The sequence below is a fragment of the Rhinoraja longicauda genome, chromosome 6 (genome assembly GCF_053455715.1).
Source record: "Rhinoraja longicauda isolate Sanriku21f chromosome 6, sRhiLon1.1, whole genome shotgun sequence".
In the NCBI taxonomy this organism is placed as follows: Eukaryota; Metazoa; Chordata; class Chondrichthyes; order Rajiformes; family Arhynchobatidae; genus Rhinoraja; species Rhinoraja longicauda.
In genome coordinates, this window is record NC_135958.1 from 28441727 (window position 1) to 28513815 (window position 72089).

A 72089-nucleotide genomic window follows, 5' to 3' on the forward strand; every position below is an offset into this window, starting at 1 on the left:
TGCAATCGCCACCCAAAGCAAGGGCGTAATGTATTCTGCTGAGATCCACACTTGGACTATAGAAACCACCTTCCCACCTTTACACAAGGAGTCACAATGCTCCACCGTCCGATGTAAAGCGATTTGGGAATGACGACCGGTCGCCAACTCGAAACATTAACTCGCTTTCCCTTTCTGACCCACTGAGCTTCTCCCCCCCCGCGGCACTTTAGTTAAATTTCACACCGAGTTAGCCCAAACCTGTACATTTAAACCCGTGATTTTAAGACCTCGCTGATTATTACTTCATTTTGTTGCGGTTTCTAGGAGCCCCTAACGGAGGTTGCGTAGCAACCCGCCTCCCGGCCCGGGCGGCCGCCGTTGGTGGAGCGAGAGCACGTGGCCCTGGCTGGGTGAAGTCACGTGGGGCGCGGGCGATGGTGTCACCTTGTCCCGTATTTGGGAGTTAGAAAGTTGGCAACCCTAGCTGCAACTCTACCACTGCGATACATTGCAGCCCATCTGATAAAGGATAAGAGAGCATTCCAAGACCAGGGGAAAATGTGGGAAAATGTCGAGAAGCCAACTAATGATCAATGGGTAAACAAACAAATATTTGAACCAAGCAACACTTTTATTAAACACAAGACCACTGCCTGAGGGATCTGTTCAGCAAACAACTGCAGATGCTGTTTAACTGAAATAAAACAGAAAATATTGGAAATGTTCAACGGACCAGGCAGCATCTGAGTGAGAGGAGCCGTGATAATGTTTCAGGCTCATGACCTTCCATCAGAGCTGGGAGCCATTAGCAGTAAACGAGGTGTGGAGGTAGAGTGGAGGGGAGGAGGGAAAAACAGGGATTGTCTTCAATTAGTTGGTGATTGAGAGATTAAACGATTGAATGGGTAACAGAGGGTGGTAAATGCATTTGAAGGATAACAAAAGGTCGGTCTGTAAATGGATGAATAAATAATCAGCAACAGGAATAAAAAGTGGGTGGGATAGGGTTCTCAATACTGGAAACGTGACATACAAGGATGACGTTGTTGATTCTCTGAAATTTCCTGAACTCAAAATTAAGTGCAGATGGCTGTGGGGGTCCATTTCCTTCCCGCAGCCTCGCCAAGGCCACCGGCATAATCAAGAATGAGTCTCACCCTGGTCACTTACTCCTCTCCCCTCTCCCATCAGGCAAGAGATAGAGAATGTGAAAACGCACACCTCCACATTCAGCGACAGTTTCTACCCAGCTATCATCAGGCAACTGAACCATTCTACCAGCAACAAGAGAGAGGTCCTGAGCTGCTATCCACTTCATTGAAGACCCTCAGACTATCTTTAATTGGACTTCACTGGACTTTATCGTAGGTCGCTGAGTGACCTGCTGTGTTTCCAACAGGTTCTGTTTTTATTTCAGATTTACATCATCTGCAGTTTTTTTTAAGATTTTCACTTTATGAAATGGTTTGGTTACATATCAAGTCACACATCGCAAATGGTTTGGTTTGCAGTCAATTCACTCATCTCACTCACAGAAATAATAATTTAGAAAACAAAGCAAAATATGAATGCAAATTCCTTGGTCCTGACCCTGAAATATTGGAGTTTGACAGAGAGAGAGAGAGTAATACAAAGCAAAGTGTTTCCAAAGGAGAAAGTAAACACTGTTGTTTCATCCAGGGTATTCACAGGGAGGGAACGGGAAGAACTGTCAGTGATAAATATCTCATTTTTTAATCTTCGCGTATTGATCGTAATCTTCATCACTGACTTCCTGCAACTCTTCAACTTCCTCCTCCTCCTCTTCGTCTTCCTCCTCATCCTGCTCATCCACTGAAACCCGCCCCTGAAATCAAACACAAAGATTGCTCGAGGGTGTCCAGAACTACCACAGTATCCGGAGCACAAGGTTGCAAGTAAATTGTAGAAATAATGAGTATTTAGAGTATTGTGTTCACTTTTGGCCAGGCTGTCATAGGAAAGATGTTGTTAAGCTGGAAAGGGTGTAGAGAAGATTTACAAGGCCGTCGTAAGGATTCGAGGACCTGAACTATAGGGAGAGGTTGAGCCAAAGGGTCTATTTGTGACTAGGACTTTATTCCTTGGAGTGCATGAGGCTAAGGGGTTATCTTATGGAGATGCATAAGACCATAAGGGAATAGATAGAGTAAATGCACAGTATTTTACCCAGAGAAAGAAAATCAAGAACCAGCGGACATAGGTTTAAGGTGAGGGTGCAAATATTTAATAGGAACTGGCCAGAAAACCCAGGCAGGTCACAGGGAGAACGTACAAACGCCTTACAGACAGTACATGTGGTCAGGATTGAACTTGGGTCTCTGGTGCTGTAAGGCAGCAACTCTATTGCTGTACCGCTGTGCCATCTGGCAACAATATCCTGGCAGTGACTCAATGAGCCATTCAGCACAGAAATAGGCCCTTGGGCCCAACTCGTCCATGCTGACCGAGATGCCCCAACTAAGCTAGTCCCGTTTGCCCCCGTCTTTCGTCACAGTGAGTGTTGGCAATTTCCTGCCTCATTGACCCACGGAGTTCAAAGGTTTCAAAGGTCTTTTCTTGTCACGTGTACCAATCAAGGTACAGTGATATGCAAATTGCCATACAACCATACGGAAAAAAAAGTAACAAGTCACACGACTACATAAAAGTCAACATAAACATCCACCACGGCGGATTTCCCACTGTCCTCACTGAAGAAGTTACACTGCTTTGAGTTTATCACACACAATGGACTCAGAGTGCGTCCAAGTAACCTTTACCTGCCTCTCCAATTCCCCAGTTTTTTGATATCTTGCTGCACTAAATCGCTGGAGTAGTTTGTACTAACCCTTTGTTCGTGTATTGTGCATTACCTGACGGCGCATGGAGTGCTGGGTGCCCAAGGGGCTGTGAGTCTGCGATGGACGTGCATTATTCTCCAGGTCATTAATACAGATCTTTGACTTAAATGTCTGTAGAAAAGAAAACCCAACAACCAAAAGGTAAGGAAAATCGGGATTTTACATGAAAAGATGGGGAGGGAGAGGTTGGGGAGAGGGGGAAGCATTTTGTTCTATCTGCTGTAACAGTAGAGTTTGTAGCAGCGTCCATAGTATTTAGAGTAGTTTATTATTGTCATGTGGACAGGTGCAGTGAAAAGCTATTTTGTTGCGTGCTATCCAGTTAGCGAAAAGACTATACATGATTACAATCAAATTGTCCACAGTGTGCAAATATAGGATAAAGGGAAACATGTTTAGTTTAAGATAAAGTCCAGTAAAGTCCAAATAAAACTAGTTCAAAGGTCTCCAATGAGGTAGATGGGATGCGTCATGAGTTCATCAGTTCATGAGGTCATGAGTTCAGAGGTTCTAGGAGCAGAATTATGCCATTCGGCCCATCCAGGCTACTCCACCATTCAATCATGGCTGATTTATCTCTCCCTCTCAACCCCATTCTCCTGCCTTCTTGCCATAACCCCTGACACCCGCACTAATCAAGGATCTGTCAATCTCCGCCTTAAAAATATCCATTGACCTGGCCTCCACAGCCGTCCGCTCAAAAATGTTTTGCGCTTTGATTTATCGTTTTATTTTTGAATCCAACATATCCAAGCCTAGATGGGTTGCACAGGATGCACAGGAAGTGAAATCAGGTTAGTCTCATTCGTACCTCCAAGTCTTTCCCTTCGTCAAAGTCCTGCAAACATTGGAAGGCATTTGTGTACACCTCAAGGGCTTTGGCGTGGAATGTCATCTCAATTGTCACAAAGTTTGAGAAGATATCCTACGAGAGAAACAAAAATAAAATAATTTGCGTGCTAGCAATACATACTGGATGTGGTGATCAAGCTGCAAGCTTGGTTGAGTCCCTCGTCTCTGCTCAGAGAATTCTCAGGACCCCTGTTTTGATGAAGCATTGACAAATGCAATTCTCGTTCCAGAGGAACCTGAGCGCAGCTCGCAAAGAAAGGAGAGGACTGAGACTAGAAAAGGGAGAAAGAGATTTAGGATCATAAACACAAAGTGCTGGAGGCACTCAGCAGGTCAGGCAGAGGATGATGTTTTGGGTCGGGACCCTTCTTCAGATTGGTAGGAGCAGGAGGGAGAGAGCTGGAAAAGAGAGGTGGGGACAATGGCTGGAAAGTGAATACAGGTGAGGGAGGGGTTTCATTGGCGGATGGGCGGAGTTAGTGACGAAGGCTCGGGGGGGGGGGGGGGGGGGGTGGTAATGGAGACAAAAGAGTCTCAGATAAGGAGAAAAGAGGAGTGAAATATGAAACTGGAGGGAGGGATTTAAGTGGAATAGGGCGTGGGGAGAGGAAAGAGTTGGGATAAAAGGGAAATGAGGGGTAAGGATGGGAGATGAGTGTACGAAAGTGAGTAAAGTAGTAGGGTGAAAGGAAAGTAATAAGAAGTGTTTATTTATTAAAGTCATTTAGGAAAGTGGTGCTGCTAATACGTAATGATTGTGGTTTGAAGCAACACCGTGACCAGTGTTGCTCAGATGTGATGCTCACAAAGACCTTTGAGCCTGAGATTAGTGAGGCAAAGAAAAGCCCTCAAGAAGGGCTGGAAACAAGCAGCTCAATGAATAGCTCGATTCCCCTCCTTGTACCTTGAGGTCCTTCAGTTTCTCCTTCTGAAACTTGAAAATGATCTCCTCCAGCTGATGCGTCGTGTGATTAACGTCGACCGAAGCCTTCTGCACATTGGCTTCAGCCTAGGGTGCAAAATCAATCGTCTTCTTCAGTCAGACTCGTTAAGATGGAGGCATTAAATAACCTTTATACAGATTGACCATTGTCTAAAACGCAGACTGCAGTTCCGGCCGCAGGAAAGGGGTGGCATGCAAAGTGAAACGCACATCCCTCCGCATTTAAACAGCGTGGCCTTTATATTGCTTAACAGGAGCATCACACATGCATGTCTTGCATTCCAGGATACAATATCGTACTATCTCCTCTCCGTCAGGGTTGATTGTTCAATTTAGTTTTTGAAACTATTTCCAGTGAATCACAGCATGAAATAGACAGTCTGGCCAGAGGAAGTGTCATAGATAAAGAATATATCGCTCTCATGATGATGAATGGGGGATTGATTGGACAATAAACTGCATCCATGTTACAGTATCCTATGTGATGCCGGATTCTAAAATACCGAGGCCCTGATTTGAACGAGTCGCTTCGTCAATGACTATTGACTTGGCTTGATTTGGCATGGCGGCACGGTGGTGCAGCTGGTAGAGTTGCTGCCTCACAGCGCCAGAGACCCGGGTTCGATCCTGACCTCAGGTGCTGCCTGTGTTAGGTTTGCATACTGTGTGGGTTTCCTCTGGGTGCCCCGGTTTCCTCCTACATCCTGAAGACATGCGGGTTTGTAGGTTAATTGGCCTCTGTAAATTGTCCCTAGTGTGTAGGGAGACACAAGGAACTGCAGATACTGGAATGATGAGTAAAACATCCAGTAAAAGCTGGAGCAACTCAGCAGGTCAGGCAACATCTCTGGAGGAATCAAAATGTAGAAACAAGGTACTGCAGATGCTAACTTACACAAAGGGACACAAAGTGCTGGAGTAACTCAACGGGTCAAGCAGCATCCTAGGAGAACACGGACAGGTGACATTTTTAGTCTGCACCCATCTTTTCCCTTGATTGAATTATTACCCTGGATTTGACTGCAAAGCAGTGGAGTGGAAATCATTAACCATGGTCTGAAGAAGGGTCCTGACCTGAAATGCCACCGATCCATGTTTTCCAGGGATGCTGCCTGATGAGCTGAGTTACTCCAGTACTCTGTGAGTTTTGTTTAACCGTGGACTACTGCTGATCAAGAACGTAACTCTGCAGTGAGTTTTCAGGAAGCATTCTGGATGGACTAGCGTGGTTGGACTTGAAAGGGAACGACCTCCTCCAAGATCTTATATGGGTGGAGCACAGGAGACAGGGAAATTTGCGCTTCTATATCCTGCAAGAAAGGCACACTTCCTCTCAGTGCACGACTTACTTCTCTTTCCCACCCCGAGCAATGAGGGATACGCCAGGGTGAGTGTAGATCACACCACACACTTGCTGAAGAGAGACAATCACTTACCTCCACCAAGGCAGACTACAGCAATTAATCAGAAAATCCATGTGTTATTCACCTCGCAATTGTTCAAAGGAGCATTCCAGGAAAACATTTTCAGAAATCAATTAATGCTTGGCATTACGGGAGACAAGAAGTGCTGGAGAATGGAATGATTCTGCTTGAAAGGAAGGGCAGGGCTGGTCGCTATGTGATAATCCAATGAGACATGGACGATGGAGACGCAAGGAACTGCAGATGCTGGATTACAAAAAAAAAGACACAAAGTGCTGGAGTAGCTCAATGGGTTAAGCAGCATGGATTTTGGGTCGGATCCCTTTCTCAGACCTCCATCAAGCCAAGGGGTCTGGAGAAGCGTCCTGACCCAAAAGTCAGCTACTGTATCCAACATTCTCCAGGGATGCTGCCTGACTCCACTGAGGTACTCCAGCACTTTGTGTCAGACATTGACAATGCTCCTGGAGTACTTCTGGGACAGTTTCATGGTAATGGTTCACTATACATAGTGGACAAATCTCCCAACAGTGCCCTTAATCATCACTGGCTTCAACTGATTACACGGACCAGGATCAATGCAACGTTATTGTGACACTCTCTGAGTAATCATTCTTTGGATGTGGGACTGAATAGTCAAACTTGGCAGGCCTGAAAATCATCTTGTCCTGGCACAATCCTGACCGACCTCTCAGCCCATTAAAAATATTGAGCAGAACACAAAGCGTTGGAGAATCTCAGCAGGCCAGGCAGCATCTGTGGTGGGAATGGACGGGCAATATTTCATGTTGGGACCCCTCTTCAGACGGTAATAAATAATAATAGTAAAAATAATATTTCCATATACAAGGTTGTGACTGCACAATGTTGAAACAAGCAACTCCAGATAGTGGGTTACATCAAAAGGATACAAAGTGCTGGAGTAACTCAACGGGACAAGCAGCTTCTCTGGAGAGCATGGATAGGTGAGGTTTCACCTGTCTGAAGAAGGGATCCAACCTGAAACGTCACCTATCCAGCATTCTCCAGAGATGCTGACTGACCCGCTGAGTTACTCCAGCACTTTATGTCTTTTAGTGTAAACCAACATCTGCAGTTCCTGATTTCTACATCTCTGGAGACCGTGGATAGGTGAAGTTTCTGGCCAGGACAATGTCCTTTTCCTGTGACCAGATAATGATTACCAATGGGATATGTAGCTGTCCTTAACCATTTTGAGACTAATGCAATAATCATAACATCCATCCACATTAAAGTCAGCTCATTCAGGGCTCATCAGGCTTCAACAACCTAGGACTTTTATCACTTGCTTAGGACAGCACTAGTTTGGGCAGCAACGGTGTTGATTAGTTATTCAGTGAAGTTAAGATAGAGAAGGGGAAAAATTACCCTTTGGTCTGTGGTGCTAAAAGGGACAATATTTGGTGCAATATCAACTGGTGAAGAGATTCATCGCTCAACAATTCCATCCAGTAATTAGAGGTTAATTTCTCCCCAATGGCCTCTGATCGATACTGAGTTGCTTATTTACACTTGCATCCAGTAATGCAATCAGTTCCAAACTCAAATATGACAAATTACATCAATAACAGGATCAGTGAATCATGAAAGGACATCTGTTTCCATGTTGTTTCAGACGCCTTACTTTTGAGCTATGGATTTGAAAGTTGCACACATACCAATGACTAGGAACGTTGATTAAGGAAGAAACCTGAAATATTATAGAGCAATGTTCAATTTCATTTACATTTTTAAATTTCCAAAACACTGGTGTATACACAAAATGTGGAATGTTTGATTTCCTTATACATTTCCTCCCAAATCCACCATCTCTACCACCAACATGGACTAAGGTGCCTCGTGTTTGGGAACCCCAGTGTGTGGGGAGTGGATGCATAAATGGGGTAACATAGAACTAGGGTGAACAGGTGATCGATGGTCGGCATGGACACTGCGGGCCGAAGTGCCTGTTTCCATGCTGTATCTCAAAACTGAACACTGAACACCTCTAGCAGCTTCCCACAATGGACACTGACATGGAAATATCCGTTTATAAGTCATAGGAGCAGAATTCGGCCTTTCGGCCCATCAAATCTACTCCACCTTTCAATCATGGCTGATCTATCTTTCCCTCTCAACCGCATCCTCCTGCCATCTCCCCGTAACCTATGACACCCGTGCTAATGAAGAATCTGTCAATCTCCACTTTAAAAATAACCAGTGACTTGGCCTCGACCGTCTGTAGCAATGAACTCTGCAGAATACACCATCTTTTTCCCAGTGTAGAGGATTCTAAATCCAAAGGGCATGAATTTCATGTAAGAGGGGAGAGATTGAGAGTGACCTCAGGGGCAACTTATTAACTCAGAGGGAGTCTGTAAATTGAATATCCCACCAAAGGAAGCTATAGAAATGGATAGAATTATGAATTTCATAAATTATTTGGACAAATATATTGACAGAAAGAGTTTAGGATGATATGATATGGGCCAAATGCAGGCAGATGGGACTAGCGCAGAATGCCTGCTTGGTCAGTATGAACAAGGTGGGTCATAGGACCTGCTACTGTGCTGTTTCGGCGTATGGCTCTGACTCTATAGCAATACCAGTTTAACCCTGGTTGGCATTGCTTGACTCAGTACAGAGTGGGAATTCATTTCGTTGCATTTGGTTCAACAACTCGGTTGGCACGGTGACAGAGCGGTAAAGGTGCTGCCTTACAGCTCCAGCAACCCGGGTTCGATCCTAACTCCGTATGCTCTCTGTCCGGAGTTTGTACGTTCTCCCTATGACCGTGTGGGTTTCCCCAGGTGATCCGGTTTCCTCCCACACTCCAAAGACCTAGTGGTTTGTATGTTAAATGACTTCGGTAAAGATTGTAAATTGTCCCTAGTGTGTAGGATAGTACTAGTGTACGGGGATCACGTCGGTGTGGGCTGAAGGGCCTGTATCCGGGCTGTATCTCTAAACTAAACCAAACTAAACTAAACTAAACTAAACTAAACTGAAACTCACTGGGTAACATTATCTCTGGTTTCTCATGTGATGTCAAGTGTCAGCTGGTGTCTCGATCAGTAACACTCCCATCTCAGAATCAAGCAGATATCAATTCAAGCCCCACTCTGGAGACTTAATTGGAGAAGTCTATGCTGATAGATCAGCAAAGTATCAGGAGAGTGATTGTGTGCTTGGCTAGGGTATGAAACATTATCAGCTATAGGTTTTTATTAGTTCCTGGACTGGAACATGCTCCCTTTATTGTAAAATTTCCATGTGACTTTTATTAGAGGTTGATGGGGTATGTTTGTAATAATCTGAAATTCTAATCCTTGGGAAGGTTTCAGCCTTGCCCCATGGTTGTGAATGTCTCCCGCTGGAATTCTCAGTGAACCTGGCCAATTTTTGGAAAGCAGAGTCTGAAACAATGTTTCATGCTGGGGATTGAAAGGTCTTGCAGCCTTGTATGGATATGGTAGTGGACCACTTATGTTATTAATTTAGTATTCCTGAGGCCTGGGGGAATCTTGAGCGTATTATAATCCCATCGTAGATTTATTTGGTTCAAACATATAGAAATAAAATCAGTGACCAAAATGAAGTCATTGGGAAGACGTAGATTTTTAAAAAAACAATGCGTTAACACCACAGGGTCAAAGAGTCATACAGCTTGGAAACGGGCCCTTTGGCCCAACTGGTCCATGCCAACCAAGTTGCCCCGTCTAAGCTAGTCCCATTTTCCCGCCTTTAGCACATATCGCTATAAACCTTTCCTATCCAAGCATCTTCCAAGTTTCTTTTAAATGCTCAACTACCTCAACTGACAGCTCGTTCCACATACCCACCTCCCTCTCAGTGAAAAAGGTCCCCTCAGGTTCCTATTCAAATTTTCCCCTCTCACCTTAAACCTATGTCTTCTGGTTCTTGATTCCCATACCCTGAGTAAAAGACCTTGTGCATTCACCCTATCAATTCCTCTCATTGTCTAATACACCTCTATAAGATCATCCCTTATCCTCCTGCATCCCTTATCCTCCTGCAAGTCCGAGCTTGCCCATCCACTTCCTACAGCTCACCGCCCCCACCCCCCCCCCCTCCCCACCCCACCCCCCCCCCCCCCTCCCCACCCCACCCCCCTGAGTCCTGGCTAAACCCTCGTAAACCTTCTCTGCACGATCCACAGGTTAACTGCTGCTTTCATATGGAAACCATGGTGGCTTCATTGGCCTGGCCTAACTGTTACTTCTGTCCCACTGGCAATGAGTTGGACTTTTAAATGGTCAGTAAAGTGAGGGCGCAGACGAAATAAACAATTGAGAAAAAAAACTTACTTTCACCTCCTCAACTAGAAATGGGCTCCTTTCCCAGAATTGCCATCTGTTTCTGTTATGCTCGCAATGGCTCATAATTTGACAAATGGTGCTTAATATTGCACACTAAATTGCTCATTATATTGTTAGAGTCACGTTAAATGTGATCACTGTGAATCTAACAGATTGGTGCAATATATTTGCAAATGTGCTCCAGCAAATGTTATTAGCCTCTATTATTTCTGTGCATTTATAGTGATATCTCTATTGAAGATTTATTAATAAAGATGGAATAAGGGGCAGTGGTAGAGTTGCGCCGTGAAACCCAGGTTTGATCCTGACTACAGGTTTGATACAGGTACAGGTTGGACCCCACAAGGATGGTCTCAAAGCCCTCCGTTTCTTCCTCGACCGTAGAACCAGCCAATCCCCATCTACTCCATCTTCTGACTACAGGTGCTGTCTGCACGGAGTTTGCACCTTCTCTCCTGTGAGTTAGGTGGGGTTTTTCCGGGAGCTCTGGTTTCCTCCCACACTCCAAAAACAACAGGTTTGTAGGCTAATTGGTTTGGTAAAAATTATAATTTGTCCCTTTTATGGAGGATAGTGTGAGTGTGCAGGGAATGCTGGTTGGCATGGACGGTGGGCTGAAGGGCTTGTATCTATGCTGCATCTCTAGACTAAACTAAACTAAATCATGGGGTTATGGGGAGAAGGCAGGAGAATGGGGTTAGGAGGGAGAGATAGATCAGCCATGATTGAATGGCGGAGAAGATTTGACGGGCAGAAAGGCCTAATTCTGCTCCTATCACTTATGACCTTATGACCTTAAATAATCCACATTTAACTGTTTTATGGTCCAACGTAAAAATCAGTGGATGCAGCAAAAGAATTGTATCAACAAAATAACTTTATCATGTTGGAAAATGTCCCAAAGCACTTCACTAGAATGCTACCAATATAACATTTACACTGAGATGTTATGGCAGATGACAAAAAAAACATGGTCAAGGAGGTGGGATTTAAGGGGAGTGTTAAGGACAAGGAATAAACAGAGGTTTCATGGAGGAATTCCAGGGCCAAGGAGAACAGCTGCTGAAGAGCTTCTGATGGTAATGTGATTTAATTCAAGGTTGCTCCGGAATTGGAGGGGTCTGGATTCTTGGAGTATTGCCCGGTTGTAGGAGATTCCAGCTATAGGGAGGAATGGGACAATGAAGGGTCTGAATGTAAGGATGTTAAAATTGAGCATAGACGCAAAATGCTGGAGTAATGCTGGCGGCACGGTAGCGCAGCGGTAGAGTTGCTGCTTTACAGCGAATGCAGCGCCGGAGACTCAGGTTCGATCCTGACTACGGGTGCTGCACTGTAAGGAGTTTGTACGTTCTCCCCGTGACCTGCGTGGGTTTTCTCCGAGATCTTCGGTTTCCTCCCACACTCCAAAGACGTACAGGTATGTAGGTTAATTGGCTGGGTAAATGTAAAAATTGTCCCTAGTGGGTGTAGGATAGTGTTAATGTACGGGGATCGCTGGGCGGCACGGACTTGGAGGGCCGAAAAGGCCTGTTTCCGGCTGTATATATATGATATGATATGATATGATAATTCAGTGAGACGGTCGGCATCTCTGGAGAGAAGGAATGGATTAATTAACTGAGATCCCTTGCACTAATATGTTCTTCTAAATTTGTGTGGGGATGTAATTTGATAGATGGTTTTGAATGCTTTCTTCAATAATTTTTTGTTTAGTTTAGCGGTACAGCGTGGAAACAGGCCCTTCGGCCCACCGAGTCTGCACCCACCAGCGATCCCTGCAAACTAACGCTGTCCTACACACCAGGGACAATTTACAATAGTACCGAAGCCAATTAAACTACAAGCCTACGTATTTGGAGTGTGGGAGGAAACTGGACAATGGACAATAGACAATAGGTGTAGGAGGAGGCCATTCGGCCCTTCGAGCCTGCACCGCCATTCAATGTGATCATGGCTGATCATTCTCAATCAGTACCCCGTTTCTGCCTTCTCCCCATACCCCCTGACTCCGCTATCCTTAAGAGCTCTATCTAGCTCTCTCTTGAATGCATTCAGAGAATTGGCCTCCACTGCCTTCTGAGGCAGAGAATTCCACAGATTCACAACACTCTGACTGAAAAAGATTTTCCTCATCTCCGTTCTAAATGGCCTACCCCTTATTCTTAAACTGTGGCCCCTGGTTCTGGACTCCCCCAACATTGGGTGCACCCAGAGAAACCCCATATGGTCACGGAGAGAGGGTACAAATTCCATAACCCGGGTTTCTGACACTGTAAGGCAGCAACTCCATCTCTGCGCCACCGTAATCTTTTTTTTTAAATGATGACCTGAATCCTGTTCGCACAAATGGAAAAAATACATAAAATAAATCAAGAAACCATTAATCAGATGATCACCCCACGTGCCAAATTTGAGTCAATAAAATGGCAGAGGGAGGGGAGATGAGAATGAGGAAGGATGTGGTTTTCAGTGGTACATCGATGTTAGGCTACTGTGGAACTTGGAACAGCTGATGCTGCCTGAGATGATTCAGACCATTGATCGTCCCAGAGTGTAGTAAAGTGGAGCAATAATTCTATTGTTGTTTCAAAAGGTGAACTAATGTAGATTATACATAGAGCTGTACAGCACATGAATGGGACCTTCGACCCACAATGTCTGTGCCGAACATGATGCCAACTTAATCTCCTCGCTTCTGCATGCACATGATCTATATGCTGCTTTACAGCGAATGCCGCGCCGGAGACTCAGGTTCGATCCTGACTACGGGTGCTGCACTGTAAGGAGTTTGTACGTTCTCCCCGTGACCTGCGTGGGTTTTCTCCGAGATCTTCGGTTTCCTCCCACACTCCAAAGACGTACAGGTATGTAGGTTAATTGGCTGGGTAAATGTAAAAATTGTCCCTAGTGGGTGTAGGATAGTGTTAATGTACGAGGATCGCTGGGCGGCACGGACTTGGTGGGCCGAGAAGGCCTGTTTCCGGCTGTATATATATGATATATGATATGATATTCCTCTATTAACTGCATGTTTATGCCTCTGCTCCCACCACCACCCCTGGCAGCACGTTCCAGACACCCATCACTCGGTGTGTAAGATCATGTCATAAGGAATAGGAGTAGAATTAGGCCATTCGGCCCATCAAGTCTACTCTGCCATTCAATCATGGCTGATCTATCCCCCCCTCCTAACCCCATTCCCTTGCCTTCTCCCCGCACATCTCCTTTAAACCTCCGCCCTCTGAACGTAAAGCTCTGCCCTCTAGTTCTTGGCATTCAACCTTGCTTTTGACATGTATTTGACATTTATCGTTATACTTTGTCAACCCTCAAAAGGATACAATTCCTTGCCTGTCCGATGGATTTCTTTGTTTCACCTTTTGCAGAATTTCCAGCTCCCTCATTTCACGATTTCTGACGCTGTTAAATTTTTTAATATCTGTCTGATTTAGGTGAAAAAGTGAAGAAAAAAAAAAGTTTTTCAACACTTAAAATGTATAAACTTTTTCCATCTAGTATAATAATTAGTTAATTTCTCTTTTATTTTGCAACAGGGGCACTAATTATTTAGTATAAAGCTTTTGGTTGTCAGAGTCCTATTGGGATTGGTTGGAAACCCATCCCTTGATGTTATATTTGGTCTGGCCAGCCTGCTGTAAAGACATGCTTCATTTCTCCGCATCTCTCTTCTGCTCTGATGGATTGACTTTCTATGTTGGAACTTCTGAGATGTGCTTTCTTCAACTGGAATTTCCACTCCAACCTTCACTAATGCAATTCTTGTCTTTGGTTAGCACACAAAGTGCTGGAGAAACTCAGCAGATCAGGCTTCTTCTGAAGAAGAAGGGTCCCGACCCATAACGTCTCCTACCCACGTCCTTCAGAGATGCTGCCTGATCTGCTGTGTTTCTCCAGCGCTTTGTGTTCTACGCAAGATTCCAGCATCTGCAATTCTTTCTGACTCCTTGCCTTTGGTTTCTCCATTTAGAATCATGGTTATGCAGCATGGAAACGGGCCCAACGGCCCAACCTGCCCATGCTGACCAAGATGTCCCAGCGGCACGAGTCCAACTTACCCGCACTTGGCCCATATCCCTCTAAACCTTTCCTATCTATATACCTGTCCAAAGACCATTTAAATGTAGTTATTGTACCTGCCTCAACTATGTACTCTGGCAGCTCGTTGCATATACCCACCACCCTCTGTGTGAAAAAGTTGCCCCTCAGGTTCCTATTAAATATTTCCCCTCTCACTTTAAACCTATGTCCCTCGGTTCTTGATTACCCTACTCTGAGTAAAATACTCTATGCATTTACCCTGTCCATTCCTCTCGTGATCTTATACACCTCTGTAAGATAGCCCCTCGTTCTCCTGCCCTTTAAGGAATAAAGTCGTAGCCTGCCCGACCTCCCCCAATAGCTCAGGGCCTCAAGTCCTGGCAACATAAATCTTGTCTGCACTCTTTCCAGCTTTAACATCTCTTTCCCCCTTGACATAACCTCTCTCCTATCAATGACTCAAAAACAGACCATTCAGCCCACCAAGTGTCTTCTCCATTGTATGTTTGTCCAGCCTCCCCTTCAAAAATATCCACTTCAAAGTTATGGGAAGTATCTTTCGGTATTCTTCTACATTAACGGTGATATATAAATGCAATTCATTCCTTAAAAGCAATTTTTTTTGTACCAGAATTGGAGCATTTTCTTTAACTCAACATCCACTTAGATAATGCTACAATAACATAAGTGAGGAAACATGATACCCGTTTGGATTTTGTCAGAGGTCCATAAGCCTTTAGTGGTCCAATAACCTTGACATCCATTCTTTCCACCTAAAATTATTTAGAGCAGAAGGCAAAGAAGGAATTATATAAGTGACAAGTCTCACAAAGAAACTGCTGCAAACAAGCTAATTGAAAATACAAAAATTTAACTGTGATAAATCTAAAATGAATGGAATGAGAACTATTACATGCTATATTCTTGCCTTTCTAAGAGTTTAAAGGGAGGTGGTGATGATATATGGACCTCTTGATGGACAGCCTCAGAAATCTCTAGGACCAGAGGCCTTTGCCTCAGAATAAAAGGACGTACCTTTGGAAAGGAGATGAGGAGGAATTTCTTTAGTCGGAGGGTGGTGAATCCGTGGAATTCGTTGCCACAGACAGCTGTGGAGGCCAAGTCAATGGATATTTTTACAGCGGAGAATGACAGATTCTTGATTAGTATGGGGTGTTAGGGGTTTTGGGGAGAAGGCAGGAGACCGGGGTTGCGAGGGAAAGATAGGTCAGCCATGATTGAACGGAAGAGAAGACCAGAAGGGCCGAATGGGCTAATTCTGCTCCTATAACCTATGAATTTAGGGCTCTAGGCTTGGCCTGCAAATAACATGGAATGTGCTATAGTTGATGGGATGTTTATATTTCTACGACTAGGACTAAGTCTGGGACTTTTTTCTAGAATTTATTTTTCTAGGACTTGGCTGCTGAGTTCCTCAAGCCCTGGGAACCTCAGGGGCAATATCGCTGGCAGTTGCCAGCAGGGCAGTAAGTTCGGCAATTCCCACCTGTGAAGACGCTATGCAAAAAGGATCTTCAGAGGCATGAGATTGTAGGAGGAGCTGTCCGATGAACAATATTTCCAAGGTATGTATCACAGAAACGTGTAACCTTCTGTGGGGCAACCTTTAGCCGTGCTACTGCAGCAGGGCTGCACCAGGTGACAAGGTGACTACGCCGCTCAACCTCTTAACCTCTGTATCAGTTGTGGATCTGTGCGCATCACTGTCCACCGTAACATACCCCGGCTCCCTAATTACAAAGAAAGGCTTTCACTTTATGTCATTTCAATGGGAAGAGGTGGCATGTCAGATGTTGGGACTTTCCAGCATTTTACTTTAACACAAGAGTGGGCAGCCATTGACTGAACCCACGTGCACAGAAGGTCCTCAATGTGCAATTAGTTCCCCATCGCAGGTAGAATTGTCCTTCATGGTCCTTATGCCTAATCTTCGTATTTGTAGTGTTGTGTAATGTGGGATCTTATGACACAGTGATTCCACACCGGCTGATGAAGAGCTGTCCTGTCTAGAACCTCCCTTAATTCATAGTCTCGTAGGCTATGGCGTTTCAAACCCTCATCCAAAACATGATAAACATAACCAAACTTCTTTGCCAAATCAATTATTTTGTTTAGTTTAGTTTTTATTTTAGTTTGAAGTTATTATTGTCACGTGTACTGAGGTACTGTGAAAAGCTTTTGTTTGTGTACTATCCATTCAAAGAAAAGACTATACATGATTACAATCAAACCATCCACAGCGGACAGATGATGGATAAAGGAGACAACATTTAGTGCAAGATATCATATTGAAGTCAGCTAAAGTTTGATTAAAGATAGTTTAAAGGTCTCCAATGAGGTAGATGGGAGGCCAGTACTGCTAATTGGTAGCTGTTGACTATCCCCTTAAACACAGTTCCTGCATGAAGACTTTTACCTGCGCCTGTCGATAGTCCTGAACTTTGGACAACTCTTCTCCAAAGTCCTTAAGGCATCTTCGCAACTCTGAGTTCTCGGTGTTTGCAAAGTCCATGATCTGTCTTATCAGTAGGTCGACCTTGTCTCTCAGTCTGGCCGTCTTGCGGGTGTAAGAAGCCAATAGCATGCAGAACTGGCCGAGATACTTCTCTGTATTGGCCACTGTAGCCTCCATGATCTTGACTTGAGCATCCCTTTGTAAAACAAACATTTAATTAAATGAGGAGAGCAGCTACTTCAGATGTTACTGTGAGATATCTAAGTAAAGGAGGGAATCAACTATCATTTCACTCCTGCCATCGGAAGAAGGTACAGGAGCCTGAAAACTAACATCCAGGTTCAGGAACAACTTCTTCCCCACAACCATCAGGCTATGAAACACTACAGCCTCCAAATAGGCTCCGAACTAAATAGACTCGGGAACAATATTTTTGACTTTGCACTATTAGTGTCTCTTTGTTTGTCTGTTTTAAAAAATATATATACTGAACTTGTTTTGTTTTTTATTATGGGTTTTCCAGATTATTATGTTTACGTAACTGTTGTGCTGCTGCAAGTAAGAATTTCATTGTTTCTTTTTGGGACAAATGACAATAAAACAGTCTTGACTTGACTCTTGAATCAACTATACATGAGTGAAACACTGGACAGAAAACCAGCCAAACTCAAACATTGTAAGGGGAATAATGTTGGGCCAGATCTAGTCATTTCAGTGCTTAAGCCAGGCCAAAAAGACATTGAGCAAAATACAAATTGTTGGAGGTACTCAGCAGGTCAGGCAGCATTGTGGAGGGAAGCGGACAGATGACTCATTAGGTCAAGCAGCATTTGTGGAGGCGAATGAACAGATGATTCGGGAGGTCAGGCAGCATCTGTGGCGGGAAATAGATAGATGACTCAGCAGATCAGGCAGCATCTGTGGAGGGAAGAGGACAAATGACTCGGCAGGTCAGGCACCATCTGTGGAGGGAAATGGATAGGTGACTTGGGAGATAGACACAAAAAGCTGGACCAACTCAGCGGGTCAGACTGCATCTTTGGAGAAAAGGAATAAGTGACGTTTCGGGTCGAGATGCTTCCTCAGTAGGTCAGGCAGCATCTGTGGAGGAGGATGGATCCTTCTTTCCGACCCAAAGTTCACTTGTCCATTTCCCTCCACAGATGCCCCCTGACCTACTGAGTTCCTCGAGCAGTTTGTTTTTTGCTCTTGAGTGCAGCATCCACAGTCACTTGTGTCTCCACAAAAAAGACATTGATTTGTTTTTAACTTTACAATACTCACCATCTCCCTTCACTGATGCAAATTTCAGATTAGGACAATCCTTCAGTTTAGTTTAGTTTAGTTTAGTTTAGAGATACAGCGCAGAAACAGGCCCTTCGGCCCACCGCGTCTGCACCGACCAGCGATCCCCACACTTTAACACTACCCTACACACACTAGGGACCATTTTTACATTTATACATTTATACCAAGCCAATTAACCTACAAAGCTGCACTTCTTTGGAGTGTGGGAGGAAACCGAAGATCCTGGAGAAAACTCACACAGGTCACGGGGAGAACGTGCAGACAAGCACCCATAGTCAGGATCGAATCCAGGTCTCTGGCGCTGTAAGGCAGCAACCACTGCGCCACTGTGCCGCCCCTGGTCACTTTCTGGTTAATTTCCCATCACTCTGTTATCTTTCACATGACCTCATGTGTTTACTGCTTGGGCCAGAATGACATAACAAATTATCTGTGACTACTGTATATCCTGAAGCTATTTCGTTGCACAGCTCTCTGTCTGTCAAATGCGCCTTTTTGTTAACAAGCCTACCTTGTTTTGCTACAACACCAGTGGATTCTAAAGCCCTGGCCAATATTTATTCTTGAATTAGCATCTCTTAAACAGAATAACTTGAATATTCCACACAAATGTCAGGCAATTTTGACAAAATGGCGGCGCTGCCATAGCAGCTGCGGCTTACCTGCGGTCCATTTGTCTTTGTGTTTTGTTGTTTTTTTGTGTCTTAATTGTCGATGTGATGTTGTGTTTTTGTGTTTGTGTACTATGTGTGGGTGTGGGGGGGAGGGGGGGAACTGTAAAATTGTAAATATGTGTCCCTTCCGAACGGAGACCCGACCTTTGTTTTCTGGTTGTTGTCTCCGTTCCTGCTGCGGCCTACCATCGGCCCAACTCCTGGAGCTGGCGGCCTCCAGGGCTCTGGTTCGCAGAGCCCGCGGATTGGACTTACCATCAGCGGAGCCGGCCGTCTTCGGAGGCTGCGGGAGCGGCTGCGACTCGCCTTAGGCTCGGGCTGCGTGGATGCCGACATCGGGAGCTCCGGCAGCGGCAGCGTGTTCGCCCGCCCCGGATCGCGGGGCTTGGGTCGCGGACATTTCACCGTCCGGCGCAGCCTAAAATAGGCCGCGGGATTTTTCTCTGCTGGGCGGGGGCTTCAATGTCGGGAGCCACGACCGCCCCGACGTGCAGCAACAGCGGCAGCGTGTTCGCCCGCCCCGGATCGCGGGGCTTGGGTCGGCCCGCTGCGGACCGTCCGGCGCGGCCTGGAACCACAACAGCCTGACCGCGGGAGAAGACGGCAGGGGAAGGGAAAAGACATTGTGGCCTTCCATCACAGTGAGGAGAGGACTGGAGGAGACTCACTGTGATGGATGTTTCTTTTTTTGTGTGTTTTTGGGGTTGTGTAATTTGCCTATTTTAATGCTTTATTGTGTAATCTGCCTATTTTAGTACTTTTATTGTTGGACTGTGGATGACTGAATTTCGTACAAAAAACTTTTTTGGATGACAAATAAAGCTATCTTGAATCTTGAATCTTGAATCTTGAATTTAACTCCATGATTGCAGAGGTTTGAGTCCACAACTCATGTCTTGAGCTTCTGCAATGCTGATTGAGGCTGCTTAGTTTCGTTTAGTTTAGAGATACAGTGCAGAAACAGGCCCTTTGGCCCACCGCGTCTGCACCGACCAGCGATCCCCACACTTTAACACTACCCTACACACGCTAGGGACAATTTTTACATTTATACATTTATACCAAGCCAATTCACCTACAAACCTGTACTTCTTTGGAGTGTGGGAGGAAACCAAAGATCCCGGAGAAAACCCACACAGGTCACAGGGAGAACGTACAAACTCCGTACAGACAAGCACCCAGAGTCAGGATTGAATCTAGGTCTTTGGCGCTGCAAGGGAGCAACTCTACCTTTTCAAAAAAAATTCAAAATATACTTTATTCGAGAAATAAATATATACAAAACATGATCCTTACAAGACTCCACTCGACATTCTCGGACGCTATACTTACATTTAATAGGGTTTACACAAATTACACAAATTTACTCCCTACCCTCACTCATGTGGCCCACTGGCGTGGAATCCCTTCCCTTATTTTGAGGGGCGTCTCCACCACACCCTGCCACCCATGTCCAGCAGCGGAAGGACCCTAGACTGTTGCCCTCCCCCACAGAGCCTTGGCAGCAACTCTCAGCAACTCTACTACTGCGCCACTGTGCCGCCCCTGGTCACTTTCTGGCTAATTTCCCATCACTCAGTTACCTTTCACATGGCCTCATGTGTTCACTGCTTGGGCCAGAATGACATACCAAATTATCTGTGACTACTGTATATCCTGAAGCTATTTCGTTGCACAGCTCTGTGTCTGTCAAATGCGCCTTTTTGTTAACAAGCCTACCTTGTTTTGGCTGCAACACCAGTGGCTTCTAAAGCCCTGGCCAATGTTTATTCTTGAATTAGCATCTCTTAAACAGAATAACTTGAATATTCCACACAAATGTCAGGCAATTTTGACAACCACTGCTATTTAACTCCATGATTGCAGAGGTTTGAGTCTATAACTTATGTCTTGAGCTTCTGCAATGCTGATTGAGGCTGCTTAGTTTAGTTGAGCTTGGAGATACCACACAGAAACAGGCCCTTTGGCCCATCGAGTCTGTGCCGACCAGCGATCCATGTATACTAGCACTATCCTACACACTGGGGACAATTTACAATTTTACCAAACAAATTAACCTACAAACCTGTCCATCTTTGGAGTGTGGGAGGAAACTGGAGCAGTCGGAGAAAACCCACGCGAACACGGGGAGAACTTACATATTCCATACAAACAGCACCCATAGTCAGGATCGAACCTGGATCTCTGTACGGCAGCTATTTACTGCTGTGCCACCACGCCGCGCACTGAATAAATATGTACAAGGGAATTGCTTGGGTATAATTTGTACATTGCACAAGCTATACCCAAACACTGGCAGCCTTGTGGAGGAGCGTGGATTTTTATAGATTACCTATCACTTACAATGGGAAACCTGCCAGCTAAAACATCCATGATAAATGTAGTGTAGGAACAACAACCTATTCATTGAAATGGAAAGGAACAACTGTGCTCAAGATGAACAAAGGCAGCAGGCATACCACTACCTCCAAGCTGTACACCACTCTGACCTAGAAGCATGTGCTGGTCCTTTATTGCCACTGGAGACAATGTCTTGGAACTCTCTTCCCAATAGCATTTTGGGAGCACCTTCATCAGGCTGCAGCAGTTCAAGAAGGTGGCTCACCAATGCTTTCTCAAGAGAAGCGAAGGGTGGCACAGTGGCGCAGCGGTAGAGTTGCTGCCTTACAGCGCTAGAGACCCTGGTTTGATCCTGATTCCAGGTGCTGTCCATACGGAGTTTGTATGTTTTCCCCATGACCGCCTGAGTTTTCTCTGGGTGCTCCAGCTTCCTCCCACACTCCAAGGACATACAGGTTTGTAGGTTAATAGGTCATTGTAAAATTATAAATTGTCCCTAGTGTATACGATAGTGCTAGTGTACGGGGTGATCGCTGATCGGCACTGACAGTGGTCCAAAAGGCCTGTTTCCCCAGTGTATCTCTAATGTCTAAAGTCTAAAGCAATAACGGATGGACACCAAATGCTGCCTTTGTCAGCAATGCCAAAATCCAGAAGGAATAGTAAACATGCTTCTTATTTAATTTTCGTTTGCCATGTTTCACTGCTATTAGTGTTTGGCTGTATTCTCAAATGGTTTAAGATTTTCTAGGTTATTTTTGGTGATGTGATTAATTTGACCATCAGGGACCCAGTCCAGGAGAGTAGGCAGGTGAACAACAAGTGAAGACAGCCACCAAGTCTATGGGCATTTAGGTGAATAGCCAGTCATTGCTCAAAATATAACATAGTTCAATGATTAAATGGTTCAATGGCACCTTATGATCACGTGTACATAAGTGTATAGAATTTTATTTTTGCATACGGTTTGGTGACAATTCTACAGTGCATTAGGCACAATCATACCAAGTATAAATGTGTAAGATAGTAAACTACACTGAGTCCATACACAAGAGCACCACATTTTAGGCGCCGCCTTGTATCTTTCAAGTCTGAATTATTTTTAATTGTTAGAGTCTTAACTTGGCCATAAAGTGTTGGAAGAACTCAACTGTGTTCTAATGCACTAGCAATAACAGTCTGAAGAAGGGTCCAGATCCAAAACGTCATCTGTCCATTCCGTCCACAGATGACTCCACAGTAGCATAGTCTCAAGGTGAGTGAATAACTGTCCCTTCTCAACCAAGTGAGATTGAAAATCTCACCCTGGCACATTTTGCATGTTGCACTAATATTAATATTGCACTAATATTAATATCATTTAGGGAAACCTTTTATGTTGGAGAAATAGTGTTAGGGTGAATAATAATCCAGCAGAATTTTGTGAAGAAAACTAAGGTTTTATAAAAAAAGAAAGTCTTGTTTCCCGTGTCTTTTTTGTAAACAAAAAGTTGCCATTAAACCTATAACAGTTCATGCAACACTAATGGCTGTTGTTCATCTATCTAGTTTTCAAATTTTAGCAGTTTTGTTACTGTGTACCAACACGTACCGTCACAACCGTCTTTTTTTCCTAGTCAGATGTGCAGCACTTTGGTCAACGTGGGTTGTTTTTAAATGTGCTATACAAATAAATTGACTTGACTTGACTTGACAACAAAAGCACAGCTTGGTCTAATACTTTGGTCCTTGTCATTTTAGTTCAATTTAGTTTAGTTTAAAGATACAGCATGGAAACAGCCCCTTGGACCCACCTGGTCCATATCGACCCGCTCACACCAGTTCTATGTTGTCCCTTTTTTTTTTCATCCACTCCCTGCACACTATGGGCAAATTACAGAGGCCAATTAACCTCCAAACCTCGACCCGAAATGTGACCTATCCATGTTCTCCAGAGATGCTGCCTGACCTGCAGAGTTACTCCAACACTTTGTGTCCTTTTGTGTATGATTCACCATCTGCAGCTCTTTGTTTCTGTAGCTCAGATCCGTGCTTGCACTGTATTTATTTTCTTTGGTGTTCTCTCTCCAACACCAAGTGATGCCACAAAATAATTGTCAAAAATAAAAAGACACGGAAAGCACGAGCAAGTTACATGCCAGGCATATCAATAATTTACAGAGAGCCAATAAACTGTTTTACATTTAACTCTGGTGTCAAGCTCCTTAAGATTTTTTGGAGCTGCTCTTGTCTAAGCGAGTGAAAAATATTCCATTAACCAGAAACAATGAACCCATTTGGCAATGTCAAGGGATTAAAACCAAGTTTTAACTCAAATCACACAATGGTTGGTGGGCGTACAGAATAAGCTGCAGGAGGGGGTAGTTGAGGCAGGTTTAAGAAACATTTAGACAGGTAACATGGATAGGACAGGTTTAGAGGGATATGGGGCAAACGCAGGCAGGTGGGACTAGTGTAGAAGGGACATGTTGGCTGGTGTGGGCAAGTTGGGCCAAAGGGCCTGTTTCCACGCTGTGTGACTCTATGCCTCTATAATTCACAGTGGTGCCACAGCTTCACATCAAGACTATATCATGATCGGCATTGCGCACAACTAATCCTGAGACAGGATTTTAAAGTAAATTCTGCTTAAATCGCAGTGATCACACTAGGTTCGGCATGGAGACCAGGGAGGTTATGCTGTTTCATCAATGGCTGAGATAGGCACATTTTAACTTTCATCTCATTTTTCTCTTTCACATTTCCAAGCCAGCAATTTTAAGTGTAGAGAGGAACTGCAGATGCTGTTTTGCAGCGAAGATAGACATAGAATGCTGGAGTAACTCAGCGGGACAGGCAGTATCTCTGGAGAAAAGGAATAGGTGATGTTTCAGGTTGAGATCCTTCTTCAAATTGAGAGTCGGGGGAGAGAGAAACTAGAGATATGATAAGGAACAAATCAGAGCTGGCACAGTCTTTAAGCGTCGATTCAGTGGGCCTCGGCCCTTACCTTGATAGCGAATTCATTTGTGCAGTAATGGCAACTTCCTCTCTGGTTTTCACGGCAGCTGTGCCTGGAGAGGACGGCACACCGAGCTGGAGTATTCCTGCTCCTGGTTGCTATAGCGACAGTAAACAGAACGCTGTCATGCGTCATCTTTGCAATCATGAGTTTTCTTAACCATCAATAGATGGCGGTAAAGATCTACATTTTGCCCCAATCATATTTTGCATATAGGTACTAATCGAGCTGGTTCACAGATCTGTTTTCTACGTGTCCCAGAACATAGAACATTGAACATAGAACAGTTGAGTACATGAACAGGCTTTTTGGCCCACAATGTCTGTGCCGAACACAATCCCCAAGTTACTCCCCTCTGCCTGCACATGATCCATATCCCTCCATCCCTTGCATATCTAAAAATCTCTTAAACACCACTATCACATATCACTATGCTTCCACCACCATCCCTGGCAATGCATTCCAGGCTGTGTAAAAAACATGCCCCACTTCTCTTGTAAGCTCTCCCCCTCTGATATTAAAGCTAGGCACTCTAGTCTTTGACATTTCCACCTTGTCTACCCTATCTATGTCTCTCATAATTTTATATACTTCTATCAGGTCTCCCCACAACCTCCGAATCTAAGTTTGTCCAACCTCTCCTTACAGCTAATATCACTCCTTGCCGCTAATATCACCGGAAGGCGCCGTCAGCGATGGCAGTCTCGCCAACGGTCTGTCTGTCTTTCCGTCTTTTTTGTTATTTTTGGTGTGTTTTAAAAGTATGTGTTAATGTTCTCAGGTTTGTTTTATGTGGGATGTGGGGGAGAGGGTCGGGGGAAACCTTTTTTCAATCTCTTACCTTGCCGGAGATGCGATTGTTTTCCGGATCGTATCTCCGGTTGCTCTGCCTTGCTCGAGACTGACTTTGAGCCCTACCGCGGGGCCGTGGACTTACCGTCGCCTGGGATCGACGCTCCAACCGCGGCCTGCGGATTTCAACATCGAGGAGCTCGCAGTCTTTGGTACAGACTGTTGTCGGGAAGCTCCAAAGTCGCAGGAGATCCGACTAGCCCCGACCCGGGGTCTGATCGCCCGGAGCGAGGGAGCTGGGATCCCCCCCGAGGTGGGAGCTTGATCACCCCGATGCGGAGGGCCCGACTGCCGGCTACAGGAGCCAAGATCGTCCCGTCAACGGAAGGCTCGAGGCCCCCGACCGCCGGAGAACAAAGAAGGGAAGAGATTGAACTTTTTTTTTCGCCTTCCATCAAAGTGAGGAATGTGGAGGAATCACAGTGGTGGATGTTTATGTTAAAATGTATTTAGTGTGTCGTTGCTTTTTATTGGTATGACTGTATGGCAAATCAAATTCCTCGTATGTTGCAAAACATACTTGGCTAATAAAGTATGATTATGATTATTATGATTATGTCCTCTAATCCTGGCAGCAATCCGGCAAATCTCTTCTGCACCCTCTCTAAAGCCTCCACTTCATTGCTGTAATGGGGTGACCAGAACTGCACGCAGTGCTCCAAATGAAGCCTAAACAAAGCTTTATAAACCTGCAACATGACCTCCTGACTCTAGTACACAACCGACGAAGGCAAGCATACCGTACACCTTTATTATCTACTTGTGTTGCCACTTTCAGGGAGCTGTGGTCTTGGACCCAAGATCCTTCTGTACATTAATGCTGTTAAGAGTCTTGCCAGTAATTGTAAGTTCGACCTCCCAAAGCGAAATGCCTCACACTTACTCGGATTAAACTCCAGCTGCCATTTCTCCGCCTATATCTGTAACAGATCTAAATCCCACTGTATCCTTTGACAGCCTTCCTCACAGTCCGCACTCCACCAATTTTGGTGGTGTCTGCAACCTTACTAACCAACCCATCTAGATTTAAGTCCAAGTCATTTATATATCTATATCACAATAGAAGGAATCACAAAATGCTGGAGTAACTCAGCGGGTCAGGCAACATCTCTGGAGAGAAGGAATGGGTGACGTTTCGGGTTGAGACCCTTCTTCAGTCTGACGAAGGGTCTCGACCCGAAACGTCACCCATTCCTTCTCTCCAGAGATGCTGCCTGATCCGCTGAATTACTCCAGCATTTTGTGATTCCTTCGATTTGTACCAGCATCTTCAGTTACTTTCCTTCACAAACAATAGAGGTCTTTTCACTTTAGACTTGAGGTACAGAGCATAAACAGGGCCTTCAGCCCACCAGGACCACGTCGCTCAGTGATCTCCCCATGCAGTAGCACTATCCTGCACACGAGGGACAATTTTACAAGTTACAGAAGCCAATTAACCTACAAACCTAGGAGTTTTTGGAGTGTGGGAGGAAACTGGGGTACTCAGAGAAAACCCACGTGGTCAAAGGGAGAACGTGAAAACTCTGTACAGGCAGCACCCGTAGTCAGGATTGAACCCGGGTCTCTGGTGCTGGAAGGCAGCAACTCTACCGCTACGCCATTGTGCCGCCCAATGTGTCATCCCCACAGATCATCACTGATCACAAACCTCCGGCCAGAATAACTTGGAGGCATTATTCTCCACTACTAACCACCACTACCCTTCCGCCATTATCCTCTTCCTTCAATGGGTAAGCCAGTTCTGATTCCATACCACCAAGTCGCTGTGGATCCTACAAAATACTGCTGATTGTGAACAATGATTGCCACTTCAAGGCTAGCTTCCCTTTCAGGATTATGCCATGTACCTAACTGCCCGCTGCATTGGAACAATATTTTACAGATGTTTACTGAGGCAGTCTGCAAAAGGTCCTTGAATATACTGTGTTATACTGAAGTTATCATCACAAGTAGATAAAGCGCTAGCGACCCAGGTTCGATCCTGACCACAGGTAGTTCGTACATTCTCCCTGTGACCACGTGGGTTTTCGCCAGGTGCTCCGGTTTTCTCCCACATTCCAAAGACGTATATGTTTGTTGGTTAATTGGCTTCTGTAAATGTAAATTGTCCCTAGTGTGTAGGATAGTGCTAGTGTATGGGGTGATCGCTGGTCAGCGCGGACTCAGTGGGCCGAAGGGCCTGTTGCCATGCTGTATCTCTAAAGTCTAAAGTCCAAAGTAAAGTTATCATGACTCATGCATATAAGTTTATGTGTGCTGCAATGGATTTTGATCACTTGTGCTTTACAGATCTGCCTGCTATCAGCTATTTAGGTCACTAAGACACACACCAAGGCACATGCTATCATACCTGACCCAGTGATGGAATGCTGAACATGTTGAGGGAATGCTCCCTTTGCTCCTTATAAGACTGAAGATTGACTTGATGCAGGATCATGACAGGATCAGGGAGGTGCGGGGAGATGTTTCCATTTGCAAGAGAGGCCGGAAATTGGAGCAAAAGATGCATGAAAGGAATTAACTCAAGCGTGGAGACATAAGGAACTGCAGATGCTGGAATCTTGAGCAAATCACAAAGTGCTGGAGTAACTCAGCGGGGTCAGGCAGCATCTGCGGAGGGAATGGATAGGTGACGTTTCGGGTTGTGACCCTTCATCAGACTGATTGTGGCCGGGGGGGGGGGGGGGGGAGCTGGGAAAGAGGTGAGGGCGGGACAAAGCCTGGCAAGTGATAGGTGGATACAGGTGAGAGTGGGGCTTGATTGGCAAATGTGTGGGGTAAGTGACAAAGACTAGAGATTAAAAGGAGACAAAAGGGTGTCAGGTAAGAAAGTGAGATAATAATCCAAAAATGGATGTGAGGAGAAATTTCTGCATTCAAAATGAAGTCTGAATGTAGAACCTGGAGAAAGGAGCATCATTTAACGATTTGCCAGATCAGTACATGAGGGAGAAAGGAATGGAAAGCTATGGGGCTAGATCGAGTGGAGAGATAAAGACCAGGATAAACCTTTCCTTACTCTGATAAGAATCATCAACCCGCTGCGATAACCCTCTTTCAACTCCATTTATTACCCATCTTGATTAGTACGGGTGTCATGGGTTATGGGGGGAAGGCAGGTGAATGGGGTTAGGAGGGAGAGATAGATCAGCCATGATTGAATGGCGGAGCAGACTTGATGGGCCAAATGGCCTAATTCTGCTCCTATCACTTATGAACTTAATAACATGAATTTTGGTCCACATCTTATCAAAACAAGATGGAAGGCAGAGACCATAGGGGCCGAAGGGCCTCTACCTGTTCTGTGCTGTTCAGTTAAAGATTTATAAAGAAACGTAATTGGAGAGAAGAGCTGAGTTTCTTCAAGCTGGGCATCTCTGAAATAGGACGGAGTCATTAATTTTTTTTTAAAGCGGATGATGAAAATGCTGAAACATTCAGCAGATCAGCTGTATCCGTGAAGAGTGAGACAGAGTTACCATTTCAGAGCAATGGTAAAGACCAGGATAAACCCTTCCGTACCCTGATAAGAATGATCAACCTGCTGTGATCACCCTGTTTCAACTCCATTTATTACCCAACTCTATCGTTCTTTAACTAAGCAGCCCACAAAACACCACTTAAGGAGACAACTGTCTGTATGTCTGTTATCACAAAAAGACCAAAGAGACAGACACAAAATGCTGGAGTAACTCAACGGGACAGACAGCCTCCCTGGAGAGAAGGAATGGGTGGCGTTTCGGGCCGAGACCCTTCTTCCGACGAAAGGTCTCGACCCAAAACTTCACCTATTCCTTCTCTCCAGAGATGCTGCCTGTCCTGTTGAGTTACTCCGGCATTTTGTGTCTATCCGCTGTTTAAACCAGTATCTGCAGTCCCTTCCTCCACATCACATAAAGACCGGCCTCACTAAGAAAGGCAGATTCCCTTCCCTTAAAGGCATTGGTGAGACGAGTGCGTTTTTAACAACATTCCATTTCTGGTATTGGATCCGCATTTATTTAATGAGGTAACTAAATTTAAAGGGAATCGAATTAGAAGCTCCGGGCCTCTAGTTTACGAGTGGTAGTCTAGTACTAGTACTGGTAGTCTAGTCTCACTGAACTAAAGCATGAATGAAGACTGGTCTTTTGTACAACTGTCAACACAAAATCAGTCACTCAGACACTGGTGGAGTGAACCCCTTCCCTCCCTGAGAGTGGCTAGATTGTTCTTAATGCACTTTTCTTAAGCTTGCGGCTTTGAATGCTTTCTTAGATTTCTAAAGAATTTGACCAAAGTCATTCCTGAACTGGCCTGCACAGTTCTGGAAAAGCTGGCCATCGAATCTAATAATAGCAAGTTAAAAATGTTCGCCATTGGAGACGATGGGAATCCATAACTGCAAGCGTGAGCTATATTTTACATGTGAAGAAAATTATTCAACGGACAAGGTTGCCACTTCTGCTCTGCTTAAGTTTAGGGATTGCGATTAACCTTAGAATGCTGACTTATTTAAGTGATTAGTTGAAGAATTAGTGTGTGTGGAAGAGAACTGATTGAGTTAGTACAGGTAGATTAATTCACCAAGGGTGCTTCAATGACTGTGACTTCCTGACTTTTTAAAAATTCATTATTTGGAATTAATAGGGGCTTTACTAGCATTTGTTGCCAATCCACGATTGTCCTTGGCAGTGAGCCACCTTCTGGGACTGCTGCAGTTCTTCCTCTGACAATGCTGTTATACTTAAAGGAAAGGGAAATAAAATGTTGTCAAGGCATTGAGGTCAGCACAGACATTGTGGGGCAAGGGGCCTGTTGCTGTGATGCACTGTTCTTCTCATTAGATATTACAAAGTGAACTGCCAACAAGGCCCATTGATTGAGTCAATGGTGTGGCTGAAAGGCCAAGAGTACCTGTCTACCCACACCTGGCATCAACTCTGGATCGTCAACGAGAACAGCGATGTGAGAGATGCTGAATGTCTCAAAATCACCTGTAACCAGGTGCGGAACTGAAATATTGTGAGCCATTTTGGCCCTTATATCTGCCGTAGGATGTGCTGGTGTTGGAGAGGGTTCTGAGGAGGTTTACGAGAATGATCCTGCGGATGATTGGGTTAATGTATGAGGAGCGTCTGATTGCTCTGGGCCTCATACTTGCTGGAGTTCTTGATTAGTTAGGGCTTCAAAAGTTATGGGTAGCAGGCAGGGGAATAGGGTTGAGAGGGAAAGATAGATCAGCCACGATCGAAAGGTGGAACAGACTCAATGGACCGAATGGCCTCATTTTGCACCAATGTCTGATGATCTTATGAACGGCACTGGACACTAGACACCTAAAAAGAGATCATTTCAGAGCCATGGAGAAAGAATGTGTGTGCTGTAACAATTTGGTAACCATCACAACCATTTAGACAGGTACATGGATAGGACAGGTTTAGAGGGACATGGGCCAAACGCAGGCAGGTGGGACTAGTGTAGATGGGACATGTTGGTCAGTGTGGGTAAGTTGGGACAAAAGGCCTTTTTCCATCCTATATGAGCTTCATGACTCTATGAGTCTATGAGCAAGGCGAAACCAGTCCGATACTGTTCACACAGCAGTACGGAGTTGTTTGATAGAATGGGAACTTGAGTTGTATCCTCCCCTCACCCCCACATTCCCAAACCAACAACTCTCAGCCCAACTGAAGATCCATGACTATCTCTTTGTTTCAGAGATCTGTACAATGGACCACCATCATTCACAGAGCTGAGTCCCAGCGGAGTTCCGTGTCATTCCAAACAAGCCAAGTGTTCATGAATTAAACACAGCACAATGTTTCCTGCCTGTTTTTGGCTCCTTCTTAAACATATAAAAATAACACCGGCATTACTCTCCACGACATTGAAACCCTCTTTCATGACTCCTATTTTCTTTATTGTTGTGAAAAATCCATCAATATGTCACCAGTGCAACAGCTTAAAAGACAAAGAATGCAGAGGGCATGTCTTTGAAGTGATCAGGGCAAAGCTAAACGGAGATGTGTGGGGCAGGTTTTATTTACAGAGGGTGGTGGGTGTTTCTGGAAACCAAGGGGATGTTGCTCAGCTGGTCAACACTTTTTTCCCTACTTGTTGGTGGGGTATAATGGGGTTCTGCCCTGATAATGGAAATGGTTGCTGAAGGGGCCCATTCCCCCCCCCCCCCCCCCTACTTACAACCCATGGAGTTAACCGTAGGGTCCCATCTCAACCCAAGGAGACAACTCCAGGACACAAATTCGGAATAGGAAAACACCACCGTGTAAGTGAATGGTCTCTGAGGGTTGGCACTGAGTACAGGGAGCCAAAAGGGCCTCTGGGAAAAGTGCAGTCCTGGGGACTGGATCTTCCACCCTCAGGATTGTCCTGAATAAATAAAGACGGGAGACGCTTCACAGGTAATCAAAGGCAGAGTATCTTCTACAGGAGTCTCTCCACACACTCCTGTACTATTACCACAAGCACACATTCGCCTCCCACTTAGGTCACCTCTCATGTTGCTTTCCCCAGCAACCACACCTGAAAGCAATGGGCAGTCACCCACATTGGACCTGGTAGTGCACAGCTCCATCTCAGCAGCAGACTCGAGATCCCTTCACTGCCTTCAAATGATCAGATTGCTAAAGAGTCATTGAGACATAAAATCATACAGCACGGAAACAGGCCCTTCATCTCACCTCACCCGTGCTGACTAAGATGCCCCATCTCATCTAGTTCCATTTAGCCCACATCCCACTAAACCTTTCCTATCCCTGACCGGGACCACATGGTGGTGCAGCGGTAGAGTTGCTGCCTTACAGCACCAGAGAGGGCATTTTGGCATGAATGTGCAGGGAATGGAGATGTGTGCTTCATATGCAGGCAGATGGGATTGGTTTAGTTTGGCATCATGTTCGGCACAGACATTATGGGCCGAATGGCCTGTTCCTGTTCTGTACTTTTCTGTCTTCTATGCTCTATAATAACACAAGTTGTGCAGCGGTAGAATTGCTGCCTTGCAGCGTCAAAGACCCGGTGTTTGATCCTGACTACAGGTACAGTCTGTGCGGAGTTTGTACGTTCTCCCTGTGACCACATGGGTTTTCTCCGGGTGCTCTGGTTTCCTCCCACATTCCAAAGATGTGCAGGTCTGTAGGTTAATTGGCTTCGGTAAATTGTCCCTAGTGTGTAGGATGGAACTAATGTACGGCTCGGCATGGACTCGGTGGGCCGAAGGGCCTATTTCCACACTGTATCTCTGAACTAAACTTCTTGCTCTTGTAAAGTAACCACACAGGGATTTCCAGCACCTACTTTTGCGGACTGGTTAATACACAGTGGAATGCTGGAATTTCTTTGAAGAGTACTCACCCTCCCTCTGCTATCGCTTGACCATCTCCCCTCCCAGCGGCCTTCTCCCAGCTTGTTGAATAGTTTTGCCACATGTTACAAAGCAACATCTGTTTTTCCTATTCTCTCCTCCACCCCCCCCCCCCCCCATCCCCCCCTGGCTTCGGCTGACCCGTTACCGACGGATCTCTGCGACCCCCCAACTTCCTCATCTGGAAAGACCCAGCACCCAAATTGAATGCACTCGCATTGGCTTGGAGTCAGGAACATCAGCTCGAATGTTCTATTCCTTATTTATTTTTCTTGCTGTTGTCCTAAAAAAGAAAATTGCTGGCTCCCAGCCTGTGTCCCGGAGGAGATTGCCAAAAGTAGCAGTTTTGGCAGGGCTGCTGAAAGGGACTGTGCAGTGGTGCTGAATTGTAAAGGGTTGATTTAACATAATCTCCAAAATACGTTCATGCCTTGGGTGATAATACTCTCTGTGACGATATCCATGCGCCCATCAGACTACTCAACACTAAACTCAGGACTTAAGCTGGCATGCAGTGCAATTATCTCATCCCAACCACATTTGCCCATCAAGCAGCGTTCCCAAGCAACTGCACTGGGTAGATAAGGCCGTTTCCCGATAACTCGAGCGACTGTGCAGGGAGTTAGTTGTGCTCGGTTTTTTAAAGGGAGATTTCCGCTCGGTGCAGCAGTGTTGTCGAACGATGATAAAAACCGTAATTGGCTCAGCTTCAGGGGCTCCTGATTTTGCTGCGGTGGCTTTTCTCTTTCAAAGGGGAGATGACAGGAATGAAAGGTTCAGCCGCGGAACAAAGAGGTCAACACACACCGAGGCTCAGAGTGCCGAAGAGTCTGAATTCTCCAGTTGTGGTAACAGCTTTTTGGAGCCTGTCCAGCAAGCAAAGGATTTTAACCCCAATGTCCCTGTGGCAGAAGTAAAATCTCAAATAAGGCCAACTTCCACTTCCCCTTCTCTCTGAAAAAAATTAACAAACCTTTCAGTATTCACTGTAAATATATTTTACATATCAACAGTGGAAACTCCCTAAAGTATATAATATTCAGTACACAACAGAAAACTGAGTGTATTTCGCTGAAATGATCTGCACTTTCTTTGCTGTGAAGTAGCTAAGATTTAGAAGGTTTGCTTTTTAGGTTTGTAGGAAGGAACTGTAGAAGCTGGTTTAAGGTACCGAGGTAACTCAGCAGGTCAGGCAGCATCTCTGGAGAAAACGAATAGGTGACGTTTCAGGTCGGAACCCTTCCTCACACTGAAAGTAGAGGGTGAGTGGGGGGGGGGGGGGGGGGGGGGAGGGAATGGGAAGGAGGAAAAGGCCAGAACAAACCAGGGCTGGCAACAGATGACCGCAGGAAGGGTGGAGCCCACAATGGCCCATTGTTGGCTAGGGGTAGTGTGATAACAAGAGGGATACAAGGATGCAAACAGTGGAACTGCTAGGACAACTAGGGTGGAGGATGGGTGGGGTTAGAGAGAGGGAACGCAGGGATTACTTGAAGATAGTGAAATTAATGTTCATACCATTAGTGTGAATTGTGAGGAAGATGCAATAAGGCTGCAGGGTGACTTGGACAGGTTGTGTGAGTGGGCGGATACATGGCAGATGCAGTTTAATGTAGGTAAGTGTGAGGTTATTCACTTTGGAAGTAAGAATAGAAAGGCAGATTATTATCTGAATGGTGTCAAGTTAGGAGGAGGGGGAGTTCAACGAGATCTGGGTGTCCTAGTGCATCAGTCAATGAAAGGAAGCATGCAGGTTCAGCAGGCAGTGAAGAAAGCCAATGGAATGTTGGCCTTCGTAACAAGAGGAGTTGAGTATAGGAGCAAAGAGGTCCTTCTACAGTTGTACCGGGCCCTGGTGAGACCGCACCTGGAGTACTGTGTGCAGTTTTGGTCTCCAAATTTGAGGAAGGATATTCTTGCTATGGAGGGCGTGCAGCGTAGGTTCACTAGGTTAATTCCCGGAATGGCGGGACTGTCGTATGTTGAAAGGCTGGAGCGATTGGGCTTGTATACACTGGAATTTAGAAGGATGAGGGGGGATCTTATTGAAACATATAAGATAATTAGGGGATTGGACACATTAGAGGCAGATAACATGTTCCCAATGTTGGGGGAGTCCAGAACAAGGGGCCACAGTTTGAGAATAAGGGGTAGGCCATTTAGAACGGAGATGAGGAAGAACTTTTTCAGTCAGAGGGTGGTGAAGGTGTGGAATTCTCTGCCTCAGAAGGCAGTGGAGGCCAGTTCGTTGGATGCTTTCAAGAGAGAGCTGGATAGAGCTCTTAAGGATAGCGGAGTGAGGGGGTATGGGGAGAAGGCAGGAACGGGGTACTGATTGAGAGTGATCAGCCATGATCGCATTGAATGGCGGTGCTGGCTCGAAGGGCTGAATGGCCTACTCCTGCACCTATTGTCTATTGTCTATTGTCTATACCACAGGGGTTTTACGCTGCCAAGCGAAATATGAGTTAGGTTGCTAGTCAAATTGTTGGCCTTTGGAAGAACATGATTAGTTCCCATTCAGACACTGGAATGATTTTAACTGCTGGCAAAGGATTCTTTTAGCGAATAGAAGGAAATGGATGTGCTCACTTTTATCACTGGTTGAGCCATCAGGAAATAGCCTTGAAAAGAAGACAAAACATGTCAGAGTAGTAGCACTCAGTGTATGATATACTTCCCATGACATTATGTTTGTCCATTTATAGAGGAATGAAATTTTTAAAATCCTGCAAATTTTGGAAATCTGAAGTAAAAGCAGAAAATACTGCAAAAAGAGTGAGGCATAGTGGAGCAGCAGTCAGAGATGTGGCCTCGTAGTTCCAGAGATCCCAGTTCAATCCTTGCTTCTGCTGTAGACTTTGCACATTCTCCTTGTGGCTGCGTGCGTTTCTCCTGGGTGCTCTGGTTTTCTCCCACACTCCAAAGATGCACGGTTGGGAGGTGAATTAGCCACTGTATATTGCCTGCAGCGTGTGGGTGAGTGGTGGAATCTGTGCAGTGGTGAGGGGATGTTGGGAGGATAAAAGTGGGATTGGTGTAGATTAACGTGTGGCACAATGACCCAACTGGCCGAGCTGCGAGCACACAGATCCGGACACCCCGGTTCGATCCCAACCTCGGGTGCTGTCTGTGTGGAGTTTGCATGTTCTCCCTATGACAGGTGGGTTTCAAAAGATGTGCGGGCTAATTGGCCTCTTGTAAATTGCCCCTAATATGTAGGGAGTAGATGATTCCATGCTGTATCGCTACACTAAATATAATGGATACTTACTGGGATGTCAGATGACAGGGTCTATGTAGGACTATAGCACTTTAGGGCAACACAGTGGCACAGCTGCTGCCTTGTAGCGCCAGAGACCTGGGTTCGATCCTGACTATGGGTGCTGTCTGTATTGAGTTTGTATGTTCTCCCTGTGACCCCGTGGGTTTTCTTCGGGTGCTCCAGTTCCCTCCCACATTCCAAAGACGGGCAGGTTTGTAAGTCTGTATTGTAAATATTCCCTAGTGTGTAGGAAAGTGCTAGTGCATGGGGGTGTAAGAAAATAACTGCAGATGCTGGTACAAATCGAAGGTATTTGTTTCACAAAATGCTGGAGTAACTCAGCAGGTCAGGCAGCATCTCAGGAGAGAAGGAATGGGTGTCGTTTCGGGTTGAGACCCTTCTTCAGACCTCTCGTGCATGGGGGTGATCTAAAGGATGAGGGTCCTGTATCCGTGCTGTATGAGTTGAAGTGTTAATGTTGCATTGGGTGAACTATGATGTTCATGTTTCTCACAGAGTGACAAGCTATTCCACCATAGATGTTTACAGGGCACCTTTATCAAGCTTGTTTCTGCTTGCGGTATTTGAAATAATTCCATTTGCCTTCTCTCCCCTCCAACACCGTACACTTCTTTAGTTTTAGTTTAGATTAATTTAGAGATTAGCGACACAACATACAAACAGGCCCTTCGACCCACCGAGTCCATGCCCACCGAGTCCATTGGTCACCCGTTCACACTCATTCGATGTTATCCCACTTTCTCATCCAGTCCCCTACACATGAGAGGTAATTTACAGAGCCAATTAACCTACAAATCCGCACGTCTTTGGGATGTGGCAGGAAACCAGAACACCAGGTGGAAACCCACGCGGTCACAGGAAGAACGAGCAAACTCCACACAGATAGGTCCTAACGTCAGTATCAAACCTGAGTCTGTGGTGCTGTGAAGCAGCAGCTCTACCAGGTGCGCCACTGTGCTGTCAAAGATGTTCTTAAGTTAGTGAGGCAAAAAGGAACTCAGGTTAAAGAGCTGTGTAATATTGGGTCAGAGATGAGTTAACCATTATGCAGAGCTTTTAGTGGATGGCATAAATTCAGCACAAGCGGAAGAAATCATTAAATGATGGAACAGGATCAAGAGGCTTTCCATACTTCAGCTCTTCCCTTTAGCAAAAGATTTCATGCTCCCACAGACTCTTGTTGAGGAATAAATTCCCACTATTTTTCATTCCTTCCATGTTACAGCTTTAGACTGACCAGTAGAAATGTGTGTTCCCTGGTCTTTAGACTTTAGACTTCAGACTTTAGAGATGCAGCGCAGAAGTAGTGCCCTTTGGCCCACCGAGTCCATGCTGACCAGCGATCATCCCGTACACTAGCGCTATTCTACAAACCAGGGACAATGTACAATTTTTAACCAAAGTCAATTAATGTAAAAACCGATACATCTTTGGAGTGCAGGAGAAAACTGGAGCATTCAGAGAAAACCCAAGCGGTCACAGGGAGAATGTACAAACTTCGTACAGACAGCACCCGTAGTCAGGATCGAACCCGGATCTCTGGAGCTATAAGGCAGCAACTCTATTGCCTCGCCACTGTGCCGTCCTACAAATCTCATTTAATAACAAACTATATAACATGTTTTATGTTCTTAAAAATGTATTGAATCTCCTCTTAACCTTCGCCTTATGTACCAAGAATATTTAAATATCCCAATAGAAGTGACAAGGTCCTGAATACTTACTGATCCTACACATTGAGATGCCTGAGAGACATTGTCCTCACCCCACTCTCCAACAGCATGGATCATTTTGCTGAGAATGCTTGATGGAGATCAATATCTTCTCCACACTTTAATCTTCATCAATCGATTATGGAAGCTTTTGTCTCGCGAATTTGGAAGCCGGTCCTGAATTGTGCTATCTTCACTTGGTGTCCTTTGAAGGTTTCAAAATGCCAGGCTTTTGCATATAAAAGACTTGAATAGATATTGCTCCTTTTGATGTTCCTCGCAGATGGTTGTTCCTGCAAGCTTCTCAGCAGCGTGTCTTGTATATGCAAATATCCAGCTTTGCTTACCACGGCTAATTTGTGATTTGCAAGTCAGAAATCTTTAATGCACATCATTATAAGCAATTATTTTTTAAAACATTCCTTCCTAAACTATAAAAGCTAAATTGGGATAAAAGTAACTTAAATTTATAGTCCAGTCGCATCGCTAAGATGGACGGTTTTACCCACTTGTTGCTAATTGCGTCAGCTACTCCTTAATAGTACATCATTCCAGTCCACAGCAACTTGCCTTCACCTTTAGACTTTGGAGATACAGCACGGAAACAGGCCCTTTGGTCCAGCAAGTCCACGCCGACCAGCAATCGACCCATACACTGGCGCTATCCAATGCACTAGGGACAATTACATACAAACTCCGTACAGACACCACCCATAGTCAGGATCGAACCCGGGCCTCTGCCACTGCAAGGCAGCAACTCTGCCACTGTGCTGCCTTTTGTGGTGTCCTTTCCTAGTTAGCTTGAACCCTTGCTTTTGGTGGGTGATAGCATATATTTTTTATTATGGACAAATGTTATTGTTGTAAATAAACAAAATGGCTGCACAGTTGAGGGTCTTCCGCTGCTGCACATTGAGGTTCTATTGTGAAACAATGGGAAGCCTAGATAGAGTGGATGTGGAGAGGATGTTTCCACTAGTGGGAGAGTCTAGGACCAGAGGCCATGGCCTCAGAATTAAAGGACGTTCCTTTAGAATGGAGATGAGGAGGAATTTATTTTGCCAGTAGGTGGTGAATCTGTGGAATTCATCGCCACAGATGGCTGTGGAGGCCAGGTGATTTGGTATTTTTAAAACAATAATGGGGGTCAAAGCTTACAGGGAGAAGGGAGGAGAATAGGGTTGAGAGGAAAAAATAGATCAGCCATGTTCAAATGGTGGAGCAGACTAGATGGGCCGAATGGCCTAATTTTACTCCTGTCTTATGGAATAATGGGCAGAGTCCAGTGGGGACACCAAACAAGGGAAGGGATATCACCCCAAGGGCCCATATTAGTGGCAATGGTTTAAGGCAGCGGTCTCCAAACCGTGGCCAGGGGGCCACATCCGGCCCGCCATGGGATTTTATCCGGCCGGCAGCAAGCACGTTCCGTGCTGCGGGTTCTGTGGTAGCGTGGGAACTTTTGTTTTTTAGCGGCCTATATGAATGGTGGTTTATTGTCACGTGTGCACTGCACAGTGGAATTATTTTAGCATAGATCACGACGAACACGATGAGTGGGCCAGGAGGAGAGGGGCTGGAGCCGCGACGATGGCGAAACGTACGAAGAAAGTGGGGATTGTGGGCAAGTACGGCACCAGGTACGGAGCGTCGCTCCATAAGATGGTGAAGAAGATCGAGATTAGTCAGCACGCCAAGTATGCCTGCTCATTCTGTGGGAACACCAAGATGAAGAGGCGAGCTGTTGGTATTTGGCATTGTGGATCCTGCATGAAGACTGTGGCCGGAGGAGCCTGGGCCTACAACACCACCTCGGCTGTCACGGTGATGTCTGCCATCCGTCGCCTCCGGGAGTTGAAGGATCAGTGAACATTGACGGGAATCTCATGTGTACGTCATCAAAGTAGTAAATTATAGTTTAATAAAACGACAAAAAAAAAGTAGGAGGAGAGTAATGCCTCCAGCGCTGGATGTACTGGAGTGGCTCCTGATCCAGGCGAGCCCCAGGCTGCAGCAGGGCCTCCTCTGTCGCCCTCGACTGGCTCAGCCCGTCAATCGACGTCCCTTTCCTCGCCCGACCGACTGCCTCTGTATCCCGGGGGAGACGCCTTCTGCAGCCGACCTTGCAGGTGCTAGAGGCATTACCCCTCTCCTACCGGCCCACTCACAGTGTCCGTCGTCGCCAGCGGCTCCCTCCTCCTCGGTTCTCCGGTCCTCAGTGCCGTTCTCGGCGCCGGTTTACGAACTTACACGTCAGGTAGGCTATCAAGTTGAGGGTTTTTATGCAGCTGCCGACAATAATAATTTTAAATTTTAATGATTACTTAGCGGAGTGCCCACCCTTGAGTCACTGCAATGGTGACACACATGTGATCACTCCGCCATTATATATGATATTTCTATACTGTCTGCATGCCCACTGATGGTCACTATTTTTTCTGTTTTATAATTAAATGTATGCCTACGGCATATATATATATATTACAATATTTCAAGTTTTTAAAAATTGAATATTATTTATTTGTTGCAATTAAAACCTCATTAAATTTATAAAACTGAATATCTTTATTTTTTCCTACGGCCTGTAAAAATGTGCCAAATATATAATGTGGCCCTCATGCTGAAAAGTTTGGAGACCCCTGGTTTAAGGAAAGTGGCAAGTATGTAAGGAAAAATAGAAGTGCTAGCATTACAGGGCCAGAACCCTTCTTCAGACTTAAAATGGAGATTTAGAGACCCGGATTAGATCCTAACCTCAGGGGCTGTCTGTGTGGAGTTTGCACGTTCCTCCTGTGATGACCTGCGTTTCCTCCGTGTGCTTCAATTTCCTCCCACACCCCAAAGACGTGCAGGTTTGTAGATTAATTGGCCTCTGTAAAATTGCCCCTCGTGTGTAGAGAGTAGATGCAGAAAGTGGGATAACATAGAACTAGTGTGAATGGGTGATCGATGGTCGGCATGGACCCGATGGGCCGAAGGACCTCTTTCCACGCTGGGTCTCTAAATAAAAAAGTTAGCGTGAACTCCATGGGCCAAAGGGCCTGTTTCCATGCTGTATCTTTCTATCAATCAATCATAGAATGAACAAGTTAATATTATCTGCAAGAGCTGTCCTTAATAAGACCCATAGGTTTTGTTAACTTCCTGGACCATTTACATTTATCATTGTCAGAACAAACCAAGCTGTTTACATTGCTGGTTGTATCATTTGGATTAGCCCATAGAGAGGCTGACAAAATTCACTGTTTTGACATGGAAGTCTTATTTGAAGCACAAACTACTATTGTGGCTCATCTTTAGCTCGCCCTGTTTGAAGATTATATTGTTTAGCTGATTAGTGGTGGACAGAGCTGAATAAGCAGAAAGTAACAGTGCGACACAGTGGCACAGCTGGTAGAGCTGCTGCCTCACAGCGCCAGAGACCCGGGTTCCATTCTGACCTCGAGTGCTGCCTGTGTGGAGTTTGCACGTTCTCCCTGTGATCATGTGCTTTTCCTCCGGGTGTTCCGGTTTCCTCCCACATCCCAAAGGCTTGTCGGTTAACCATTCTCTGCAAATCGCCCCTAGTCTGTAGGGAATGGGGTAATATAGAACTGGTTTGAAAAGGTGATCTATGGTTTAGTTTAGTTTAGTTTATTGTCACGTGTTCCAAGGTACAGTGAAAAGCTTATGTTGCGTGCTGACCTGGCAGCTGGAAGATATGGAAGGGCACACCTTACATTCTTTTTGTATCCTTCCATATCTCCAGTTTCCCTCTCCCCTGACTCTCAGTCTGAAGGTTTTTAGACCCGAAACCTTCTCTCCTTGATTCCGTTAGCCCGAAGAGGTATATCTAACTCTCTCTTGAAAACATCCAGTGAATTGGCCTCCACTCCCTTATGGGGCAGAGAATTCCACAGATTCACAACTCTGGGTGAAAAAGTTTTTCCTCATCTCAATCCTAAATGGACTACCCCTTATTCTTAAACTTCTTGACGGGATGCTGAGGTCCCACCTCCACTGCCTCAATTCACTTTGTTTTGTCCGTCTGGAATGCTCCTGAACGGGTTGCCTTGTCTCCTTGAGGGGCCGCAGAGGCTAGTCTCCGGGATCTAATCCTAAAACTAAGATGGTGGGTGGAATTCCCTTCGTAAACCGTCTCTTTATTCATCATTAAACCCCATCTCTTTGACCAAGCTGCTGGTCATCTGTCCTCCTTATATGGGCCGGCTTTACGTTATCACTTCAGCTGTGGAACTTCTTTCCTGTGGTGTTACAGGAGCCATATTAAAGGAAGATAGACACAAAATCCTGGAGTAACTCAGCGGGACAGGCAGCATCTCTGGAGAGAAGGAATGGGCGACGTTTTGAGTCGAGACCCTTCTTCAGTCTGAAGAAGAAGACTTCTTCCTTCCCATTCCTTCTGTCCAGAGATGCTGCCTGTCCCGCCGAGTTACTCCAGCATTTTGTGCCTATTTTGTATTTTGATCTAAGTACTTGTCTCAAAGAATGGTGCTGCATGAGTTAACAGGTATCACAACCTTTCAATAGGTAGACACAAAATGCTGGAGTAACTCAGCGGGTCAGGCAGCATCTCTGGAGAGAAGGAATGGGTGACGTTTCGGGTCGAGACCCTTCTTCATACTGACCCGAAACATCACCCATTCCTTCTCTCCCGAGATGCTGCCTGACCCGCTGAGTTACTCCAGCATTTTGTGTCTACCTTCGATTTAAACCAGCATCTGCAGTTTTTCTTCCTACACAACCTTTCAATATGTTACTTCCATTACTCTGTCATGTGAATCAAAGCTTGTATAAATAGGTGTCAATGATTACAATGATTACAAATGGCTTTGGAACGAATTGTTCAACAATGCCCAACACACTTCATACCTTCAGACTTTAGACTTCCTCAGAGATACAGCATGGAAACAGGCCCTTTGTCCCACCAAGTCCGCATCAGCCAGTGATCACCAGTACACTAGCACCATCCCACACACTAGGGACAATTTACAATGTTACTAAAGCCAATTAACTGACAAGCCTGTTCGTCTTTGGTGTGGGAGGAAACTGGAGCACCCGGAGAAAACCCACGCGGTCAAGGGGAGAACGTACAAACTCTGTACAGACAGCTCCCACAGTCAGGATCGAACCCTGCTCCATAGCATTTTAAGGCAGCAACTCTTCTGTTGCACCACTGTGCCGCCCCTGGTCATTAGTTATCTGGTCATTGAACTCTGTGACATTTGAGAGCTTGCTGAGTACAAATTGGCAGCAGTCTTCCTGTGGTGCATCTCTGAATGATTTATATGAACATATTAAATACAATGATGAGGGTCAATCTCAGACAGACTAATCCACTGAGCTGTTGTCTAGCTCCAGTTGGCAAGTGTCTCAGTCTGTAATCCTTTGGTTGTGAAGCTCTTTGGCATGATGTCGGACTAGGTATTAGAGAAGTGAATTTCTTTCTTTCCAGGCACAATATTATTGTGTTTGTTGTGTTTAGAAGTGGCATGGTCGATGGACTGGAATCCAGTTGCTCATTTGTGCTCAATACCTCTCTTAGTTTGGAGTCCTTTATTCCATCGTGCATTGATAGACTCATCAAATGTTTGGGTACTCATTCCATGGCTGACCCTTTGTTCATGTTCATAAGCTAGTGGAGCAGAATTAGGCCATTTGGTCCATCAAGTCTACTCCTCCATTTAATCATGGCTGATCTATCTTCCCCTCTCAACCCCATTCACCTGCCTTCTCCCCGTAACCCCTAACACCCCTACTAATCAACAATCTATCAATCTCCGCCTTAACAATACCCAATGACTTGGCCTCCACAGCCTTCTGTGGCAATGAATTCTACAGATACACCACCCTCTGACTAAATACATTTCTGCTCGTCTCCTTTCTAACGGTACGTCCTTTAATTCTGTTGCATGTTTGAAGTGTTCCAATACGTGTGGACTGATCCATACCCATAAATGCAAGCTGGCAGTAACGGGCTGGTGGATCTGATAGATGTCAGGATTAAAATATGGTGCATTGTAAGCGTTCGTTCAAGACTTGAAAGGAAGACTTGAAAAGGGTTCCTTTTAGTTACACCATCAAAATGATAACATGAAACAGATGAATGGAGACAATAATTAATGAATCTAAAAATTGTTCTGTTTAAATGCTTGCAAGTTAGTTTGATGAGAGTTACCAACGTGGGCCATAATTATGCCCAACAGTATTGACATCTGTATTTTATTATCACAGCAACTTAATAAATGGAGGCAGACAATCACTTCATTGACTGTTTCATGCTGTATGAATTTATCAAAGTCATGCCAGTAATTTCAGTAGTACTTAAGGAAGGAAATCTTCAAGTCCTCTGTGGCTGCTGAGTATACAGTCTACATACTTGCTGTGAACCCATTCAAATCTGCAATCAAACACATTGCAACCTCTTGGGCAATCCAAAAACAGCAGGCCTGAACTGTTTGTATTGCTGATTGTAAATGACTTACTTGAACTTCAAGAAACGAAATCTTCAATTTAGTGAATGCACGGTGCAGAAAATGGAAGTAAAATATGTTCCAAGCACACAATTAATTGCTCGGAACTTGGAACTGAAGATCACCCACCCACTCAACTCTTCCTGGCCAAACAGGCTGGCAGAGTGCCTCAGTAAACCCATGCAGAACAGAACCAGCAGGGTGTGAGAGAGATAATAGCAAAGTAATGTGCAATTAAGAGTTTGGATTTTGAAGCCGCAACAAAATCTAAGAATTGTTCTATGCAACAACTTACAGGTCAGTATACAATTAGACACCATTATGGGCGACCTTTACAACACTTGTCCAACTAACTTGCAGACATTCAACTGAACAATGGTCATATCTGCTTCTCTCTTCTGCTCATGACATTCCAAGGTGACATCAAGAGTCAAGGGTGTTATTTTCTTTTATGTCCCAGACAGAACAATGAAATTCTTACTTGCAGCAGCACAATGGAATATGTAAATATGATACTCTGTAAACAATATAACAAACGAGAAAAAAAGTTCAGTGTGTATATATATATATATATCTGTATATGTATATATATCTGTATATGTATATCTGTATATGTACATATTCAGTGCATATATATATATATATATATATATAATATATATGCACATACACACACACACAAAAACAAATAATAGTGCATAAAGACAAAACCAATGCCCCCAGGTCTATGTAGTTCAGAGCTTATTTGGAGGTTATCGTGTTTAATAGCCTGATGTCACCACAGAGTAGCAGAGAAGTGATTGTGTTTAGTTGAGAGATACAACATAAACCAGCACCTGCAGTTCCTTTCTACACTGCCTGAGACATTTGTTTGTTTATCAGCTGTATCTCCCACTCACCACAGTAAAATACATTTAGACAGGCACATGGATAGGAAGGTTTTAGTGGGATTATGGGATAAAAGCAGGGAGATAGGAGTAATTTGGACGGGGCATCTTGGTCAGCATGGACAAGTTGGTGCTGAAAGGCTTTTTTCCATGCTGGGCGACTCTATGACTCTGTGGCCTCCTGATGACTGCTCCACTTTCTCACTGCTCCCCCTTCTGTGATTCCTGCTGCTCTCCTGCACTACACCTAACCATGGTCACCAGAGTTGCTGCCTGACTGGCTAAGTCACTCCAGCACTTTGTGTCTTTTTTTATAAGCCGGCATCTGCAGTTCCTTGTTTCTCGCCAGCCTGTATTTCCCTAGCTTGTGATTGCAGCCCTTGTTATATAAAGGTATAACCACCCTCTTGCATCTTCCCACATCTCTATAGCAGCCTCTTATGTACCATGTCGCTGATGTGGTGGGCCTGGGTGTTTGAAGATTCCTATGCCTCCTCTGTGCGTAGGTCGGCAAAGACACGCTAACAGCAAAAGACCATTGCAGCACCTATGGGAAACATGCAGGCCTACTGCAGAGCAGTATTCCAGTGTAAAAATCAAAGTGTCGTGTCAAAACTCTTATTGGTAACATTCATAATATTTTGCAAGGCTAGCAATGGGGCTAAAGTCCACAATGGTTTCATACACCAGTTTCAATGATTCTTTATTATCACATGTACAGAGGTGCAGTGACTGTTTCCATAACCGTATCTCAGAACTAGTGTGGCACAGCGGTAGAGCTGCTGCCTCACAGCACCAGAGTTACGGGGCTGTCTGTGCAGAGTTTGTACGTTCTCCCTGTGACCGCATGGGTTTTCTCCCGGTGCACCTGTTTCCTCCCCCATCCCTAAGACATGCAGGTTTGTAGGTTAATTGGATTCTGTAAATTGTCCCGAACATGCAGTATGCAGAACTAATGGTAGAGGTGATCATCGGTCGTCACAGACACGGTGGGCCAAAGGCCCTGTTTCCACGCTGTATCTCTAAGCTAAACACATTCCTTGAGATCGAGATCCTTCTTCAGACGGAATCAGTCTGAAGAAGGATCTCGACCCGAAACGTCACCCATTCCTTCCCTCCAGAGATTCCTTCCCTCCAGAGATGCTTCCTGTCCCACTGAGTTACTCCAGCATTTTGTGTCTACCCTCGATTTAAACCAGCATCTGCAGTTCCTTCCTACACATGTTCCTTGAGATGGGGCACCATATCAATGTAAATCTCTATTATAACATGAAAAGTGATAGAATTTTGTACATGCTTCCCTGTTTAAGTGGTTTTCTGAATAAATTACAGAACACACACTTTTGTACATAAACCTTGCTCCAGCGCATATCAATCAAAGAATATTTAAATACACAGATCTTCCGACCTGAATGTAAACAATTGTCAACAGCAGATGAATTGTAAATCTCTTTCTAAAGTATGTTTCCATGAAGTTCATTCAACCATGCAAGTAAGAAGGAGTGTTTATTTTAAGCTGAATTTACAAAACTGAAAGATTTGTGATCGGTTCAGAGAAAATGTGCCAATTAGAGTCCCGCTCTGACATTAACAATGAACCGTGTGTGTTGTGTATGTTCCTTTAAGTAACACTTTGATTAATTATTCCAACAAAAAAACCCATGTTTTTCTTCATTTACATCCGTCTACTTAAACTTTCTGTTCACTTTCATGATACGACAATATATCACCCTGACCTACTAAATGAGGACGCTGAGAAGTATGTTTAGCTTTCTTTAGCTGGTTAAAAAAAAGGGTCCTCTATTAAAAACACTTTCAATATGTCCATAGTCCTGAATCTATGTAGTATTAATGGATGGAAGATTTCAATTTACAATGCGCCTTTCACTTTCCTTTCAGGATATCTCAACATGCTTTAAAACCAATGATGTACTTTACACGGGTCGCCATAGTTGTAGGAAGCCTTGTAGCCAACTAACCATTGTGTGAATCACTTTTAAATATGTAGTGACCCCACTATTCCCTAACCTGGGTGTAAATGATCGGGCAGTTCTACTGGCGATCAAGCTTCATGAACACACTGTTGCAAGGAACTAACATTGATGTTTTCATGAGTCAAGAGTCAAGAGTATTTTACTGTCATATGTACCGAAACAGAACAGTGAAATTCTTACCTGCACATTATTATATTCTAACTATCTTCCACTCACTGTCTTTATTGGGAGAGGTTGATGTAGACTCTATCATTTGTCCTGGTAGTGTCTTTGGGTCCTTGTACTGCACTGGAATGTATTATATAACTCACAAAAATTAAAACCAAACTCCCAACTGAGGAAACGTCAATAACACGGGAGTCATGGAAGAAATAGAGCTTTACGTTTCTAAGCACCAACAAGTTGTTAGGCACTTAGCATGACCAAAACAAAACCTCATCATATCTGAAGAAAAGCCCTGACTGTAAAGATCATCTGTCCATTTCCCTCCACAGATGCTGCCTGACTCGCTGAGTTCCCCCAGCAGTTTGTTTCTTCCTCATCTACAATGTACTGCCAACAACCACGTACGTTCCTTCCACTTCATGCACTTTAAGGAACATTTCTGACAGACAGCTGCTCTTAGTTCCAGCTTCTGAGTGTCACCGAAATCGAAGAGCAACACTGAAAGCAAAGGTTATTCTTTGTTAAGAAGTGTACAAAGTGCTAGAGTAACTCAGCGGAACAGGCAGCATCTCTGGAGAGAAGAAATGGGTGACGTTTTGGGTCGAGACTCTTCCTCAGATGTCGAGCATCTGTAGTTCCTTCCTACACATGAATAAGTGTCATTTAGGGTCCATATCCTTCTTCAGACTTCTCCCAACCCGACCAGCAAATGACCTCGGGCAGGGAGGTGCCCAGGTAGGCCCGTTACTGGCTAGGGAAGATGTGATCTCGAGAAGGATGCAAGGTGGTGAAGTGTGGAACTGGATAAAGACAAGAGTGGAGGAAGAAGAAGGTAAACTGAGAGGGGAGGGGAGTATTAGTAGAAATTACTATACCATTTGAGAATTTGACATTTGGTTCCATTTAGTTTAGTTTAGTTTAGTTTAGTTCAATAGAATAGAATAGAATAGAATAGAAAATAGGTGCAGGAGGAGGCCATTCGGCCCTTCGAGCCAGCACCGCCATTCATTGTGATCATGGCTGATCGTCCCCAATCAATACCCCGTGCCTGCCTTCTCCCCATATCCCTTGATTCCACTAGCCCCTGGAGCTCTATCTAACTCTCTCTTAAATCCATCCAGTGATTTGGCTTCCACTGCCCTCTGTGGCAGAGAATTCCACAAATTCACAACTCTCTGGGTGAAAAAGTTTTTTCTCACCTCAGTTTTAAATGGCCTTCTCTTTATTCTAAGTCTGTGGCCCCTGGTTCTGGACTCGTCCAACATTGGGAACATTTTTCCTGCATCTAGCTTGTCCAGTCCTTTTATAATTTTATATGTTGCTGAAGATCCCCTCTCATCCTTCTAAACTCCGGTGAATACAAGCCTAGTCTTCAATCTTTCCTCATATGTCAGTCCCGCCATTTAGTTTAGACATACGGTTTAGTTTAGACATACAGCACGGAAACAGGCCCTTCAGCCCAGCGAGTCCACGCCGACCAGCGATCCCTGCACACTAACACTATCCTACAGGAAATAAAAACTGTAGATGCTGGTTTAAATCGAAGGTAGACACAAAATGCTGGAGTAACTCTGTGGGTCAGGCAGCATCTCGGGAGAGAAGGAATGGGTGACGTTTCGAGTCAAGACCCTTCATCAGCCTGAAGCGTCACCCATTCCTTCTCTCCCGAGATACTGCCTGACCTGCTGAGTTACTCCAGCATTTTAGGTCTAACACTATGCTACAGACAGTAAGGTCAATTAGCCTACAAACCTGTATGTCTTTGGAGTGTGCGAGGAAACCGGACATCTTTCAGAAAACCCACGCGGTCAGAGAATGTACAAACTCCATACAGACAGCATCCTTGCTGTAAGGCAGCAACTCTACCGCTGTGCCACCGTGTGTCCCGTCCGTCCCCCCCCCCCCCCACCCCCCCGTCCCCCCCCCCCCCCCCCTCCTGAAATCTGGCAATTTGAAAAAATAATTTCTCTGTGTTTTGCACATGTGACAATAAAGCACCATTGAACATTGAACCTGAAGCTGAGAAAAAAACACAGTGGCCATAAGGTTGTAGCACTAAGAATTTCATTGATCCATTCCCAGTGCATGTGACAATTAAACATTCTTGACTCTCTTAACTGTTGATCAGGCCAATTTACAGTTCAGGTTAGTTTATTATCACATGCACTGAGGTCCAGTGAAAAGCTTTCGTTGGTGATATTAACTCTTAGGAATTTGAAGTTTTGGACAAGGCCAGGAACTCTGGTCTGGACCAGTTGCTTTTCGTGGGTTTATCCTCAGGAAGGCCGACCTAACCTCTGCTACAGTCACCCTGGGGAGGGGCACACTGGAGTCTGAAGGGCCAGGTGTCACCGCCCTGTTGGCCTTCTGCTCGAAGCGAGCATAGAAAGCATTCAGTTCATCCGGTAGGGTCGCACTACCACCAATGATGTTGCTTGACCTTGCTTTGCAGCCCTTAATCTTATTCAGACCTTTCCACACTCTCTGTGTGACCGAGTGATTATACTGGGACTCAGGTTCGACCCGGTATTGTATCATGGCATCCTTGATGGGTTTGCGGAGATCATAGCGGGCCTTCTTGTGCCGCTCGGGGTAGTTTGCCTTGTGCGCAGCAGACCTGGCCTTAACCTGTGAATGTAGCTCGCGGTCCATCCATGGTTTCCAGTTGGGGAACACTCGGATTGACTTTGTGGGCACACAGTCTTCCACGCACTCGCTGATGAAGTCAGTCACGGCAGTCACCTACTCATTCAGGTTAGTTGCGGAATCCCTGAATATGGACCAGTCCACCGACTCAAAGCAGTCGTGTAAGATGTCATCCGTGTCCGTTGACCAGCATTTCACAACTCTCTGTACCGGATCCTCCTGCTTCAATTGTTGTTTGTGGGCAGGGAGCAAAAGCACAGCGAGGTGATCAGATTTCCCAAAATGTGGTTGAGGGACTGAGCGGGAGGCATTTTTTATTGATGTATAGCAGTGATCAAAGTGGTTTAGCCCCTGGTACAGGATCAACTTCAAGCTCCTCCTATTCACATATAAAGCCCTAAATGGACATTCCCCCCCCTACATCAAAAATCTTCTAACCCACCTCTCTAACTCCAGGTCCCTCAGGTCGGCCGACTTGGGGCTACTCACTATCCCGTGGTCTAGGCTTAAGCTCAGGGGTGACCGCGCTTTTGCGGTTGCAGCTCCTAGACTGTGGAACAGCATCCCTCTCCCCATCAGAACTGTCCCCTCCATCGACTCCTTTAAGTCCAGGCTCAAAACCTATTTCTACTCCCTAGCGTTTGAGGCTCATTGAGGAGGCGCTGTGAACTGTTTTGTATGTGCTGTTATGTTTGTGTGCTACTGTATGTTTCATTTTTTTTCCTTAGTACATAATCAGATGTACAGCACTTTGGTCAACGTGGGTTGTTTTTAAATGGGCTATACAAATAAAATTGACTTGACTTGACTTGACTTGACTTGGTAGGACAAGAGGCATGCTGGTAGCACTTTGTTAGTACGCCCCTGAAGTTGGCTTGATTTAAGTCTCCGGCTATAACAACCTGGGCTTTGGGGTCTTTTATCGCAACGCTGTTGATAATGGAGTACAGTTTTACGTTTTAACTCAAAGCCTCATTGGAAAGTCACCGATCCATCAGACCTGCCTTGCTTCCCCACCCCAACCTTCCCCTCTCAGCAAAGACTTGCAGAAAAGTGCCCAAAGGAAAGACCGAGTCCTCTTCAGTTCACTTGTGCTGGACCCCACTGAAAGGGTATCAAGAAATGTTTTAAAAAATACTGCAGACGCTGGAAATCTGAAATAAAAGCAGGAAATGCTGGAAACACTCAGCAGGACAGGCAGCATCTGCGGAAGGGAAAACAAAATTAATGTTTCTGGTCAGAATCTATCTCAACTCTGGCAAGGAACCTGTACAAGTTGTTTCTCTTTCCACAGATGCTGCCCGACTTACTAATGTTTCCAGCACTTTTTCTTTTAGACGTTAGCTCCGGGGAAACCGACTGTTTGGGGAATCCAGTTGGAAGCCAACACACTCATGCACATTCAATCCTGGAGACGAAAGACAAAACTCTTTCCCTGGGCTTTTGTTTTACAAGCTGAGGGATGGTAATTAAACCATGTGTGTGCCAGCACTTAAGGCTGGAAGAGATTGGGCCCTGATTCCTCCACAATCAGAATCCAGTCACGCATCTTTTATTAGCAAGAGAGAGGCAGCAAGTCTCTGCAGATTGGCATGTTCCTTATCCCACTTCCCCTTCAGGGGAGGGCACTGGAAGGTGTTGGGGCAACAGGCTTTCGCTGGTGCTTTGGGACTTCATTTCTGGATGGCTGTGCGCCAAGAACAACACTCGACTCCAGTAGGTCGGCACAGGAAGAGAAAGGCTGAAAACTGATTTGTGCGTGGCTGCCAAGAGCAGGAATGCCTGTCAAGAACTCCCAGAAGAGCAATAAGGCTTCAAATAAAAAAAACATACATACATTCCGTGCAAATATTTTAAACTTTATAGTAGGATTTCCTCTCTCCCTCTCTCACTCTCTCTCCATTTAAATTTTATGGCAAAATGTTTCATATTATTGAAAACCATTTTCGTTAATCTATGATTTCGTTCAGAGCAAGAATTGAGGAGGAAGGTTGTGTGTGCATATAAACACATGCAAGGGAGAGTACTCTCAAGAAATCTGAATCCATCCATGACTTGTATGAGGCTGTGTGTTTTGGGTCTTTACGTGTGAACATTTCTCGATAGTAAGTTAATCTCTGATCTCGTCCAACTACGACAGCTGAAAAAGCAAAGGTTTCTCTTCTCTCTGCATGGCCACAGTATTTTGCCACTCAGTGAGAGCATTACAAAGTATTATCCTTCATAGGTACAATGGTGCAGTGGTAGAGTTGCTGCCATACAGTGCCAGAGACCCAGGTTCAATCCTGACTGTACGGAGTTTGTACGTTCTCCCTGTGACCGCGTGGGTTTTCTCCGGGTGCTCCGGTCTCCTCCCACATTTCAAGGATGTACAGGTTTGTAGGCTAATTGGCTTTGGTAAAATTGTAAATTGTCCCTAGTGTGTAGGATAGTGTGGACTCGGTGGGCTGAAGGGCCTGTTTCCGCGCTGTATCCTTAAAGTCTAAAGGTATGCAGCCGGATGTTGTGTTGGAGTATTGGAGCACCTGGAGTATTGTGTGCAGTTTTGGTCTCCGAACCTGAGGAAAGACGTTCTTGCCTTAGAGGGAATACAGAGAAGGTTCACCAGATTGATCCCTGGGATGGCGGGACTTACATATGAGGAAAGACTAGATAGACTGGGCTTGTACTCGCTGGAATTTAGAAGACTGAGGGGGGATCTTATAGAAACATATAAAATTCTTAAGGGGTTGGAGAGGCTAGATGCGGGAAGATTGTTCCCGATGTTGGGGGAGTCCAGAACCAGGGGTCACAGCTTAAGGATAAGGGGGAAGTCTTTTAGGACCGAGATGAGAAAACATTTCTTCACACAGAGAGTGGTGAGTCTGTGGAATTCTCTGCCACAGAAGGTAGTTGAGGCCAGTTCATTGGCTATATTTAAGAGGGAGTTAAATGTGGCCCTTTTTGCTAAAGGGATCAGGGGGTATGGAGAGAAGGCAGGTACGGGCTACTGAGCTGAATGATCAGCCATGATCATATTGAATGGCGGTGCAGGCTCGAAGGGCCGAATGGCCTACTCCTGCACCTATTTTCTATGTTTCTATGTTTCTATGTTTCTATGTTTGGTATGCGGCACGTCTAAAGCAACAAGCTGTTCTTGGGGTGCTTCAGGCAAACTCCATCAAATATCTCCTGCTCCTCAATGACGATGGAAGATATTAGGATTAAATCATTGAAAATTTAGGAAGGAGAAGTTTGCTCAGTGTCTCGTGTCAGTGAGACACCCAGCCTGGTCAGACCCCCCCCCCCCCCCCATTACTAGTGCCTGAATGGGTGATGGAGGGAGGTATGAACTCTCTTGGCAGTTAAAAGGTGCCTAGACAAGTACTTAATTTGCTAAGCCTTAGAAGACTACAAACTCAGTGCAAGTAATGGGATTAATAAGGATAGGTATCTGATGGTCAGCATGGACATGGTGGGCTGAAGGGTCTTCTTCAATGCTGTCCAACGCTGGTGACAAGTCTTCAAGACCACATTGAATTACTGTGTGACCTTTTTTCAAGGAAGGTGCAGCATAGGTTCACTAGGTTAATTCCCGGAATGGCGGGACTGTCGTATGTTGAAAGGCTGGAGCAATTAGGCTTGTATACACTGGAATTTAGAAGGATGAGGGGGGATCTTATTGAAACATATAAGATAATTAGGGGATTGGACACATTAGAGGCAGGAAACATGTTCCCAATGTTGGGGGAGTCCAGAACAAGGGGCCACAGTTTAAGAATAAGGGGTAGGCCATTTAGAACGGAGATGAGGAAGAACTTTTTCAGTCAGAGAGTGGTGAAGGTGTGGAATTCTCTGCCTCAGAAGGCAGTGGAGGCCAGTTCGTTGGATGCTTTCAAGAGAGAGCTGGATAGAGCTCTTAAGGATAGCGGAGTGAGGGGGTATGGGGAGAAGGCAGGAACGGGGTACTGATTGAGAGTGATCAGCCATGATCGCATTGAATGGCGGTGCTGGCTCGAAGGGCTGAATGGCCTACTCCTGCACCTATTGTTTATTGTCTATTGGTACTGTTCCTGAACCTGGTGGTGTGGGACCTCAGCTTTCTGTACTCCCTGCCCGATTTTAGCTGTGAGAAGAGGGCATGACGCTGATGCTGGGAATCCTTGATGATAGATGCCGCCTTCCTGAGGCAGCGCATCTTGTGGATGGTTTTGTAGGTGCAGGGGACTCTGCCCATTATGGACCGGGCTGGTCTCTGCCACCTCTTGCGTTCCTGGACATTGGAATTGCTGTACCAGGCCTAGACGCATTACCTGGACTAGCCAAGATTCCTAAATCGGTACTGGTGAAAGTTGTCTTCCGTTGCTCCCTATCTGGTCTGGTGTCAGATAATTTTTGAAAACTATCCAATAAAGTGGCTTAGAAAGTTTTATGGCATTAGTAATGCTTTACAAATGCAAGTTATCTTGTGGCTGCAAAACAGAATTATAACGCACTAATTTTAGACGACGGAAACAAAGAACAGATTTGCAGCTCTTCCAGAGATGTTTTAACAGTTATTTATGCTTTGGCCCTCTATTATGACATGACAGCCGGGCTAATACATTATCATTTTAGCCAGTGGGAGGAAGTTTCTTGTAAATGCTAAACTGTTTGAAAACTTGAGAAAAATGTTCTGTTGCAGACATAACTTATCCCAGCAATGTTTAGAGCTTCACGTATGGCAGATGATAGGATAAATGTGCTTGACATCCTTGCAAAAACACTGCAAAAGTGCCCGTGTCTCCAAATACATTTAATCTAAGAATAAGTCTCCACGTTCTCCCCCCGCTATTACCATCGACTCCATCTACACTTCACACTGCCTCAGGGAACCAGCAAACATAATCAAAGACTTGCCCACCCCTGGTTAATCCTTCTTCTCCCTGCTCCTAATAGAAACATAGACATAGAAACATAGAAAATAGGTGCAGGATGAGGCCATTCGGCCCTACGAGCCAGCACCGCCATTCATTGTGATCATGGCTGATCGTCCACAATCAATAACCCGTGCCTGCCTTCTCCCCATATCCCTTGATTCCACTAGCCCCTAGAGCTCTATCTAACTCTCTCTTAAATCCAGCCAGTGATTTGGCTTCCACTGCCCTCTGTGGCAGAGAATTCCACAAATTAACAACTCTCTGGGTGAAAAAGTTCCTTCTCACTCACCTCAGTTTTAAATGGCCTCCCCTTTATTCTAAGACTGTGGCCCCTGGTTCTGGACCCACCCAACATTGGGAACATGTTTCCTACATCTATCTTGTCCAGTCCTTTTATAATTTTATATGTTTCTATAAAATCCCCTCTCATCCTTCTAAACTCCAGTGAATACAAGCCTAGTCTTTTCAATCTTTCCTCATATGACACTCCCGCCATCCCAGGGATCAATCTCATGAATCTACGCTGCACTGCCTCAATTACAAGGATGTCCTTCCTCAAATTAGGAGACCAAAACTGTACACAATACTCCAGATGTGGTCTTACCAGGGCTCTATACAACTGCAGAAGAACCTCTTTAATCCTATACTAAAATCCTCTCAGAATCAGAATAACCTCTGATTAGCTTTCTTCACTGCCTGCTGTACCTGCACGTCAACTTTCAGTGACCGGTGTACAAGGACACCCAGGTCGCGCTGCACTTCCCCCTTACCTAACCTGACACCTTTGAGATAATAATCTGCCTCCTTGTTAAATATCATGAGAATAGCTCGCTCCACTACTGTCCTAGTGTTTTCCAGACACTGTGGATGAAAAGGTTTTCCTCAGATCCTCCCGGACCCTCTTCCTCCTATTAGACATCTTCACCATGACCTCCATGCTCTTATATTCTATGTCCCTTACAGACAGCACCCGTAGTCAGGATCAAACCTGGGTCTCTGGCACTGTGAGGCAGCAAATCTACCGCTGCCCCAGTGTGCCACAGGTGAAGATTACTCAAAGATTCTCAAAATAAGGGGCTGGTCATTTAGAAAAGCATGCAAACCAGAGTTTGGTGAATCTTTGGAATTCCCTACCCTAAAGGACTGTGGCCGTTCAGCCAATGATCTGTTCATGGCATGGATGGCTCGAGGGGCTGAATGGCCTATACTATCTCTTAAGTTCTTAGGTTCAAGGCACAGCCTCTTTATTCCGGGAATTAACCAAATGAATTTACCCTCACAGTGATTCCAAGGCAAGCAAATCGTTTGTCAAATGTTTTTTATCGTGAGAGTCTTGGGCCTCACAAACATTTGCCACGGAAGTCAGTGGGAGTAAACAAATCTGAGCTAAGGCTCCAACACTACAGCAGTCCTCTGTGTGCTGTGAAATAACAAAGAACATTTTATTATTTGCTAATTGAAATGTTCCAGGCATCGTTGGTGCTTCGTGGTCGGACCAACCCCCTTGATGAGTGCAGAAAGGCGGCTTCAAGAAATATTTACATTCTTGTTCCCTCTCATTACCTCAGTCCAGTGAAGAACCAGGGTCAGGAGAGTTATTAGTGTGGAGCAACAATAATCTCCTTTCCCCTTAAACCATTCATCGCCTGTTTTGTTGCACGGTGTCCCACTTAGGTAAAACTTTCCCCTGGAGTTCATCTTTGTTTATTGTTCTATATCTTTTTTTGCACCACAGTTTTTGTTTGATTTAAGGCTTTTCCCAGTTTGCAAAGTAAATCGCTGGCTTATAAGTTAGACTGCAAGCCAAGCACTGTGTTAGGGTGCCTGGACCTGTTTGCAAAAACTGTAATTGGCACAATTTCTAATGATTCAAACTCGAGGCCACTTAGGGGTCTGAAATGGATTCCTCGCATGGCGTTGAGAGCTTAAAGTTCGTTCGGAGCCTAATGCAGGGGTGGTTAAATAGAGAAGGCGGTCATGATTGGAGGCGTTGACATTTGCTATAATTTAAGTAATTACCAAGTGAGAGGTTCTACCTTGTGAACCCCGAACGGAAAATCACATAATGAAAATTAAAACATATAACAAAGAGCAGTGCAGCACAAGGGCAGGCCCTTTGGCCCATGATGTCTGTGCTGAATATGATGCCAAATTAAACTAATCCCCTCTGCCAGCGATGGTGCATAACCCTCCCTCCATGTGCTGATCTGAAAGTCTCTCACAATGTTGCACACTCACACGTACACACTGACTAGGGTTGCCAACTCCCAAATAAGGGGAAAGGTGACGTCACCGCTCCGCTGCCATTGTGACCTCACCCAGCCAGTGGCCACGTGCTCCTGCTCTACCAATGGCAGTCGCCCGGGCCGGGAGGCGGGTTGCTATGCAACCTCCGTTATGTGGTGCCCGGGCCTCCGGGCCTACACTGTCCGGACCTACACTGTCTGGAACAACACTGTCCGGGCCTACAGCGTCCGGGCCTACAGCGCCCCCCGGGCCTAATACAAGACAAGGGCAGTCCCATACGGGACAAACCAATTTAGCCCAAAATACGGGATGTCCTGGCTCATAAGGGATCGTTGGCAACCCTAACACTGACACATACAGTCACACACACACATACACACATTGACACACATTCACATTCAGACATACACACACACAGACACACACAAACACTCACAGACACACACACAATGACACATACAGTTATACATACACATTGACACACATCCACATTCAAACATACACACATGCACAACCACGCACACACATAATCACACAAACACACGGTCACTCACATTGACAGACATTGACATTCACACACACGCAAACAGATGCACAATCGCACATATACACACATTCACACTCACATTGAGCCACGTTCACACTCATACACGCAGATGTATGATCTCACACACACTCATACTCACTCACAAGCGCACACTCACATACACATACACACATGCTCTCGTTCACACACAAGCACGTAAATGCAAGCACACACACACATGCACAGACACGTGCAGGCAGACAGCCACACATATACACACACACACACACACTCACACACACATACACTCAATTTCACGCTCCAAGCTGAACATCCTTCCTGACCTGGTTTTCCTGCATTATTTCTGCATGACTTTATGTGCATCCTAACGTTGCATGTGCGCAAGGAGAACATTGGACCATTTATTTTTGTCCTTTATGAATTACGTGTTTCTTAAATGTTTCCCCTGCCCACGGTGGGCACCAGCCATAGCTGGCATTGTCATTGTGGCCTTTGCCAGTCAACAGCAACCTTATGGCAACTCTTCGCATAGCGGGTGCCATCCACACTTCACAAGAGCTTTCAAATTGCCTAATGGTGAGGAATGTGGCCCCGGCCTATTTCTTTGTACCCATACCCCGCCCACATCACTCGGATAGGTCCTTAGGTAATAAATGGACCCATCTCTTGCCCTGCTCTCTATTCATGTTTCATGTTTGTAGATCTCCTCTCAGTCTCCAAAAACCCCAGAGAAAACAATCCACCTGGAGTGAAAACCTTGTCTGAGGCTCGTCTCCTGCTCATCCCCGAAAACCAGGAACCGGAAGGTGGAGAGAATCAGTGAAGGTGGTGGAAGTTGGACAAAAGGCCAATAAGGAGAACCAGGGGTCTTACCTTCCGCGCCCTCAAGGTCAGCTGCAGGAGGCGCCCCCCGGGCACAAAGATTGAAGGCCGGGCGAGAGTGGGACAAAGGTTCACTGGCAATCTGGATGGAGACGATGGCTGCAACTGGTCTTTGTGACCAACTGCAGCTGGGACTTTGCAAATAACGCCAAAACCTGATGACTCTTGCCTATGGACTCAGTGGGCTGTTTCTTTGCATTTGGTACTAAATCAGGAATTGTACTCATGTATGGCAATAATCTTACTGATCTGTGTGCAAAAAGAGAATTTCACAATACCTTGGCATACGTGATGATAAAAGAACCATTGAATCCAAAACTAAACTAAACTCCAGCGTTCCACTCCACCGACACCTCGATCCGGACACATCGGCCCACAATGTCCTCTTGCCTCACACGCCATCCCTCGAGGGTTTGACACTGATAAATGAAAACTAACTTTTAACCTCAGTGTGCCAATAAATAACCTACCTGGAGAATTTGACAGATGTGGCAAGTCCAACCAGGATTTTCCCAGAACTTCTTCGTTGTTCTTCTGTTCCCAGGGCAATAGGAATCTGAGCAGTGGCCAACGATTATGGTTGCTATAACTGAGTACAATCACTGATGCTAACAATCTATGAAGCCTCAGAGAGTCTATGTTAGAGGAGCCAAGATATGAATATGCACTCCATCTGGTTCTTGTATGTTTAGATGATGTGAGCATTAATATTTTGGATCTCGTTCTTCTAAAGGCTTTGCTTTCCCAAAGTATGTCATTGCTGATCTGCAACAATTGCGAGTTTTTCTATAGTTTACTTTAACGCGGAACCAAGCTTCAAGGAGGTTACCAGGAGAGAAGCCAAACAAAAACTGATGTGGAGATATCGGTAAATGTTAATGTGCTTGGTCAAGGTGAAAGGTTTCGACGAGTGTCGCACAGGAATTAAGAAAGAAAGGCAGAGAGCAACAAAAAAAAACAGACTGCGAGAGGAGCACGTCAGATGGCATCTGTGGAGGGGAATGGATGCGACGTTGAGGGTCGGGACCCTTCCTCAAACAGAGCAGACTGGCAAATCCAGCATCCACTCCCTCTTGTGTTTCCAAAGACAGAGAGCACTAGGGGGGAATTCCAGAGCTTAGGGTCTTGGCAGCTAATGTCAGAGCCACAAATGATGGAGTGGTTAAAATTGGTGATGAGCAAGTGCATTTTGTTGATGCTAACCACTGCAGCCATGGTACAATAATGGCAGATGGAAATAATGTTTAGCACGGTGCATTGGTACTGACTGAGCAGGCTGCTTTGTCCTAGATAAAGTCGAGCTTCCTGGGGATTGTTGGAACTCAAACAGGCAAATGAAGAGCACTCCGTCACACCACTGACTTTTAATTTAGTTTAGTTTAGAGATACAGTGCAGAAATAGGCCCTTCGTTGCAATGAGCCTGCGATAACTAATGATCACCCCATGCACTAACACTATCCTACGCATTAGGGACAATTTACAATTTTTACTGAAGCCAATTAACCTACAAACCTGTACGTCTTTGGAGTGTGGGAGGAAACTGGAGCATCTGGAGAAATCTCATGTGGTCACGGGGAGAATGTACCAACTCTATACAGACAGCACCCATAGTCAGGATCGAACTCGGGACTCTGACGCAATAAGATAGCACCTTTACCACTGCGCCACATTGTCTATGGCAATTAATTCTATACATTCACCACCTTCTGGCTAAAGAAATTCCTGCTCATCACCATTCTTATTCTCCATAAAACCAGAGGGAATGGCAGGGAAACAACCTGTTATAAGTGAGACCCAGCAATAGATGCAATAAGTGAATTGTTCTAGCCAGGGATGGAGGGATTAAAGCTCTAGCATTAATTGAATTGAATTGAATCGAAAACTTTGTTGTCACATGTGACAAGCCACAGTGAAATTCTTTGCTTGCATACCCAAGGTATGCAAATAGTCACCCATAGAGAGCGCCTAAAAAGTTACAAATCCCCCCTCCCCCTGCGCCCTTTGTTCTCCCCCCTCCCACATAGTGGTCCCCCAATGCCGGGTCCTCCATTGTCCATTGTTCTTCCCCCCTCCCTCTCAGCCATCCCCCCACGCCCATTCCTCCTTTGTTCCTTCCCTCGGCAGCGGAGTCCTCGCCTCCATGTGCCCTTCCTCTTCTATCGGTCGGCAAGGTCCATTGCTGGCAAGGTCCTTTATGTAAAGTTGAATCCTTCCCTTCCAAGAATTGGGAAAGTGTGGCACACTAACAATCACATAGGAAAGGAGTCCGCTTTTTTAACTTATGACGATGCAGATACATGTACCAGCTGGAATCATGAACATTTATATTCTCCAGAGCAAAGATAGTCCGTTGACTCGGCAGTCCCATGTGTGAAACGTCAAGGCCAGATAAGCATCTTACAGAATGGTAAACAGTGAAAGTATTTCAAGAATTCCAGTTGTATATTGTTGCTCGACAGACTTTAAAGGGCAGATTATTAAAACAAACTGGAGGATTGCAAAGAAAACATTTATCCAGCTATTTGGACGGTGAGGGAAGTATTTCATTAAACACTTCAAAAAATATTTATTTTGTCTTTTATGCATGTCTTTATCTTTTAACACTTGCAGTTGCATTTTAAAAAAAGGAAATCTTGTAAAAGCACTTAAATATCTTTGAAAATATGGTCTACTTTTACTGCTATTTTTAATCATTAATAACTACAATTATTCTGGGGGGTTTTTTGGATTATGGAAAAATCAAGCTTTCCCAAGATGAAAATATCAAATACGAGAGGGCATAGGTTTAAGGTGAAAAGAGCAAAGTTTTTAAACACAGACTTTGATGGGTGCCTGGAACTTACTGCCAGAGATGGTGATGGAGGCAGAATCAATTGTGGCATTTAAGAACCTTGTCGATAGGCATATGGGTGTGCAGGGAAAGGAGGGGGTATGTGCAGACAGGTAAGCGTTGGGCTTGGCATCATCTTCGGTACAGACATTGTTGGGGCAAAGGGCAAGTTCCTCTAATGCACAACAGTCTATGTTCTATTTATAGCAACAAAGCAATGAGGGCAATTTATCCAGAGCTTTGAGCCTGTAATCTCATTCAGTTATTGTTGATACATTCGTACGTTCACAAGTCACAGGAGCAGAATTAGGCCATTCAACCCATTGAGTCTACTCTGCCATCCAATCATGACTGATCTATCTCTCCCTCCCATCCCCATTCTCCTGCCTTCTCCCCCTTACCATTAACATCCTTACTAATCAGGAACCTGTCAAAATAATACCCAATGACTTAGAGATACAGCACGGAAAAGGCCATTTGGCCCACAGAGTTCACACCTAACACCGATCACCCATTCACACTAGTTCTATGTTATCCCACTTTCACATCCACTCCCTACACATTGGGGAACATTTTATTGAGACCAATTAACCTACAAACCTAAACGTCTTTAGGATATGGGAGGAAACCAGAGCACCTAGAGAACACAGGGAGAACATGCACACTCCACACAGACAGCACTCAAAGTCAGGATAGAAGAGGATAGTCTCTGGTGCTGTAAGGCAGCAGCTCGACTAGTGTCGATGGGGCATGTTGCATGGTTTGGGCAAAGTTGGGCCAAACGAGCCTGTCCCCACGCTGTAAGACTCTATGGCATCTGGGAAGAAACCGGAGCTCCTGCAGGAAATCCACATGGCCACAGGGAGAACGTATCAACTCCACATGGACAGCACAAGAGGCCAGAATTGACCACAAGGTAAGGGTGGCGTGGCGTGGCGGTGCATCGGTAGAGTTGCTGCCTTACAGCACCAGAGACCCGGGTTCGATCCTGACCATGGGTTCTGTCTGTACGGGGTTTGTACGTTCTCCCCGTGACCTGCGTGGGTTTTCTCTGGGTGCTCTGGTTTCCTCCCACACTCCAAATACGTACGGGTTTGTAGGTTAATTGGCTTTGGTAAAAGTTGTATAATTGTCCCTAGTGTGCGTAGGATAGTGTCAGTGTGTGGATTGCTGGTTGGTGGTCGCTGGTTGGACTCGGTGGGCCGAAGGGCCTGTTTCCACGCTGTATCTCTGAGCTAAACTAAACTAAGCCGTGAAGCTGCTGTTCTACCAGTTGCACCACTTTGCCTCATCATCAGCTGTATATAAAATAGCACTCGGCATTCCTGCAAGGAAGAGTAGTGTCCACTGGCTTCAAAGCCAATATTCTCAAGTACCTCCCTTCAAAGCACATCTTCCCCAGCCAACAATGGGCCAGTATGGACTCCACCCTTCTTGGGGTCACCTGTTGCCGGCTCTGTCTTTTTCTCGCCTTATCCATGGTTCAGTTTGAAGGGTTCCAACACGAAACGTCACCTATTCCTTTTCTCCATAGATGCTGCCTGATCCGCTGAGTTACTCCGGCATTTTATGTCTATATTCGGTATGAACCAGCATCTCCAGTTCCATCCCACACAACTAATCCTAATGCTGTCTGGGTTGGGGGAGGGGTGGTGGATTGAACAGACATGAATGGTTTTCTCTGGAGTGCTGGAGATTGAAGGGTGTCCTGCTAAGAAACTTTTTTTGGTAAAGTTGGCTGAAGTTTGCAAACATTTCTCAGTGCCGCAATCAATGACACTAATTTCCATGTGTGTGAAGCCAGTGGCAGCGGGTTCAATACAATACAATACAATACAATATATCTTTATTGTCATTGTACCCAGGGGTACAACGAGATTGGGAATGCGCCTCCCATACGATGCACTAATTTAGGTAATTTAGACAGCAGCAACCCAACGAAACGAACAGTTGTAACAGTTTTGGACAGGGTAAAGTGCAAGTTGATCTATGCGTTGTGGCCATCCGGCTCAGCAGGACCGGTTCATAGCAGCTATGGCCCTGGGGATGAAGCTGTTCCTGAGTCTGGAGGTGCGGGCATAGAAGGCCTTGTATCGTCTGCCCGATGGAAGGAGTTCGAACAGACTGTTGCAGGGGTGTGAATCATGGACTCTGGTGCTGTCTCTGTGGAGGTTGCATGTTCTCCCTGTGACTCTGTGGGTCTCTTCAGATGCTCGTGTTTTCTCCCACGTCCTAAAGACGTGCTGGTTTGTGGGTTAACTGTTCTCTGTAAATTACCCCGAGTGTGCTGGGAGTGGATGAGAAAGTGGGGTAACATTGAACTAGTGTGAAGTGATCGATGGTAAGCGGAGACGGGGTGGCCTGTGTCCATTGTGCACCTTTCAATCAATCAGTTAAAAAAATTAACATCGGAATTCGGCGCTGGATGATTGATAGTGTAAAATAAATAATAAATTGGAAAGAGCAGAACAGATTGTGTTGTTGAGAGTCTGTTTCTACTTAATTTGTCCGTGCTTCCGATTTGATAGAAATCTGGTCGATGATTAATGAATGTAAGACCTGTCTTTTAAAAAAAGTGGATGAAACTTTTTTTTAAAAATGGGCCGATGTTGCACGAACGGATGGATATCTGATTCATAGATTCCAACGTGTACAAACTCTACCGGACAACGAGCCTGCACGCTGACAGCGGCGTCTTTCATTCTTCGAGGAAGAGTTGGAAGGAAATAGACATTCTCGCTGTAATTTACTGGGACAAGCAGTCTGCTGTAGGACCTCGGCGAGTCGAGCAGCATCTGTAGGGTGGAGGAATTGTCGACGTTTCTGGTCGAGACTTCTTCAATCTCCAGAGATGCTGCTCGACCCGCTTTGATGCACTCCCCTCCCACTCCTCTCTCCTCCCTCCCTCCCTCTCCCCTCTTCCCCCCCCCCTCTTCTCCCCCCCCCCCTCCCCCCCCCCCCTCTTCTCCCCCCCTCCTCCCTCCCCCTCCCCTTCCTCCCCCTCCCCTTCCTCCCCCTCCCCTTCCTCCCTCCCCCCCTCCTCTCCTCTCCCCCCCTCCTCCCCCTACTCTTCCTCCCCCCCTACTCTTCCTCCCTCACCCCTCCTCCCTCACCCCCTCCTCCCTCACCCCCTCCTCCCTCACCCCCCATTCCCATCCCATCCACGCCCCACCTCCCAACAGATGTTCGTTGCTCCAGATTCCTGCATCTTCACGCTCTTGTGACTCTGTAATTAACTGACTGCTGTTTTAACATAATCGGGGGAAACCGGGGGCATTTCCTGATTTAACAGGCAGAGTCTGGCAGAACAGATAGTTCATTTAAGGCACAAGGCTCAAAGTGCTGGAGGAACTCAACTGGTCAGGCAGTATCCGTGGAGGGAATAGGCAGGCGGGACAATTGCAGTTCGCAGCCCTTCTTCAGACTCTGAAACGTCGGCTGGTCTGATGCTGCCTGACCAGCTGAGTTCCTCGTGTTTTATCTGAAGAAGGGTCTCGACCCCAAACGTCACCCGTTCCTTCTCTCCAGATATGCTGCCTGTCCCGCTGAGTTACTCCAGCATTTTGTGTCTCCGGTGTAAAGCCAGCATCTGCAGTTCCTTCCAACACGTGTTTTGGTCAAGATTCCAGCATCTGTGGTTCCTCGTGTATCCATTTAAGAGAAATTGAATTAATTGGGGGTTTATAATCCCTGGATTACATTTAACGAAGGCAATATTTAATTCGCTTTTGAAGTTGTATTTAGTGGAGAAAACTGAAATACTCATAACTTCGGCATTAAGGATGTTGATAACAGGGCATATCCAATTCCCCGTTAACGCGTGTTTCTTTCAGCAAGCTGGTTTACGGGACTTTTCAATGAAGAAACAATAACGTGGGCTGTATGTGCTCGCTTGTTTGAGATGCAGGAAGTGGTGGGATGATTGTTGCTCGTCGCTGCTCTCAGTGTGACCGGATTGTGTGTGTGTGTGACCGTGTGTGTGTGAGTGTGTGTGACCGTGTGTGTGTGTGTGGGGGGGGGGGGGGGGGGTGGGGGACGACGACGACGACGACGACTCTGGAAGTTTTCAGAGGTGGGAGAGCAGGAGATGTATTGTGGCCCCGTGAAGATGTTCCCTGGGAGATGGCGCTAGGCAGCCGGCCGAGCGCAGAGATCTCCACAAAGTTTGGCCCGGCCGCCCCGGGGGAACGGCGAGAGAGTGCGGCTGGACTCTGGAAGGGAGGGGGGAGGTGGGAGGGGAAAGGAGAGACGGGGAGGGGACGGGAGCTGGGGAGAGAGGGGAGGGGACTATTCAGAGGGCTGGGAGGGAGGGGAGACGGGGGAGGGAGGGACAGAGGCTGGAGAGGGGAGGAGAGACGGGGGGGGGGAGGGGGGAGGGAGGGGAGGAGGAGACACACTGGGGAGAGAGGGGAGGGGACTATTCAGAGGGCTGGGAGGGAGGGGAGACGGGGGAGGGAGGGACAGAGGCTGGAGAGGGGAGGAGAGACGGGGGGGGGGGAGGGAGGGGAGGGGGAGAGACAGACTGGGGAGAGAGGGGAGGGGACTATTCAGGGGAGTGGGAGGGAAGGGAGACGGGGAGGGACAGGGAGAGAGTTCAGGACAGAGGCTGGGGAGAGAGGGGAGTATTCATGGGAGTGTGAGGAGAGACGGGGGAGGGACCGGGAGGGCGAGGAGACTGGGCTGGGAGGGGAGGGGAGGGCACTGGGAGGGGAGGGGAGGGCACTGGGAGGGGACTGGGCAGGGAAGGGGAGGGAGCGTGTGGGTGAGAGGCGGACACTCCATTTCTCCCAGCCAACATGAGTGACAAAGAAGCGGCTGTTCCCATCTCCAGGAAGCAGCGGCTGATGGCAGCGATCAGCGGTGGGGATCTCAGCCCGGGCCGCTTGCACTGCTTCATCTGCGGGGGCCGCATGAGCCCCGGGCGGGAGCAGAGGTTACAAGTCAGGGCCAAGTGCCCGGGCTCTGCTCGCCTGCCTTACTTCCCATTCCTCTTGCAGCAGGAGCCGGCTCCGGGGGCCAGGGAGGTGAGCTCGGACGGCTTCGTGTTGTCGTGCTCGGTGTGCAGATGCTTCTTGTCCGAGCAGTGGCTGTCGTTCGAGAGGTGCCGCACGCCGGTGGACAAGCGCATGTACTGGCTGAAGCGGCCGCACCAGTGCGACGGCCGCGGGACGTCCCGCGAGTGGAACCCCAGCCCCAGCCCCAGCACCGCCGGAGCCGCCACCGGCCGCCTCTCCGACCTGTCCTCCCTGTCCGACCAAGAGCTGTCTGAGCCCGAGCAAGAAGCCCCACTGTCCCGGGACAGCCCCAGCCCCAGGCTCAGCCCCAGCCCCAGCTTGTCCCCCGGCCCCAGCTTGTCCCCCGGCGGGGGCAGTGTCAGCGACGGCTGGTCGTCGGAGGGCGAGGGGCAGGTTGCCGACGCCGGGGGCAGCGGGGCGATGGGCAAGGGCCACTGGGCTTGCTTCATCTGCGGGGTCGGGCTGCCCCAGGGACGCCAGCACCTGGTTCACGTCCACAAGCAGGAGGGCACCACGGAGAGGCCCTTCTTCCCCTTCCTGTGGCTCCACTACCCCCCGCCCGGAGCCAGACCACTCAGCCCCGGCGGCAGCACCTGCGTCTGCTCCTTCTGCCACGTCTCGCTGATGCAGCAGTGGCAGGGCTTCGACCTGGCCAAGGTGCCCGTGTTACAGCGCCTGTACGTGGTGCCCCTGAAGGGCGACGGGCCCGGGGGGCGAGGGGACCGAGGGGGTTGCTACCTGTGCGGCCAGGACTGCGGGCAGGAGGCCATGTCCATCTGCTCCAGGACCAGGGGGGCCGGGGAACCCACGACCATGTACTTCCCATTCATCGACCTTCTCCCCTGCCCACCCAACGCCAAGGCCATGAGCCAGGAGGGCGAGGTGTGGTGCTGCAGGCGGTGCCGCGGGGTGCTGGAGGACATGTGGGGCGGCTCTGGGAGGGAGGAGGCCATCTCCTCGGTGCAGTCCTTCCTCGGCAGGTATCTGCAGACCAATGCCCGGGCCAGCAGCGCGGTGTGCCGCCGGCAGCCCAGGACAACTCACCTGTCCCCCACCTGCCTGCTGTGTGGCACGGAGCTGGAAGCTGGCAGCGAGTTCCAGCTGAGCGTCGACCCTCCCACTCGCCAGGGCCAGAGACAACCTTTCTTCCCCTTCTTGGCTGCCCGGCGTCGGCCATCCAGGGCAGAGTCGGCGGGCCCGGCTCCCACCTGTGTCCTGTGCTGTCACGACCTCCTGGAGCAGTGGTGGCAGGGGAAGAACTCTCAGCACCAGAGCAGCCCGTGGTCCCGACACTACAAGGTGGACTCCTTCGTCTGCTTCTTCTGCAGACAGGAGAGGAGGCGCTACCTGGGACTGAAGGCAGTGACGGTCACCCGCCTGCCCGTCTTCCTCTATGCCCCGCGGGTGCCCGACGCTCTGCTGGTGGACGATGGCAAACAGTTGACGATTGGCACGTGTGAGGATTGCTGGGCTATGGTCTTGGCCGGGAACTCCGCCAAACAAGGGAGCCGAGTGGATTCTGCATCTCCATCCCACAACTCTACGGTAAGATGTGTGTCTTGTTGATGTGCAGGTGCAGCCGTGAACTAGAAGTGTCCAGAGGTACAAAAACGTGGAGGTCAGGTTGAGATCTCACCATGATAGCTGGGAAATGTTTACTATTTATCGATGTCAAAGAGAACATTAGGAACTGGGGCAGAAGGTCAGATACGACGTGGAGACCAGGTTGAGATGTCACCATGAAAGCTGGGAATTTTATAATATGCATTGATGTGAAGGCCATCTGGCCGTTATCTAGCTTACAGTAAGAGTCGTTGATCTTATTCCACTAACTTACTGATCATCAAACTGCTTGACTCCCCTGTTTAGATCTTCTAAACATCTCTGAAGACCACCAAATGTATTCAATGACTCCACTTTCACACCTCCTCTGGGGTGAGAAGTTCCAAATGATCACTACCCTACAAGAGAATAAATCCCTCTCCTCTATCTTAAATCGAAGACCCTATATTCCAAAACAATGCCCCCTTGTTCTCAATGTTCTCCTAGGGGATACCTTCCTCTTGACATCGACTCCTTCAAGGTGCCTTAACACTTTGCACGTTTCAATAAGATCATCCCTCTTTCTTCAGATTTCCAATGACTAAACGATGAACCTGTTCAATGCCTTCAGTTCAACCCCTTTCTCACAGGAATACACTCTGGGAGCTTTCTCTGAATTATCTCTGATGCAATTGACAAGGAAAGCAAAATTGCCCACAATGTGATCTGACCAATTTCCCGGTTGGTTGTAGCTAGACCTCCCTACTGTTATACTCCCACTCCCTGTATTAAATACCCCATCCCATCTGCCTTCCTGAAATCTGAATACTACTATTAGTATTGGTGACCATGCAAGTACTGTATTGTAAAGGCCCATCGTGGTGTCTGAGGTTGATGTTGTCCTTGCCTGGTGTGCCCTGTGGCTGTGTGCTTGACATTTGACAGTCCCATAACATGGTCCAACTACCAGGATGAGTTTAAGCAGGTCACCTTGGGATGGCCTTGTTGTATTTGATCCTTTAAACGAGTGCCAAAATGCATCTGATTTCTGCTATCATTTTGGGACTAAGCCACATGCATGATTTGTGGTACATGGATCAAGCAGTGGGTTGGACATATCTGTACCATGCCACTCCGCTGTATTTCAGTCCATTGAAAAATATTTATATTTGGATCAATTAAAGTTAGAATGGGTGATTCCTCCATAACCTTGGTGATTGACTGAGCGTTTTTTTAAAAACACCGTTTCAGATCTGCTCAAATAAAGCTTAATTAAATGGACACTATCGTCCAAAGATTCTGTTAGTAACCAGACCGCACCCAGATCAAACCTTGGGCAGAGGCAAGGATCTGGCAAAGTTGTTCCCATTCCTTTCATAAAAAAACAGAGGGACCAATAGGGGTTGCACCAATAGTGCATGAAGCATTCTGAATGGAAATAATGAGGAGATGATCACCTACATGTGAAGTTGGATTGTAGTGACTTTATCCGAGATCTTGCCTGTTTAACACTAGGGACTTGCTCTTCCTGGTCCATTCAGATACGGTGTTCGAGTAGTAGGTGCTGGCAAAGGGTTTATCAATGATCTGCTAGTCTTGATTATCAGTATATTTCTCTCCAGTCAATGGAACTAATGTGATGTAAAATGAAAATGGACATTGTGAACAATTACTTACTCCATTGTTGTTATTGTTCCGGGCGATACATAACACTTTTTAATGAGGAAATTTATATTTGCAAGGTATATTGATGTTTGGAGTTAAGTATGGAATCTACATGGAAATGACTGCATTAAACCACTGATGTCTTGCAAGAACCTTTTCACTTTGCTTCAAATTAGTTGATCGCTGACGCCATTCACAGAATTCTCAAGAGATCTGCAAACATCAAGCAAACTGTAAAGGATGTGATTTGACCTGTTCTCTGCATTTCCGTGCAGAAAGTCCCTCCAGTGGGCTGTATTGGCTGGTGTTGGTTGATTAACCTTTGTTCTTGTTGCTGTCAGTATGTGGATCCCTCCTTGACAATTGGAGAGGTACGGGAGGCTTGCTGACTCATTCTGACTGAGACCAATTCACATAGTGTTACCACTGGGGCTGCTGCATAGTGAAGCAGGGAGTGAGTGGGTGATCTTTGCTCGTGACTTTGAAAATCCACCTGAACTGTGGAAAGCCGCCCGGCATCACCATGGACTGTGGTTACTCACTTCCTAATCCCATGTATTTCTGAGGAGGATATTGTGAGTGGTTGGGGCTAAAATACAGGTAGCCCCTGCTCTGGGAGTGCTTAATGTTTAGTTTAGTTTAGTTTATTGTCGCGTGTATCGAGGTACTGTAAAAAACCTTTGAATGCTATCCAGTCAGTGGAAAGACAATATGTGATTACAATCAAGCTGTCCACGGTGTACAGATGCATGATAAAGGGAATAACATTTAGTGCAAAGTCTAATTAAAGGTAGCCTGAGGCTGTCCAAAGTGGTCGATAGTAGTTGAAGACTGCTCTCTAGTTGTTGATAGGATTACTCAGTTGCCTGATAACAGCTGGGAAGAAACTCCCTGAATCTAGAATTGTGTCGTTTCACACTTCCGTACCTCCTGCCTGATGGGAGAGGGGAGCAGAAGGGTGAGACTGGTCCTTGATTATGCTGGTGGCCTTGCCGAGGCAGTGTGAAGTGTAGATGGAGTAAATGGTAGGGAGGTTGGTTTGTGTGATGGTCTGGGCTGCGTCCACAATTCTCTGCTATTTATTGCAGTCTTGGATGGAGCTGTACCCGAACCATACTGTGGTGCAATGTGATAGAATGCTTTCTACGGCGCATGTGCAGAAGTTGGTAAGAGTTGTTGGGGACATGCCGAACTTCCGAAGCCTTCTGAGGAAGTCGAGGTATTAGTGTGCTTTCTTGGCCACTACTTCGACATGGGTGGTCCAGGACAACTTGCTGGTGAAATCAGTGTTGCATTGGACGTCGTTGCCACAGAGAGAGGCGAGGCGAGGTGGGGTTGACAATGATGTTTGTTTTTTATAGTGATTTGGCACCATTGAAGCTCAGTAAATGGTGTCATGTTTAGTTTAGATTAGAAACAGACCCTGCAGCCCACCAGTTCACGCCGACCAGCGATCCCCGCACCCGAACACTGTCCTACATACACGAGGGACAATTTACAATTTTACCAAGCTAATTAACCTACAAACCGGTAGGAGTGTGGGAGGAAACCGGAGCTCCCGGAGAAAACCCGGAGGGAGAGATAGATCAGCCATGATTGAATGGCGGAGTAGACTTGATGGGCCGAATGGCCTAATTCTGCTCCTATCACATATCTATTTTTATATCTATCTAAAACCACGTGTGAGCGAGATTTTCATAATTCAGCGCACTGACTTGAGAGGATTTGCTTCGGTGCTCCAAAGTACTTGGCAAGCATCTTGTTTATTAAACACTCTTGCTGCAGAGGCTGTGGCTCCCATAAGTGGAAGAATGCACTTTCCTTTCTTATTAGGTGTGGACCTTTGAAGGTGTCTCCAACTGTTGCCTCCTCCAGAAGTGCAGAGTGCCACTTAACCTTTGGTGCTATCAGTCTGGGTCCAGTAAACCATTCTGGCTAAATGCTGCAGCTCACTGCAATTGCATCTCGCCCACAGTGAGTTTTTGCAAACCTGTTTGAACTTACACAGTAGGGCAGCATACAACATAAATATTTATTCACCTTTCACAGAGAGTTAAGCTTGGAAATGTTTTCCCTGTTTCTGCAGCTACCACCAACTTAATAAGTACATAACACCGCTTGATGGCTGTGACAGTCGACATCGCTGTTCTGCTGGGAGAACCAGGTTTTACATGTAATCTCCAGAGTAGTGGTGTATTGAGCAAACAGCATTGTGTGTGTGGGAGGGGATTTTTTACTACGTTTCTATCGCAGTTCACGATAGGGAGCCAATTTTCTCTATATCTTCCCTGAAAGTGCAGTGTTTAAAGTAATTGAAGTTTCTCCAGTTAAGGAATTAAGCAAAATAAAGGAAAAGGCCAGAATTAAAATATTTCCAGGATTAAAAATGATTTTGAACTATTTGGGAGCAGGTGTGATCCTTCCTTCTCCCAAACCTTGCTGATCTCTTAATTAGATATTTGCCAATCTGAACTTCAATGCTATTTACCTGCCTAGCTCCAAATGGAAACATAGAAACACAGAAAATAGGTGCAGGAATAGGCCATTCGGTCCCTCGGGCCAGCATCGCCATTCAATATGATCATGGCTGATCATCCAAAATCAGTACCCCATTCCTGTTTCTTCCCCATATCCCTTGATTCCATTAGCCCTAAGAGCTAAATCTAACTCTCTTTTGAAAACATCCAGTGAATTGGCCTCCACTGCCTTCTGTGGCAGAGAATTCCACAGATTCACAACTCTCTGGGTGAAAAAGATTTTCCTCATCTCAGTCCTAAATGACCTACCCCATATTCTTAAACTGTGACCCCTGGTT

At 46.0% G+C, this 72089-nt stretch overlaps 2 protein-coding genes and 1 pseudogene across 4 annotated transcripts in view; 2 read left to right on the plus strand and 1 right to left on the minus strand.

The window, feature by feature from the left end:
* Nucleotides 1–614: 614 nt before the first annotated feature.
* Nucleotides 615–24360, minus strand: LOC144594843 (CBY1-interacting BAR domain-containing protein 2-like). Of its 2 annotated transcripts, XM_078401754.1 has the most exons (10): nt 24252–24360; nt 16902–17136; nt 15169–15237; nt 13747–13848; nt 8281–8286; nt 6075–6089; nt 4600–4704; nt 3655–3768; nt 2856–2954; nt 615–1828 (listed from the first exon to the last, which is right to left on the minus strand). In XM_078401754.1, the coding sequence occupies exons 1-10, from the start codon at nt 24266–24268 to the stop codon at nt 1709–1711; spliced, it is 882 nt and encodes a 293-aa protein (XP_078257880.1). In that variant the 5' UTR covers nt 24269–24360; the 3' UTR covers nt 615–1708. The 2 variants fall into 2 exon arrangements, with proteins under 2 accessions (XP_078257880.1, XP_078257879.1); XM_078401753.1 differs by lacking the exons at nt 6075–6089; nt 8281–8286; nt 13747–13848.
* A 14712-nt stretch (nt 24361–39072) lies between these two features.
* On the plus strand, nt 39073–39351 carry LOC144594844 (large ribosomal subunit protein eL43 pseudogene; annotated as a pseudogene).
* A 26497-nt stretch (nt 39352–65848) lies between these two features.
* gse1b (Gse1 coiled-coil protein b) overlaps nt 65849–72089 on the plus strand; it is a 514981-nt gene continuing 508740 nt past the window's right edge. Inside the window, exon 1 of one of the 2 annotated variants that reach the window (XM_078400739.1) lies at nt 65849–67612. In XM_078400739.1, the coding sequence (XP_078256865.1) occupies nt 65849–67612 (1764 nt within the window). The remainder of the gene's footprint in view (nt 67613–72089) is intronic. The other variant, XM_078400740.1, reaches the window with a different exon arrangement.

Coding starts and splice junctions, on each gene's coding strand:
- LOC144594843 (XM_078401754.1), bottom strand. Junction 13,849..15,168: donor CTCTGACAAAATCCAAACGG/GTATCATGTTTC, acceptor CACCTAAATCAG/ACAGATATTAAAAAATTTAA. Junction 3,769..4,599: donor AGAAACTGAAGGACCTCAAG/GTACAAGGAGGG, acceptor TTTCTCTCGTAG/GATATCTTCTCAAACTTTGT.